The sequence below is a fragment of the Juglans regia genome, chromosome 11, assembly GCF_001411555.2.
Source record: "Juglans regia cultivar Chandler chromosome 11, Walnut 2.0, whole genome shotgun sequence".
Classification (NCBI taxonomy): Eukaryota; Viridiplantae; Streptophyta; class Magnoliopsida; order Fagales; family Juglandaceae; genus Juglans; species Juglans regia.
The window spans coordinates 21287694-21359404 of NC_049911.1; the positions used below are offsets into that span (position 1 = coordinate 21287694).

General features: G+C 35.8%; 5 protein-coding genes across 7 annotated transcripts in view; 3 read left to right on the top strand and 2 right to left on the bottom strand.

Moving 5' to 3' along the window:
• Positions 1-13703: 13703 nt before the first annotated feature.
• On the top strand, positions 13704-24313 carry LOC109018530 (methylcrotonoyl-CoA carboxylase subunit alpha, mitochondrial). Of its 2 annotated transcripts, none has more exons than XM_019000697.2 (16): positions 13704-14090; positions 14657-14778; positions 15101-15248; positions 15921-16058; positions 16354-16449; positions 16533-16592; positions 19656-19748; positions 19830-19941; positions 20707-20811; positions 21059-21198; positions 21707-21941; positions 22033-22199; positions 22395-22511; positions 22645-22887; positions 22985-23080; positions 23952-24313. In XM_019000697.2, the coding sequence occupies exons 1-16, from the start codon at positions 13758-13760 to the stop codon at positions 23958-23960; spliced, it is 2214 nt and encodes a 737-aa protein (XP_018856242.1). In that variant the 5' UTR covers positions 13704-13757; the 3' UTR covers positions 23961-24313. The 2 variants fall into 2 exon arrangements, with proteins under 2 accessions (XP_018856242.1, XP_018856249.1); XM_019000704.2 differs by having other exon boundaries at positions 21062-21198.
• Positions 24314-24711: 398 nt separating this feature from the next.
• LOC109018519 lies at positions 24712-29510 on the bottom strand. Its single transcript, XM_019000686.2, has 3 exons — positions 29362-29510; positions 28497-28713; positions 24712-25227 (listed from the first exon to the last, which is right to left on the bottom strand). Exons 2-3 carry the CDS (start codon positions 28654-28656, stop codon positions 24842-24844), a joined length of 546 nt encoding a protein of 181 aa, XP_018856231.1. The 5' UTR covers positions 28657-28713; positions 29362-29510; the 3' UTR covers positions 24712-24841.
• Positions 29511-50487: 20977 nt separating this feature from the next.
• LOC109018511 (EKC/KEOPS complex subunit bud32) lies at positions 50488-54107 on the top strand. The gene is made up of 7 exons (XM_019000675.2): positions 50488-50737; positions 51825-51895; positions 52232-52345; positions 52452-52730; positions 52859-52972; positions 53525-53597; positions 53719-54107. The coding sequence occupies exons 2-7, from the start codon at positions 51833-51835 to the stop codon at positions 53754-53756; spliced, it is 681 nt and encodes a 226-aa protein (XP_018856220.1). The 5' UTR covers positions 50488-50737; positions 51825-51832; the 3' UTR covers positions 53757-54107.
• A 2331-nt stretch (positions 54108-56438) lies between these two features.
• Positions 56439-57235, top strand: LOC109018253 (CST complex subunit STN1). Its single transcript, XM_019000419.2, has one exon. The coding sequence runs from the start codon at positions 56522-56524 to the stop codon at positions 57026-57028; it is 507 nt and encodes a 168-aa protein (XP_018855964.2). The 5' UTR covers positions 56439-56521; the 3' UTR covers positions 57029-57235.
• A 10011-nt stretch (positions 57236-67246) lies between these two features.
• Positions 67247-71711, bottom strand: part of LOC109018468 (type I inositol polyphosphate 5-phosphatase 4-like) — a 5344-nt gene continuing 879 nt past the window's right edge. Inside the window, exons 1-15 of one of the 2 annotated variants that reach the window (XM_019000664.2) lie at positions 71619-71711; positions 71441-71528; positions 70965-71033; positions 70708-70795; positions 70510-70614; positions 69795-70413; positions 69508-69701; positions 69268-69376; positions 68982-69130; positions 68424-68726; positions 68247-68329; positions 68016-68126; positions 67818-67899; positions 67618-67714; positions 67247-67508 (exon numbers count right to left, since the gene is read on the bottom strand). The exon at positions 71619-71711 is cut by the window's right edge and continues 879 nt beyond it. In XM_019000664.2, the coding sequence (XP_018856209.1) occupies positions 68501-68726; positions 68982-69130; positions 69268-69376; positions 69508-69701; positions 69795-70413; positions 70510-70614; positions 70708-70795; positions 70965-71033; positions 71441-71528; positions 71619-71648 (1677 nt within the window). In that variant the 5' untranslated portion in view covers positions 71649-71711 and the 3' untranslated portion in view covers positions 67247-67508; positions 67618-67714; positions 67818-67899; ... (1 more) ...; positions 68247-68329; positions 68424-68500. Of the gene's footprint in view, positions 67509-67617; positions 67715-67817; positions 67914-68015; positions 68127-68246; positions 68330-68423; positions 68727-68981; positions 69131-69267; positions 69377-69507; positions 69702-69794; positions 70414-70509; positions 70615-70707; positions 70796-70964; positions 71034-71440; positions 71529-71618 lie in introns of both variants that reach the window. The other variant, XM_035695448.1, reaches the window with a different exon arrangement.

The window sequence follows — 71711 nt, forward strand, 5'->3', positions numbered from 1 at the left end:
AAAACATGTTTTAACAGTTGGCGCCATTTATGGGATCCAAGTTGTTTTGGCCTAACGACAATTGCGTGCCTTTTGTATGCCGGCCACTACGCACTCTCGCACACACTGGTGAAAAGGTTGACCCTTGACGCTGAACCCCTCCAGTAAGTGAACAAGGCATTGAGGCGGAAGAATGCCGAGTTCGAGGAGAGCATCGGGTCGAGCAAACAAACGGAAGGGGAGTAAAAAACCGTCGATAGACCACGACCCAAGGATAATGAGCGAAAGTAGATGAGAGATGAACTGTAAGGCCTCATGGACAAGTACGAAGAAATGGAAAGAGAATAGGAGGGTCGTCTTCCGTGGACCAAATGCTAAGCAGCGGACCTGCCCTATAGCTTGAAAGTGATGGTCGTCCCACTCCCACCAAAATTCAAAGCTCCCCAAATGGAAATGTATGACAGGTCCAAGGACTCGGCCGAGCACTTGGAAACTTTCAAAACCTACATGATGTTGCATGGTTTCCAAAGGGAGATAGCGTGCTAATCATTCTCGTTGAAGCTAAAGGACTTTGCTCGGTCATGGTTCGAAACTCTCCAGCTTGACACGATCCACAACTTCGAGGAACTACGTCAAAAGTTCCTAACCCAGTTCATGGCTAGCCAAAAAAGAAGGCTGCTGGCCGCCTACCTCCTTACTATGAAGCTAAGGGGAGGAGTAAAGTTTAAAGGCATACCTATACCGCTTCAATAATGAGCGACTGGCCACCAATGACCAAGACAAGAAAATCACCTTAGCATCACTCCTAGGCAGCATCTAGCCCCTCAGCCTGTTCATGGCCAAGATTGCTAGGAGAACCCCAGCAACCCTACGGGACTTCATGGACTGGGACCTGGGTGGACTATTTCGTTAACGCCTAAGATACCCTTCAAGCCTTAACCAGTTCTGACCGAGCTGCCGGCACTCCCAAGTGAACTACAGGGCGAAGGCCACCAAAAAGGAACCCAAGATGAGGAAAATGAAGGGCGAAAAAAGGAGTAATGATGGGACCTCCATAAGAAGAGCGCAAACGAGCCTAAGTGTACAAACATGGGAGGCCGATGCTTCATAATTTCAAACGATTTCAGACGAAACGATTGTTCGAAATTGTGAAATAGGTTATTATGCCATAAAATCCTAAATAATCAACTGAGTCTAATGGCGTAGACTAAAACCTATTCTGACACTTCTAACTATCTCAAATAATTAAGCTCATATTTCTAACACCATAGTGAGTGGTAACACTGACTATGTTGACACACTAAAACCTGAGCGATTAATCAATTCGTAAAAACTTATGGGGTTTTCACGAGGTTCCTAAGGTCAAAAGAAATTCCACTAGTAAATTTCTAGTGGGCTGTTACATCCTCCCCTCCTAAAAAAAAGATTTTATCCTCAAAATCGATGCAAGTACAAACATTAACAAGCTAAGTAAAAGATGTTGCTCACTAGAACTATTGTCCATCACTGGACGTAACACTACTGGTTGGCTCCGGTGGAGGTGCATTGATGTCCGTCAGCATGGTGTGTTGGGGTAAGTAGTAGAACACATAGTCCTCTGAATCATACACCAAATTTTCAAAATGACCTGGGTTGGGGGCTGCACGACCTCCTCATCACTACTATCAGGCTCCTGACCATCATCCAACAAACGCCCAAGGTGAGTCGACGACATGGATGAGCCTAAGGTAGCGGGCTCAGCGTCCACGGCAGCAGCACGCTCCTCCGCTGCTCTGCTTGACTTTGCTCGGTCCCGTGCCATCCAAGCCTTGAAACTATCTCGATCAAGCCATGTGGTCGGGTGCAACGGAGGGTAATGCTCCTCATGAGGTAAAGCTCTCCTCTCATAACCTACTCTGTTACTATCAAGGTCTAGAATGTGTGTGCGGTGGTGCTCTTGGCTTTCCATCTTACGCCAATAAACGGACACCTCCCTATTCAACTTAGCTAGTCATCTTCTATGAAGCTCTTCTCGCATCTCACACACTCACTGTGCAGAAAGGGTCGATTTACGGGCGGTCTTTCGCTCTCGAGCCATGGAACTGCAAAAGAACATAATCAATACGGAGAACATTCTACAGCATACACACTAAAAATGGCCCACAAAACTCTGAAATGGAAACATATACTTTATTGACATCCAAACAACAAAGTACCACATATGATATAGCAGTCCCATACAAAGTGAAGCACATAATATCGACTGAGCCGAAAACAAAACAAAACAAGACTGGATTAGGTATCAAATAACTGGGGGTACTTGGCTCGCATATCGACTTCCTTTTCCCAAATTGCCTCTTGAATATTATGGTTTTGCCAAAGTACTTTGACCAATGGAATCTTGCGGTTCCGTAATTCTTTTTCCTTCTAGTCAATGATTTGTACTGGCTTCTCCTCGTAGGTCAAGTTGGACTGTAAAGGTACACTAGCAGGATCCATTACTGCCGGTATTAGGTTCCCAAAACTCTTTTTCAATGAGGACACGTCGAATACATTGTGGATTCCATGGAACTCAGTTGGCAACTCCAGACGGTAAGCAACCGCTCCCACCTTCTCCACTATTTCATTGGGTCCCACGTATCTTGGACTTAATTTTCCCTTTACTCCTAAACGGCTTACTCCTCTCATAAGGGATACCTTCACATATACCCAATCTCCAACTTCGAATTCTATACTCCTCCTTTGATTATTAGCGTAACTCTTTTGTCGGCTTTATGCAGTTTTCATCCTTTCTCTGATCATGTGGACTTGATCCTTTATCTCTTGCAAGACTTCAAGCCCAAAAACTTTGCTTTCCCCTACTTTGTCCCAATACAACGGTGATCTACACTTTCGGCTGTATAAGGCTTCATTAGGTGCCATCTGAATTGTGGCCTGGAAACTATTGTTGTAAGCAAATTCTATCAGAGGTAGTTGCTTCTCCCAGTTCCCCTCATTTTCCAATACACAGGCTCTTAGCATATCTTCCAAAGTTTGTATCGTCCTTTCTGTTTGCCCATCTGTTTGCGGATGGTAAGCACTACTAAACTTTAATCTAGTTCTCATCAAGTCTTGCAAACTTTGCTAGAAACGTGACGTGAAACGAGGGTCTCTATCGGACACAATCGTCTTAGGCACTCCATGCAATCTGACAATCTCTGCTATATAAATCCTCGTTAATCTCTCCAAAGAATTTGTATTCTTGATGGGTATAAAGTGAGCACTTTTTGTCAGACGATCTACTATCACCCAGATAACATTATTTCTGGTTGAGGTTCTTGGAAGTCCCACTACAAAATCCATCGAGATATCCTCCCATTTCCATTTCGGGATTGGCAGTGGCTGCAATTCACCTGCTGGTTTCTGGATCGAGCAACTGCACGTTGCTTTTTGGTGCACCAGGAGATCGGATTGCTGCCTAAAAAGACTACATAGGCGCTGGTTGAAGTTCGATCATTAGCATTGTGTGTCCAATCGGCAGTAGAGTATGCAGAGACTTGCAGGTTAGGGGAGCGACGAAACTGCAACCCGAAGTTGATGGTCCCTTTCAAATAGCATAGTAGACGTTTGAGGGCAGTCCAGTGTGTTTGAATGGGTTTATACATGAACTGAGCTAACTTATTCACCGGATAGGCCACATTAGGTCTGGTGAGAGAGAGGTATTGGAGAGCACGAATGATTTGTCGATAGATGGTGTTGTCCGTTGCTGGAGTGTCATCGTTGAGTTTGAGATTTTCTGAGGTGGAGAGTGGCATCTGGACAGCTTTTGCTCCATCAAGGTGATGCTTGGTTAAGAGATCCCGAATGTATTTTTGCTGAGTAAGCAATAAGACATTTGCATTGGAGATGATTTCAACACCAAGAAAATAATGGAGGGAACCAAGATCCTTGAGTGAAAAATTTGTACCAAGTTGATGAATAACCTGCTGATCAAACACAGAAGAGTTGCTTGTTAATATGAGATCATCAACACAGACCAATAAGTATGCCTGGATCGAGTCTTTTTGTAGATAAATAGAGAGGGACGACTTTGGACTGAGAGAAGCCCATCTGAGTGAGATAAGTGCTTAATGATGTGTATCATGCACGGGGAGCCTGTTTTAACCCATATAAGGATTGACGGAACTTGTAAACGTGTGATGGAAACTAAGGATCAACAAAGCCAACAGGTTGTTTCATGTAAACATCTTTAGTGAGAGTGTCGTGAAGAAATGCATTATTAACATCAAATTGTCGTAGGGACCACCCCTTAGTTAAAGCATGTGAAAGAATTACCCGTATTGTGGCGGGTTTGACCACGAGAGAGAATGTCTCTTTATAATCGAGCCCATATTGTTGATGAAAATCTTTAGCCACTAAGTAGGCTTTGTAGCAATCAATACTACCATCAGGCTTGCGCTTGACTCAAAAGATCCACTTGCATCCAACAGGTTTAATGTGAGTGGAAGGGGGGACTAACTCCTAAGTACTGTGGAGGAGCAAAGTTGTGAATTCTTCACTCATGGCCCGGCGCCATTGAGGATCCTTGAGAGCCTGAGTGACGTTTTGAGGCTCTATAGATTCTGGAAGTGGATGCTTGGCTACCATGTAAAATTGCTTGGGCTTGTGAATGTCATTCATGGCTCTAGTTGTCATGCTGTGAGTCCTGCCAAAGAGTGGAGCAACAGAAATAATGGTGTGCTCACTTGTAGTGACCGAAGGAGGAGGCGCAAGTTCAACTTCTGGAGGACTTTGTGATATAGGGCTTGGAGTGTAGTTTGCAGATGGAGGCGCAAGTTCCGAGTGTGAGGCTGGAGGATTGGTGGGGTAGAGCAATTGTAGAGGGGGTTGTGTATGTGTCTCGGGCTGGGTGGGAAGGTGTGTAGCTGCAGGTTGAGCGTGAAAGGGAAATTGATTTTCAACAAATTGGACATAGCGAGACACATAGGTTCTATTAGTGTTAATATTGAGGCACTTATACGCATTTTGAGATGTGGAGTACCCAATAAGAACACAAGATGAAAGTTTTGGTTCAAGTTTGTGAGAATTGTATGGTTTAAGTTAGGAAAAACAAAAGCAACCGAAAATGCGTAATTTGAGATAATTTGGCGATGTGCCAAATAAGCTTTCAAAGGGAGATTTATTTCATAAAATGGGAGTGGGGAGCCGATTCATAAGGTATACAGCTGTTTGAAATGGGAGTGGGGAGCCAATATTTTGTCCGTATATTCGATTGAGTAAGTAAAGTCATGCATGTTTCTAATATTTGATGATGTCGTCGTTCGGAGATGTCATTTAATTGTGGAGTGTGAGGAGGAGTGGTAAGATGGACGATGCCATTGGAGGCGAGATATGAACGAAGTTTAATATATTCACCGCCATTATCAGTATATATATTTTTTATGGGACAGCCAGATTGTTTTTCTAAAAGAGAGCGAAGTTGGGAAAAAATAGTCGACACATCAGATTTGTTATGCATGGGAAAGAACCAACAATATCTTGTGAAATGGTCGATAAAAATGACATAGTATTGATGGCCTTCAATTGATGAAATTTGCGTGGGACCCCTAACATCGAAAAAAATATATTTAAGTGGTGATTTGCTATTAATAGTGCTGGTACCAAAAGGAAGTTGGTGGCTTTTATTAGAATGACAAGAAGAACAAACTGAGAGTGGTCGTAAAGTAGAAACCTGTAAATGAAATTTGGAAATAACATAAGAGACAATTTTAATGCTAGGATGGCCAAGTTGGCTGTGCCAAATAGATCATGTTGTACACTCACCAATATTGACAACAATGGATTGGGAGGTGTCGGATGGTGGAGGAAGTGGATAGACCCCATTTTCACATCATCCTTGAAGAAGTATCACCCCCGTTGTTCGATCCTTCACAAGATAAAAATTTGGGTAAAATTCAAGCAACACATTATTTTGTTTTGTAAAATGATGCATAGAAACCAAATTTTTATGTATGGCAGGGACACATAAAGTATCATGCATATTAAAAATACGATAAGGTTATTTAAAAATTAATGAGCCGATGTGCGTAACCGGTAAACTTGTACCATCTCCAATAACAACTTCATTAGTTCCATCATACTCAAAGTTGATGGTTAAGTTGGAAAAATCCGAGGTGATGTGATGTGATGAGACGCTCCAGAGCCAATAAGCCATTTGGAGGACTGAGTTTGATTTGTGCCAACACAATTGGCAACAACAGTCTTGGGTTGAACAGAGTGTTTGGGGCAGAATTGAGCTAAGTGACCAACTTCACCACATAACTGACAGTTGCCTTTGTATTTGGACCGAGACCCATTCGGTTTATTGTATTGCGCAGGTCGAGATGGATCAGAACGACGGTCGTTGGTGGAGGTTTTATTCCAGGCTCAACGGTTGGTGGGATTTGCAGTTGCATGGTTGAGCCGCTGCATATATGCTTCATGGGATGTCAAAAGATCATGCAATTCTTCAAATGTGAGAGGAGTCTCACGTGTGCAAATAGGAGCGACCAAATCACGATAGTCGGGACCAAGTCCATGAAGAACATGAAGGATGATGTCGTCGAAAGACATGGGAGTATCGATGATGGCCAGTTCATCATCGATGGTGCTCTTGACATCTTGAAGATAAGCAGCAATCGGCCGATCACCTCATTGAAGAAGGGTGAGGTGCTCCTTGAGTTGCATCACACAGGATCGAGACTTGTTGGCATATAAGCAATTGAGTCGAATCCAGGCATCGTGGGAAGTCTTGGCTGAGGCGATGAGTGGTGTGATAGATTCAGCAACAGAGGCAAGTATGCCATTGGGAAGGAGCTAGTCTTGCCAAAACCAGTTGGAATAGGCAACAATGGCTACATTTTCAGCAGGAGGAGTGGGCTTAGGGGGGCATGGATGAGTGCCATCCAAAAATACAATAAGATCATAGCCGAGAAGTAAAGAGGAAAGGGTTGCACTCCATGAGGGAAAATTGGGACCAGTTAATTTTTGGGATAGTTTTCCTACGGTGTTGATGGAGATTGGGGTTTGTATGGGAGTGTTTGCAAGGGAAGCCATAGAAAACAGAGTTTGTCTCGCTGGAGAGTGAGGCTCTTGATACCATATAAGGATTTACACTCAGAATGAAGACGAAATATTCACATTATTTTCATTACATGTCAATACAATATATGTGCTATACAATGATGGAAATGAAGGAGATAATTACGCTATACAACAAGCTGGCTAATCTCTAAAGTATAATTACATTCCATACAAGATACAAGTGCTAGAATTATGGAGATTATTCTGGATGATTTGTTTTGTCCGTTACAGTTTAAACCCAAGTCCACGTCTCCTTCCAAAATAAGATAAAGATTGCATTGAAGATAAAAATCCAATAGCAATGGAGTCCAACACCAGATGTTCAATAATGAATAGAATCCTTAATGGTAACTACGTAAAATCTATAGTTATCATATTGTACGGAAATGGTTTATAAATACAACACAAGCGCACCTAATTTTGCATGGTGCATTTTTATCAAAACTGCAGGTACTCTGACAGATGATGAGTGTCAAAGTTAAATTTTCGGAGATGAGTATAAATTGGTGGAGGTTTGAGGGTTGCTTACGTGTTTCATTAATTCATATGTAATTTTTCCATTTTATTAATATCTTTTTTCTCTTTTCTTCTCTCTTTAAATTAAGTCTATCTATTTTAAGAGAAGAATAATTTAAGAAATTTCTTTTTAAATACTCAACAAATAATATCTAACGTTAAAAGTTTAGATAGCATTTAATAAAATAAAAATTCAACCCCTAAATATATTAAGATGAAACATGCTTTATCACAAAGAAAATTTATAAAGGTGAACTCACAAACTGACGTAACCTGATATAGTACGTTAAATTGTAAAATTATTTTTATTGTAAAATAAATTTAATATATTATATTAATAGTTCCGCTAGGTACAATAATTTGTATGCACGAACTTGTACACTCCTGACGTGGTTGCTTGTTTTATTAAAAATGAAAGAAAGAAAGAAGATGACGACTCTCAAGATGACGACTCTCAAATCCATCGATCTTCCTATTTTTACACTCTCCATTGTCGTCGATTGTGGGTGGCTCTCTGTCGCTCATTTTCTTCCACCTAGGGCCGGCTCAATGGTAAGGCCATTGCCTAAGGCCCCAGCCCCTAAAAATAAAAATGAGGTGTTTTTTTTTTTTGAAAAAAAAATCAAAAACCATTTCATTAAATAAAATTTTAAATAACTTTTATAGTTTTCAATGTGTGCAAGGCCCAATAATACTAAATTTAATATTTAATACAATGAATTTTTCTTATAAGTAATACAATGAATTATTTATATTTTAAATCATGTTTTTAAGATCTTGCTAAATTGAGGCATCGAGGCCTCATTTTAAGTTCTTATTGTAAATATAAATTCACAAAAACTGTATTTAAAGATTTTAAATAAAATTTCATTTTATTGAAAATTTTAAAAATATTCCATATAATGATTTATATTTTATTACATTATAATTACGAATTATTCACTTAAATTTTACCTTAGACCTCAATTTGTATTGAGTCACCCCTGCTTCCACCTGGACATTACCCCCATTGATTGGTTGGCCAGAAATTTTCTGGAAACAAATACAAAATAAAGAAAAAAAAAAGGGAAATAAAAATCAGCTCAAACAAAAATTAGCTAAATTGTTATTAACCGCTAGGAAACCAAAAAATAAAAAGGGAATAAAAAAAGGAATTCATCTCAAACGTTCAGTTGAAATTTCCTGCACTATCAACATCTCTGTATTCGTTTATGTAGAGAGAGAAGAATTCAAAAAAAGAGAGGAATTTACCGTTCATGTCTAACATCCCATGAAAAGGCTGCATTTTCTACCATGTCGTTCATCTGTAACCCGGCGTAGCTACTCATGTTTGAGCTGTTGCTTGAACTTTCCTTCTTGAAGCTGAATTATCAGAAAACTGTGTCCCGGACAAGTTTTCGTGTTGTTCATCTGGAACCCAGAACACATGCTATTCCTTCAGATTTCGCAAAAGTGACTCTTATATCACTTTATGATTTTAATTTTATGAATTTTTTTTTTTATAGTTGTAGCATTTTTCTATTAAGATATATTGATTAGTTAAAAAGAGAGATTAGAGCCCCCATTGCATTGCATTAAGGGTGTAACCGGTCTGATTTTGGACATGTTTTAAAACCGAATTGGTATACACCAATTTTAAGGTTTGAAAAATCGATGCCGTACCGGTTACATCTCTAAACCGATACTTTCGATTTTATCGGTTTCCGTCTGATTTTAGTATATATTATTAATAGATTATATAGTTAGTAACTTAGTATATCTATACTATAGTGATATAGTGATATCTAGTCAATTATATAGTGATATAGTATTAATACTATAATGATTTATATAGTTATTTATATATAGTGGATTACTAATAATATTAGTGTTAGTATTAGTGTATCTATATAATAGTATCATATAGTGATATAATATTTGATTATGTATGTTAGTGTCTAATTTATTTATATATTCGATTATATATGTTAGTGATAATATAATGATTACATACACTTTTATTTGAGTGTAAATGATCAAATATATAGAAATATATTTATAAAAAAGAATATATATTATAATTTACTATGCTATAATATGTTTTTATCCTTAATATATATATATATATATATAGTTTGTATTAATAACATATGATCAAATGCTTATTTTTAAGATTAAAATTTTATTTTATAAAATTAAAACTTTTAATGATAATGTTATATTAAGATTTATAATGTTAATTTTATGTTATATGTTATATTAACTTTATGTTATTAGATTATTATTATACATGAATAATAGGATTTTAAAATTGAATGTTTTACTTATTATATCACCATATGTAAAATTATGAAAGTTAATAGTACCATCTCATTTTGATAATGATTCTCGTACATTTTAGACGAAGTAATATGGAAGTTCGGCTATGAACTTTTCCTTCTAGTATGGCTGATGGCAGTCATTTCTGATCATAACTGTAGATAGAAATACATCTTTATATCAACAGAAATTAGATAATTGATGGCATTTTAAATTAATTAATAAATTACTAGTTCTTTATTTGAATTGAACAGGATCACTAACAAAGTGTTTAGTTAATGCATATATTAAAGTATTTATAGCATCTTCTAAAGGTAAATCGTTTTCTGTTTTAATCACTTGTATGTTTTCATTATATTTATAAGCAATTAATATTTGTGACCTTTGTTCATATGAAAGGTAGTGATCCCACCAGCTTTTTAATTGGCCAGTAAACCCTGTGACAATAATATGTGCTACTTAGTGATCAGTTTTTCTATTACTTTTATAGACGTTAGCAACCATAATCATTTTATTGGAAATGATTTAATATTTCATACTCAGATAATCTATCTATATTCCATTCATATAATATATCTGATGCGAATGGAAATCTTACTGTATGTTCTATCTCTTCAAATTGCATATCCGGTGGAGTAGGCATCGGATACTAATTACGAGTAATGGAAACATGATATTTAGAATCTCTAACTGAAATGCTATTAACATGATCTCCTCTAATCTTATTTATTTGTAAATCTAGATTTGTAAATTAGTTTTCAATATTACTAATTTCAGAGTCAGATAATACATGTGAGTCTGTCTTACTTAATACATTAATATGTAGTTGTTTTGAGGTAGATGCAGTATTACTAATAGTTAATTTTTCTAATTTACTAAAGATTTGTTCCAATAAATCATTTTTGTTTTTGGAAAAAATAGTTTTTAAATGAGATGGAATTTCATGAAGAACAAATAAATGAGTTTCTTTTACTTCTTTAATAGTGGGTTTTATAGAAGATATTTGGCCTTCAATTATTTCTAATTGTTTACTCATGGTTTTTATATATAAATTGGTATAATTGTTTTGTTGGATTATATTATCAAGATTTTTACCAATATTTGTAATATTATGTTTTTTTTATTGATGAAGCCAAAATTTGAGTATTTTTCTAACTGAACTTGATGACTTCAAAATTGGATATTCTTCATAAATAATTTGATTATTCTCTCCTTTAATTTATTGATTAGTAGTCCTGTTTATAATAGACAATTTATTTGATTTATATATCTCAAACCATGTAAAAAAAAGTATATTAATCTGCATTTTCTCTAAATACTCGTAATATTTTTTTTAAATATAATATCTTTCTATTTTTGTAAAAGTTGAGAAAAATACTAATATTTTGTGACTATTTTCTTCTTTTATATAATCTTGTTTGAGATATTCTTTGTTAATTTTAAATTCTTCTTTATTCAGGGTATAGATTTGGGTATCATCTCTAACTACTTGTGAATATGTTGGAGAAGAAGGTTCATTTTCAGGATTATGAGAGGTGAATGCTTTATCAGGATGGTTAACAGTATATACTAGTGTATCAATAATATTTCTAGAAATAATTCTATGAATCTGTGTGTTAAGATTCTGTGATCTAGTATCAAAAGATCTGATGTCAAAATTTTGAGATTTATTCCGAGAGATTGATGTAAGAACAGATTTGGATATATGATAACTAGAGGGTGTTGGAGATGAATAATGTGAAAAAGATCTTCTGAAAGGTTGAAAAACTATTTGGACTGTTCCATCTGCTTTTTGATCTATATATTCAAGATCATCCTTAGAATTATTTTCTATATTAGGTAATGAAGTAATATTCTCTAATTGTCATTCATTGGGAAGAGTAATTTGATTCCAATTGATTTGTTTAGGAATTTGTATACTAGAGTTTCGTGTACTAGATTGTTATAATAATGTATATCTTTTTGGACTGGTAATAAGAACTTATGGTTCTAATATTGTTTTTATTAATTTATAATGTATCCTATAAGCTACTGTTAAAGGATTTGATCCTTTCATAATTTGATAACCATTTAATATTTAATGTTAAAGCATGTAAAATATTAGTATCGAATAATGAAAGAGAATAATTGGGATAACAATTAAAATAAACTAGTCATTCAAACATGCTTGATTCTACCATTCCAAGTAATGAATCATGAAAATTATAATGTATTCCGTCTCTTAAACAGAGTAATACTGAGGTGTTTAATCAACTTCTAGTGAGTGGTTTTATAGCTACTTGTACTAGTCCAATATGTATAAAAGAATATTTTTGTTCTTTGTGATGTTTAATTGCTTCTTTTATTAATAGTTGTAACAATTCATAATCATTATTTAAACTAATGGTTTAAAAAAAATATACATTATAATTTACTATGCTATAATATGTTTTTATCCTTAGTATATATATATATAGAAAAATTCTAAACATAAGCCTCACACATATGAATTCAATATGAAATATGAGGATAAAAAAGTAAAATCACATGTTTTTAAGTGGGTGTGCAAGGTGTGAGGCTTCTGTGTAGCACAACTCATATATATATAGTTTGTATTAATAACATATGATCAAATGTTTAATTTTAAGATTAAAATTTTATATTATAAAATCAAAACTTTTAATGATAATGTTATATTAAGATTTATAATGTTAATTTAATATTATTAGATTATTATTATACATGAATCATAGGATTTTAAAATTTAATGTTACATTAATTAACAATTTAGCATATAATATAAAATTATTTTACATATAATTATAAAAATTATATATAATATAAAAAATTATATATATATATATATATAAATCGGTTTGATCCAGTTTTAAAAAAATAAAAATAAAACCGGACTAATTTTAAAAAAATGAAATCGATATTAGACCGAACCGATCCGGTTTACCCCTTTTTTTTGTTTTTCATCCAACATTGCATTAACGCAGGCAAAGCGACGACGGTTTGCCGAATCCATGTGATAGGAACAGCTCGCCAGGTCAGCACCAATTCGGACAAGAGAGAGAAAAAAAAAAAGGGGCAAAGCAGCATGCACCACGTCAGATCCATATCCAATAAGAAGTCCCTGATCTCCTTCGGTTCAACTTTAAAAATATAACTCCATGGACCAATGGCATCACGCCACAGCAAATGGACGATCTCGCATAGTACAATATCACCCCTGAGAGCACTCTCGTTGGAATAGTTAAATTAAAGTATATTTTTGATGAATATAAGATGAATTTAACTTTTAGCTATTCTATTTATATAAATCTCCATATTAGAATAGCCATTTTTTCATTATATGACAATAAAATAATATAAGATGAATTTAATTTTGACTATTCACATCAAATCTCCAAATTGAATTATCTATTTATTCATTATATAGTAATGAGTAATTAATAATTTTAAAAATTTTTAAATTTTTTTAATTATGAATTTATTTTATTTTATCATATTTTACTATTTATAATATTATATATTAATTTGTAATTGTATTCTAATTATATTTTTTCAATTGTCATTTAAAATGGAGAAAGAAATAATTAATATTAAAAGGAGAGAGAAAGAAATAATATAAAAATGATTTGATGAATGAATAGTGTGTTCCAAATTTAGAAATTAGTTTGGATATTACTATAACTATATTCCAAATAGAATATATCTAATTCAATGTGAACCATTTATCTATCTAATAGCTAAATTCTCATTAAATTTAACTTTTAACTAATCCAATGAAAATGCTCTAATCAACGGAATCGAATTGTCCAAAAAATACCCATCCAAATATCCAACGATGCTTATCTCCATTTCTTCTGCTCACCCAGTCCTTGACACAACTCCCAACCATGGCGTCCATGGCCTCCCTCCTCCGTCGAAATTACCGACGCGAACCATTCGTACTCCTAATACGCTTTTTCTCCTACTCTTCCTCGCACAATCAAACCACTCAGCGTATAGAGAAAATCCTCGTGGCGAACAGAGGTGAAATTGCGTGCAGAGTCATGAGGACAGCGAAGAGGCTCGGCATTCAAACCGTGGCGGTTTACAGCGACGCCGACCGAGACGCACTACACGTGAAATCTGCGGATGAGGCCGTTCGTATCGGTCCGCCCCCGGCTCGGTTGAGTTACTTGAACGCGTCGTCGATTGTCGAAGCTGCGATACGTACCGGTGCGCAGGTGAGAGAGGAATCCTCTGTTTGGTTAGCGAGAAAGTATATGAACATGTAATATATATATATATTTTTTACCATTTCTTGTTTTTGGTGGCTGTTTGATAGTAGATAGGATGAGCTGGTTATGCTGTTGATCGTTGAAGTTGATTCTTTTGCGTTAGTCAAATTTGATTTCCAACTTTCCTAATTCTTTTGCGCAAACATGTTCAAAATCAATGGATACATTTATAGATACTGAAAACGAACTTTATCAATTGGGATGCGTAGAGTTTAGAGTTGGTTTCTATCACTTCTGCGTCCAAACACTACTACAGTTTTATGCCTCCATCGACAAACGTTTCTAGTTCTTTTGCGCAAACAGTTTTATGCCTCCAGTAGATGGCTACCGCGTAGTATTTTGGCTCTAATAATATATGCAATTTTTTGTTACATTCTCTTTATTTGGTTGGCTCATTGATGTTAAACATCTGTTGCTGGCTGTTTTGTTTCACTGGTAGATGATTGATTGCTTTATAATTTGGACGTTGCAAGGACATGCTTTCAGCGTGGATATCTTCTTTTGATGATTAGGCTATACACCCTGGCTATGGTTTCTTGTCGGAGAGTGCTGATTTTGCTCAAATTTGTGAAGATAAGGCTCTTACATTTATTGGCCCTCCAGCAGCTGCAATCCGTGACATGGGCGATAAAAGGTACAACTCACAGACTAATTTTCTTCATGTTCAACATCCCGATCCTTCTTTCCACCGTGTTCTCAGCTTCTCCTGTAAGTTTCCATCCTTACATATTCTAGGATTGACAACATGGGAATTCCTTTTCTAATAAAGCCTCGTTGTCTGTAAAATCTAATTGACCACCACAAGATGGCTTTTACTCTTTCACAAGCATACGCATTTTTATGCACGTGATCTACCTATCCACATGGGCAATCTTTCCATTTTCTCTGTACATTATAATTATTCTATCCAGTAAGAACAGATTCTCAACTGATTGCTGCTTAATTTTGCTTATCAGTGCGTCAAAGAGAATAATGGGTGCAGCAGGTGTACCACTTGTGCCGGGATATCATGGTGTCGAACAAGATATAGATCTAATGAAGTTAGAAGCAGACAAGATTGGGTATCCAATCTTAATAAAGCCAACTCATGGCGGCGGAGGAAAGGTGAACTTCCTTATATTCATTTAATCTAAATTTGAGTTTGTCATTATTTGATATATTTTCTAAGATTGTAAATGGTGCTAATGTTATTGAGATAGCATTGAGAAGTATGTATACTAAAATATGGATAGGGAAAATGTCTACCCTAGTTTGTGTGCTTCATTGGCCATTATTCATGAGTGGTTTACTTTTGGAACTTTTTTGATGGTTATCTGGTGAGCCCTATTACGATATGTCTCTTGAAAACACTAGGGAACAGATGTATTGATTTAGTGTAGATTTTTAGAGAGAGATCAATAATTCCTGGAAGCTCTTTCCGAGGTATCCATTTCTCACCAGCTGCACTTCAGCCTTGTTCAAGGGTCTCAGTTTTAATGGAAACATCCCTAAAAATATAAACATATAGTGCAACTTTTAAGAAATTTAAATAAAGTTTAAATATTTTAGCCATGATATAGAACTTATCATACATATTTGTGATCATGTGTCAAGCACGTGCCTTCGGTGTTTCCACCTGTTAAACATATTAGAAAGTAGAATTATGTAATTAATGTTACAAATATTGGAATAGACTTTGCATCAGGGCAAGAGAAAGGGCTTTGATTAGAATTCCCTTGTCATGCTTGATTGTCATTTTTCTCTTTGCATGAAATTCTTACAATGAGCATTTTCTAGGGTATGAGGATTGTGCAGGGACCAAATGAATTTGTTGAATCTTTCTTGGGAGCACAGCGTGAGGCTGCTGCCTCTTTTGGCATAAGCACAATATTGCTGGAGAAATATATCACACAGCCAAGGCACATAGAAGTGCAGGTACTGTTATTCTTTGTATCATTTGTGTGGGTAGTTCTTGTTAAAAAGAAAATAGTTGATTATGGTGGTAATGCACTATAAGCATTTATATTCTAAAACATTCTGATGATTCTCTATAATAGATTTTGATTTGTGAAAAGTTAGCCTCAGACTGCCCCACAATTTCCTGGAAACTATTTTTTTTTTTACTTTTTGATTGGCTCATGAACTGCACTCAATCTGAGACTCATCATATGCTTTAATTGTCCATCAGCTTTACATATGATTAATCGATCTCCTCTGTTTGATGTTATAGATATTTGGGGACAAACATGGAAATGTGCTGCATTTATATGAGAGGGATTGTAGCGTGCAGAGAAGACACCAGAAGATAATCGAAGAGGCTCCAGCTGTATGATATGGCTCTCTGTATTTTGAGTTCTGCTTTGTGATTGTATTACTTATAGAGTTGTAATGGAGAATTCATTAATGCAGCCAAACATTTCCAGTAGTTTCCGCTCCCAGTTGGGCCAAGCTGCTGTGTCTGCAGCCAAGGTGTTTCTTAATCTGTGATCTAGTATTTGTGCTCATCAATTGAATTTTTTAGGTAGTTTGCAGATGGCATCATGAGGTTGTTTGCACGCATTCATGTTGTTCAGTACATACATGTGGTGATATGGTTTTGGGGAAAAGATTGGTTAATCTCCTCTCTGAGACTTGCATGCATTACCTTGAGCTAAAATCACTTGATTAAATCAATTAATATCACTGTAGTAGTGAAAAATAAAATAAAAAATGAGTAACTTACCATGATGGGTTTCACTGAGAGGTTTTAACCTATTGAAGTGAATATAATTAGCTGAGCTTTTCCATATAGTTTGTCTTTAATTTGACTGGTTCTGTTATAGATGCTAGTAAAGGTGTAAGGTACCGATATGGTGTGAGATTTTTCTTTCATGAAGCAACCCACGTCACCTGCCAATTGCAGTCAGAAAACACTAATAACAGGTTCTAAACTGGGCTTGTTCGGTCCCCTTATGTCATTAGTGTTTATATATATATGTATGTATGTATGTATGTATGTATGTATGTGTATAAATGTATTTATGGGGTTCATTAAAATTACAAAGTGAAAAGTACTCTGTGTGTGTGCACGTTTGTGCACTTCATGCCTTTAGTGTGATGGTAAAGCGAAAAGTATTTGGACCCACCACATGAAGGCTCCCAATTAAATAGATATAAAGCCATAACAATTCTTTCTATTTTTAATGTAGTCAATTAGCCTTTAGATTAAGATTCTCTGGATAGGTACCACATACTTGTGTTTATTATATAAAAAATTAAAGGGATACTTCATTGCTATTTTTTCATGTGTTCAGTACAAGATTTTTGGCTGGTTTGAAAACTTGATATGCAGCAAGAATGTCTCTGCCCCACCAAAACCCACCCCCCTCATTATTATTCTTATTAGGCTTTCTCCTTGTTGTGGGACCCTTTATCCCCTTTGTTATTCATTATAGTGATGGATGTACTGAGTAGAATGTTGGAGGGGGTGGTGGATAGGGGTTTCATCTCGGGCTTCTTGGTGGGTAGTTCCTTGCATGAAAGCTTATCAGTCACACATCTCCTTTTCGCCGATGATACGTTGAGTCTATGTGACTCAGACCCCAATCAGATTCGCTCCTTGAGAGCCCTCCTTCTGTGTTTTGAAGCTGTCTCAGGTCTTAAAGTGAACTTATCGAAGTTCGAGCTAGTTCCAGTTGGCTTGCTGCCATTTTGGGTTGCAAGGTGTCACTCTTGCCTATGAAGTATCTGGGACTTCCTTTGGGCCCCCCCCAAATCTAAGGTAATGTGGGATGGGATTGTTGAGAGAATTGAATGTAAACTGGCAGGTTGGAAGATAATTTACTTGTCTAAAGGCAGCAGAATCATGCTTATTAAGAGCACACTTTCTAATCTTCCAACATGCTTTCTATCTTTGTTCCCTTTATCTGCAGGGGTGGCAAATAGACTAGAAAAGATCTTCCGTGATTTCTTGTGGGGAGGGCTAGAAGATGAGAAAAAATTCAATTTGATTAGATGGGATAAAGTTTGCACCCCTTTGTCTTGCGGTGGTTTGGGGATTAGAAAATTGAGAATTTTCAACAAGGCTCTACTTGGAAAGTGGTTATGGCGGTATCATAAGGAAGGGGACGCTCTTTGGAGAAGCATCATCGACATTAAATACGGGAGTATTTGGGGAGATTGGTGCTCTAATGCAGTAAGAGGGGCCTATGGGGTGGGTGTTTGGAAATTCATTCGAAACGGATGGGAAGACCTACTCTGTAATTTCAGATTTGAGGTGGGAAGGGGCACGCGCATAAGATTTTGGCATGATATCTGGCGTGGCGATGTGGCCTTGGAAAATGCTTTTCCCTCGCTTTATAGGATTGCGTCAGACAAGGATGCTTCGGTGGCTGATAATATGAGCATCTCCGCAAATTCTATTCATTGGTCAGTGAGTTTCTCTAGGGCTGTACAGGACTGGGAGTTAAACGACATTATTGATTTCTACAATGTTTTATACGCGATGAAAGTACAAGCAGGTAGGGAAGACGGACTAATATGGACATTCACTGGGAACAATAAATTTTCAGTTCGCTCATATTACTAGTTTTTGACGGTTCATCCCACCAATGCCTTTCCTTGGAAGAGCATTTGGAGGAGCAATGCACCCCTTAAAGTTGCCTTTTTTGGGTGGTTGGCATCCCATGGGAAGATATTGACTATAGATAAACTGAAAAAGCGAGGCCTTTACTTAACCGATTGGTGCTTTATGTGCAAACACAGCAGTGAATCAGCAGACCATTTACTTCTCCATTGCGAAGTAGTCAAGGCTTTATGGGACAACATTTTCACTAGGCTTGGTATTGCATGGGTGATGCCCAGGAGAGTCTTAGATTTATTGTCATGTTGGAGAGGGATTAGGGGCAACTGTCACATTGCAGCTGTTTGGAAGATGGTACCTCAATGTTTAATGTGGTGCACATGGAATGAAAGAAATGGCCGATGTTTTGAAAATAAGGAACACTCTCCGGATAGTTTTAGGGCCTTTTTCTATCACACTTTGTTGCTTTGGGCTTCTTCTATTGTATTGAATGGGAGGAATTTTAATGACTTTTACGCTACTTTCCGTAGCGCGTAGTTTGTAATTAGGTTTTTCTTGTACACTTCCCGTGTACCTGGGCATTGCCTTTTTACGTGGATTAATATAACTTCTTACTTATAAAAAAAAAAAGGCTTTCTCCTTGTTGTATACTGGCATATCCATCTTTTTGCAATGACTCTGGCATTTAAACTCGCTTGTATTGCCCGACCTCTGGATTATTTAAACTTTTTTTTGTATCTCACATGCTGCTGTTGTATCTCCAATGCAGAGCACCTTCCTTTTCAGTGGTAAATTTCATTACATTCAAAACCATTTTGATATCCACAATTTCCCTTTGGGGAAAATTTCAATGATTTTTTTATATTTTCAAGCTGATTTTGTAGTATTTACCTTTTACACACTATTCAGTTGAGTACTTCCATTTTGCTTGCATAATTTCCACTAATGGAATTCTTTATTTATGCATATAGGCAGTTGGGTATCACAATGCTGGCACTGTGGAGTTTATAGTTGATACTGTCTCAGACCAATTCTATTTTATGGAGATGAACACCCGCCTTCAGGTACTTTTGTCAATGTCTTTTCTCTCTTTATTGTAAATCCACAACCTTTATTGAATCATGGTGAGGAGCATATATATGCAGGTTGAGCATCCTGTGACTGAGATGATTGTTGGCCAAGATCTTGTAGAGTGGCAGATCGGTGTTGCAAATGGAGAACATCTTCCCATGACTCAGTCACAGGTGCCCTTATCAGGTAAAAATATAACCCTTGGCAAAGGTCAAGTGCAAGAGTTGATCTTAGGTGCTTCCGTCACATGAGCTTGCTCCCACGCCCCCTCCCCGCATCCTTTTTGTATTTATCTTGTTAACACATTGGGAAGGGGATGCTTTGTTACATTGTGTAGCCTGCTATTGCCATTAGGTACCACAATGTTGAAGAACAGGTCAATTGCTGGATGGAAGTTTGGCTGCATGATCCTTTTTTCTTCGCTTTATTTTGTTGTTTAGTGGATGAACTCTTAAGGTCTTCATTTCTCTGTTTTCCTATGTCACTTTGGCAAACTATAAAAATGGGTACTTCTGAATTGATTATGGCAGGTTAGAGCTATTAATTATATGGAGATGATAATTGTTTATGGCTCAGGTTGTGTGATTGAGTTGGTGGCGTAGTCTTTTGTGAACTCTTGAAGAGGATGGACTTCTGTTGTCTTAGTTTTGTCTTCAAATGGCCCATTCTCATGAAATACCTGAACTATGGTTGGAATTGTGAAATTACAGTTTTCATTAGGAACATTTAAGATTGATTTATTTCAAAAGCTAACACCTATTAACTAATCAAGATACACTAGTTACAGAAAGATTCCTATTCTTTTTTTTTAATTTTTATTTTTTCTTTCTAAGTACAAAGTTGATGACCAATATTATGTTATATTAGTAGATCACATGAGCATAAACATTCTACATGCAGTATGGTTTCAGTTAAGGTCCTGAATTTTGTAATTTTGTTTTGTGACGACAGGTCACGCTTTCGAAGCCAGAATATATGCTGAAAATGTGCCAAAAGGATTTCTTCCTGCGACTGGAGTTCTTCATCATTACTGCCCTGTTCCAGTGTCGTCAACAGGTCCATTACATAACATATCCACTCTACTTTTATAGTGAAAATTGTGCTGTTGAAAATCACTTGCCAGCTTTTCCGATGACCATTTATCATTCCCTGATTATATGCCATTGCATTTGAGTTGTATAATTTGTTGAGATTACCTAGTCATTTTAGGGTTTACACATGATTTGAGTTTATAATTTGTTGAGATTACCTTGTCGTTTTGGTGTTTACATATCATGCTGCTTATGTAGAATCTGTATTTTAGCAGTTCGGGTTGAGACAGGAGTTGAACAAGGAGACACTGTCAGCATGCATTATGATCCCATGATCGCTAAGCTTGTAGTATGGGGAGAAAATCGTGCTGCTGCATTAGTAAAATTAAAGGACTGCTTGGCAAAGTTTCAGGTATACTTAATTTCATAGTTTTATCATAGTCACATGGAAGAGTTTATGATAATCATTATTGCAACTACTGCATGTATACTCATTTGTTTCAACTTATTATATTTAGGTGAATCCCTTTACTAGATATCTCCGGAGCTTGGGTCGTTGTGGTGGGATGATGCCATATAGCTTCCGGTCTGGATAAATAAAAACTGTGTATGATAAAATAAAAAATTATTTAATGGTTCAGTTAGCCAATATGGTTCTACATATCAAATTTTCTTAGGAGAGATCCTTCAGTGATCAAAGTAATATATGATGCTTCAGTTGTGCAAAAGCTGCTATTTCATATCTTTTGATTTTGTGGACTATTCCTGGGATCTTCAGGTGTATGCCCTCAAAAGTAACAGGCTCTACAATTTTGTGGAAGTTTCTAGTATTTTTGGACAGTTATTCTTCTTGAGGCATATTCCATCTTTTAGACAGACTTAATCCTTAGTGAATTAGTAATGTTACTCTTCTCTGATAGGTTGCAGGTTTACCTACCAATATCAATTTTCTCCAAAAGCTTGCGAATCATTGGGCATTTGAAAATGGCAATGTGGAAACTCATTTTATTGAACACTTCAAAGATGATCTCTTTGTTGCTCCTACCAATTCAACATCCGCAAACGAAGCACATGATGCTGCTAGACTTAGTGCGACCCTGGTAGCAGCATGTGTCATATCAAGTGAACATTCACTATTGGAAGAAAATCCCCCTGGTAACTTAAGTTTCCGATTAACCAATTCTATCTTGGGATGTATGTCAGTTGTTATTAAAAGCACCCTTAATTTTTATATCTGCATGTTTAGGGGGAAACAGATCACTCTCCATATGGTATTCTTCTCCCCCTTTCAGAGTCCACCATCATGCCAGGCGTAAAATGGAACTTGAATGGGAGAATGAATATGATAACGGTGTCTCAAATCTCTTGACACTTACAATTACTTATAAGCCGGATGGAAACTATATAATTGAGGTACTCATCCCTTGTGATATGTTTAAGAAGAAGTTATACTTTAATTTCAAGTCACCCGTTTAAGAGAGCAGTTTTTCGTTTCTTTTTCTCATTATTTTTAAGTTACTCATGCATAAGGGAGCAGTTTTCAAGTTATATTCTAATATTAGGTTGTTTATTTTGGCCTGTTTTGATGTATTGTATCTGTAATTACAGACAGAAGAGAACTGTTCCATTTGTTTGGAAGTCAAAGCAACACACCTAGGCAACAATGATTTCAAAGTTGAAGCTAGTGGCGTAATCATGGATGTCAGTTTGGCTGTTTACTCCAAGGTAATTTTCCTTTCCTTGCATGCATCTTTACAAGTTCAGATAAATTAAAGGGTAGAGCTTTTTTTTGCTTTGTTCTTGCTTATTTGTAGAGAATTGTAGTATAACTAATTATGGATTCCAATTTGGCTGGCAGGATCAGACTAAACACATTCATATATGGCACGGATCACATCATCATTATTTTAAACAGAAAACAGGGCTTGAGTTGTCTGATGATGATGAAGTCCGACATAAGCCCAGTTTTGATAGATCATCCCATCCTCAAGGGACTGTTGTGGCACCCATGGCTGGCTTAGTCGTCAAACTTCTGGTGAAGGATGGGACAAAAGTGGACGAAGGGCAACCTATATTAGTCTTAGAAGCAATGAAGATGGAGGTTTGTACTAATGCTACTTTCATTTTGCATCATATAATTTCTTTTCTGAGAAAGTTTCCTACACTGAACTTTTGGTTTTTCACCCTCCCTCTAAAAGCATGTTGTAAAGGCTCCATGTGCCGGGTGTGTCCATGGGCTTCTAGTTACTGCCGGCCAGCAAGTTACTGATGGTAGTGTTCTTTTCACTGTCAAGGTTAGTATATCTGCCTTTGATCGCTTAGACATGGGCTAATGATGTGAATAGAATTACTGGATGGAACAGAATGGCTTCATGTGGTGGATATTCTCTCCTATTGCAATTTGTTCTTTTACCTGCACGTGGAGACTTGCTTTAATGCTCTCTATCTCGTATGTCTTTCACTTGATTTTTGTACAGATGAATATTACTAATAATACAAGAACGACATGCTTGAATGCTAGTAACTCTTGATTTTAGTAATGGCGATCAGACTTCTATACAGCCTGCATAAGATTAAAGAGGTTAAAAGTGATCTTGTTTCATCTCTAAGAGGAAAAACTAGTGATAGAAAAAACTCAACCTAGAACAGTAAGTTGATATATCTGTGTCATAAGCTGCAATAGCTTAGTTTTAACGTGGAAAGCAATAATCCCCTTTTAAACAAGTCTGGCACTTTTAACCAGTCGAATATCTGGGATAACTCTTAGTTTTAGACATTATCGGGGTTCTATTCTTAGCTTCCACACCCCCCAAAGGCAATCTGGCTTTTATTCATTTCTTAAAAACTAGTGTAGGAACGTCTGCCATTATATTAAATCTAGGCTTTTAAATTCTTTAATGATTTTATTCTGATCGCTGCCTATTGTATCTAAAATCACCAGAGCAATGGTATTAACAATTTGGTAGAAGTTCTTTGTTTAATATACTTTTTGTTCAATTAGAAAATGCTTAAGATGTCAGCTCCAATATGTGATCTATTGAAGTATACAGACCATCAGTTTGATGTCCTTTTTATGAGTAGATTAATTATTTTAGCATAAGTTCCAACAATTTTTTGTGTGTTTACTTAAAACATCTGATAACTAGGGCTTATGTGTTCGGACAGGATCAGTAGATGCATCACCGTTTTGCATTTTCCTTGCGAACAAGACAGACAGAGGTCGTCTTGAATTGTTCTCCAACAGAGTGAAAGAATTCAGCTGTCTCTGCATTACTGTTGTATGGAAATCGATGTTTTCACTTGTTTCCATGATCAAATAAAATATTACCCTTCAAGATCTAATACTCGGAACTCTTCAGTTGTTACAACACCGAAAAATAAAATTTTACACTTGTTCTTAAATTATATTTGGAGCTTATCCGGTTATTGTTGTATTTTTCTATCATAAATAAGAATTAACCTATGCTGGATTGGCTGGTGGATTAGCACTAATGTTCATCAAAGATGTATTAAATTTAGTGATGACATTTACTTTTTGTAAGTAAAGGATAAGTTAATCAGGCATGTCATGTATAAATTTGAACTTATTCTCGAATTATATAAACCAAGTTTACTTTTTGTAAGGAAATGATAAGTTAATCAGCCTTAATGTAGACTTCTTATTTTTGAAGACTTGAGACTTCAGAATCCGTTCCAACCTTGCAACTTTTGGGGCTAAAAACGAAAGTGGAATCAAGTCTAAAACAGTATATTGTGCTCAAACCAACCCATCCTCTGTTATGAACGGTGCATGGGGACAGTGACTTCTCTAGTCAAATCGTCCTACAAATTCATATGGATGAAAACGCATTAATACTCTATGGCCAATTTTACTGCACGTTTGTATGTAATATGGTAATGTAAAAGCAGTGTGCACTCCAAGATCGGAAGCTCCATAAATCATATATTTCAGTGGCAACAACCCAATCGTTTTAATTCAATAATGACCCTACAAATAAAAGGCTAAGTTTCCACATATTTTACATAGTCCAACACATTGCAACAAGCATCGTGGATCAAGTATCAAAACCAGAATAGATGCCACTCTCCCTTAACATCCTCTTTTCTTCTTCTACATAACTCTTTCCCCTGCTAGCCTGCCCCAGCTCTCTTTTCCTCTTTTCCTTCTGAGAGAAAGAGAGGTTCTTCTCTTTCCGAGTTTCCACCCTTGCCAGCTCCTCACCATAGGCTAATGCAGCTCTTGTTTTCTGTCGGTCTTCATAAGACTCCTCAATCTCCTTAGTTTCACGACTTTCCTTGCCAGTAGACCATGACCAGTCTTGTTTCGTGTCATCCAAGCCTTTGGGTGGAGGCACTTTCAAGACTGATGGTCCACCTTTATAGCCATGACGCTTCAATTCATCAAAGTCCACGACTCCAGTCTTTTGCTTTCCAGATTTAACTGTGTACATGCAGAGATAAAATATACAAAACCATTATTTAGTAAAACTGGAAAAGGATGAACTTTCTGGAGCATATCAGCATGCAACAAGAAAAAAAACCACTCTTAAAGTCCTCTGAACCAACATTAAAGAGATGAGGATTACTGGTTTTATGGAGGGTTCTTGGCCTTGTATTTTTTTGGGTGTGCCATTGCATATGGGGAGACTGGAGAGTCATGTTGAGAATGTTTGATCCGTTACTTGCTAAAGTCCAGGAAAAGCTTGCTGGTTGGAAGAGTAAGGCTCTTATCTTTTGGTGGAAAAATTGTTCTTTTAAAACATGTGTTGAATAGTATGCCTACACATATGCTATCGGTGATGAATCTGCCCAAAGGGGTTCTTAAAGGGTTGAAAAGGATTTTTTCGAATTTTTTATGGGGTTCTAATGAAGAGAAGAAGAAGAGTAATTGGGTGTCTTGGTGCATGATTTGCTTGCTGGTGGAGGAGGGAGGATTGGGTATCTGTGATTTATCAGAAGTTCAAGTTTCCTTACTTATGAAGTATGCATGGAAAATGTGGTCTGAATTTTTTAAAGCTAAGTATGTGGGGAACTTGCATATTGCGGCTTTAATTTCATCTACGAGAGGGTCTTGGTTTTGGAAGGGAGTTTTGTTGGTTTTACTTCATGTGTTGAGTAACTCGAGATACTAAATTCGGAGAGGAGAGGTGGGTTTTTGGTATGATAATATTGGCTGGCGGATGGGGCAGTGGCTGACGTTGTAGCAGTGGTTGGTGATCCTGGGCTGAAGCTCCGTGAGTTGATCATGGAAGATGGCTGGGATTTATGTAAGTTGTGCGAGATAGTGAATGTGGAAATGGTGGAGAAAATCAGTTGTATGCATGTTCGTTTGAGAGAGGATCTGATATATTTGTCTGGAAACATGAAGTGGATGGGAATTTTAGTACCAAGTCAGCATGGAATTTAATTCGGCATCGTGGTTCTTTTTGTCACTGGAGGAAGTGGTTATGGCAGCAGCAGGTTCCAAAAAAAATATCATTTGTTTGTTGGTGTGCTCAGCAAAATGCACTTCCTGTGGATGAGGCTATTATGGAGTTGGGAGTGCCGCTAGTCTCAAAGTGTAATTGTTGCTCTGAGTCTCAAGTTGAAACGTTAGATCATGTTTTGTGTGATGGTGAGGGGGTGAGGAAGGTGTGAGATTTTTTTGCGGGAATATTTGGGGTCTGTTTGCCACAGGTGCGGTTGTGGAAGGGGGTGCTAAATGTTTGGTGGTTGAGGGCTTCATCGACTTCTCAAAAGGGATGGTTACGTGGTATTGCTCCTATTGTTATTACTTGGGCAATTTGGAAAGCTAGATGTGCAGCGCGTATGGAGGGGGTAACCTTTGATTGGAGGGTTATAATCCGTATGGTCAAAGGTATTTTCATGGAGTTATCTAGTACCCTTTGGAAGTTTAAGAAATTGAATGAGAGAGATGTTGTGTTTTGTTGCTCCAGTGATTTCAAAACAACCTTTGGTGGTAGGGTGGTCTTGGCCTGAAAAGGATTGAGTTAAGGTGAATGTTGATGGCGGCTCGTCTGGAAATTCGGGACCTTTAGAGAGGGGGGGGGGGGGGGTTCATTCGAGATACTCATGGTAGGGTGATTGCGGGTTTTGCGCATCACTATGGTCATGCTTCAAATACTGTTGTAGAGTGTAGAGCGCTTCTAGATGGTTTGCTGTTGTGCAGGCACTTGGGTTTGAGGAATATTGTGGTAGAGTTGGATTCGAGTGTTGTGATGGGATGGTTTACCTTGGGGGTTTGCAAGTTTTGGTATTTATGGGATTTTTGGGAGGAAGGCTAGGGGCTCATTCAAACTCTTAATGCTCAGGTGTGACATGTGTCTAGAGAAGCTAATATGGTGGCAGATTTTTTGTCAAAGAAAGGGGCCAGGGGGTGTTCTTTGGATTTTCTTGGGGATAGTTTTGGACAAGGACAGTTTCGTGGACTTGTACGTACTAATAGATGGGGGACTTACCTTATATTCGGCAATGATAGTAATTTTTCCTTTGGGTTGTACAAAATAGTGTTTGGTTTTATTTTGATGCCTGGGTTTGGGTAACCCCCAAGTGTCCGTTTGTTACTATGGTTTTCCTCCGCCATAAGTGAGGGTTTTAATAAATTATAAAAATGACAAAAAGAAAAGTAGGTGAATGTAAGCCAGATGTAGAAATGAAATGTAAAGGTTTGGGCCTAGCTTGGGAACACAAGTGTTCTCAGCTATTCTCAGATATTTCCTTTCCAAACATCACTCAAATACAAAACACTTTTCAATTTCAAATTTTAACTTTTTCATCTAATCATTACAACTTTTCCAAACTCCCAAACAAAACACAAAAAACAATACAAATTTTTCAAATTTCAAAATAAAAATTATATTAAAAAATTATATTCAAACAATTTGTTAACTTTATAATATTTTATTCAATTTTTTCTCTCCTTTCCCAAAATCCAATAAAATATCTTCACTCAAACCATTTCACTACTCTTCAAAGATATTTGAGATATTCTAAGTGTCCAAACGAGCCCTTAATCATCTGAAGATGGATACAGTTATTCCTTTAAAATCTTACCAACTCTAGGTCCTTGGCATCTTCCACTTAAAAAAAAGTACGCTAATATATATAGGTCCTAAGGAAGTTACTTCACAGGACCTTTTCTGATAATTAATGACCATTTTTTAGATAGTTCACAAGACCTTCGCCCAACAGGTACTTACAAAATCATCAGAGTTTTTTTTTTTTTTTTTTTTTTTGTAATAAAATCACAAGATAAGTTAAAAGAAAACTATACGAAATATCATTAGACAAAAGATAAACTATCTTTTTCCTTGAGGTTTCCTATAACAAATGTCATGACTATTATTGTTGGTAACCAGCAGTAGTTAAGAATTTAGGCATCTTTCTCCTTCATTTGAGTTGATCAATTTATTCAAACATTGTAATATGATTCCGCTTCTTTTGTGTTATAAATTTCTCCTGGAGAATTATTTTATTCAGGGACCACTTATAAAAAAAATTATTTTATTCAGGGACCTCATAAAGAAGACCATATCAATAGTTTCATAGAACGTAACATGTAAATAAATCCCTCTACTCAACATTAAGGCTGACTAAACCACCAAAAGGCCCAAATCTTTTTTCTGTTGAGGAAAGAAGCAAAATTAAAATATGACAACCATTTACTTAACAAAAAAAATGACAACCATCAGCAATTAGTATCACGGTTACCTTTGGATGTCCTTTCTTTGGAAGCTTGGCGAGCTTTGGAGTGATCTTTTGCCTTTTTCTTGTCAACCCCATCTTCAGCTTCAGAGTCTGAAGGCGAGGACACAGACTCATTGGAGGACAAATCTTCTTCCTCATCACTCCATGGCATAGCCCTCTTCATATTTTACTATGACCATGAAGCTTATAAAGAACACAATCAAGAACCAGTCAACAGCTCCTAATAAAAATAACATGGAGAAAAACCACTAATGTCATGTCTGGCTTTACCAAAAACCCATAATTGTACAACATGAAATACAACAATTAAAAGTTCCCCACAAAATTTTAGCCCAAGTTACTAAAAGAGTTCAAAATTGAACAATCCAATTTGCATCACACATCAAAACAATCAGTAAGCATAAAAACGCAGACAAGACAATAACATAGTATAACAAATTGCAGTCTTGGTTACATCTCCGCGGCCATTGTTATTTATAAAAAGTACTGGTCAAATAAACAAAGAAACCATTTTTCCATTAAATGAAAAGAAATTATAAACCAAAGAAACAAATCGAACACACAGAAATTAAACGAGGTCAAGAAAACGCATATAGAAGTTATGTATATGGCATTTGCAAACAGCGTAAGAAAGTGAATAATTAACGTTCGAAATTTGTTCAATCTGTCCAATAATAACCTCAAATATTTTCCCAAGATTAGTAAATAAAACAAAAAGAAAGAAATTAGCAGTGGAATAAGATTGACATGGCGTGCAGTCCAAAAGGAAGCCCTAAAAGCTTCTTCTGTAACCAAATCAAACACATAATAATAATAATACGCAGCCTCTCTACTCTATTCTGGAGGGAGAGAGAACTGGAAAACATACCTTTACCAGTAGAACAGGTGATGCAGCAGTGTAGATATCGGAGGCGAAGCCGGACTTTACACAAATTTTGTTTTGGGGGGGGGGGGGACTCTAAAACCAAAAACTTTTGGGGGCAAGAAATTAATTTTTGTAAAATGTATCTTATAAAAAGACATTAAAAGATTAAAATTTTGTGATTTAAAAATTTGGAAAATTGGGAGGGACCTAGGTCCGCTCGATACAAGGGAAGGAGGATATGCTAAGATATCCCCCAAAAATGTCATGTGAAAGTGCTTTTTAGTCCTTTTTTTTTTTTATTTTGTTTCTTTTAATGTTAAAAAATACACACAAATTCATTAGTGATAATTTTTTTAAACATTGAAAAAGACAAAAAATTAAAAAATAAAATAAAATAAACTAAAGAACACATTTGAAGAGCACATTTGGAGAACACTCAGCATTTTTCACAAGGGAATTTGATGGTTTTCAGCCCCAATCAACCATTAATGTGGTAGTCATTTTTGTATTTTATATTAAAAATTAAAAAAAAAAATACAAACACAGGGCCACAGGGGTAAGGAAACTAGAGTTTCAGTTTTTCTTTTTTTATATTTTTGAACGAGGTTTTGGTTTGAATATGTTTTTATATTTTTTTAAATTTTTAATAAAATACGTGGCACAACGTGGTGGTGTTAGGTCAAAAAAGTCATCAGTTTATCCAATAGCAATACTCTTAAAAAAATAAAAATCTATATTTTGAATCTGCAGCCACGTCTCCACCTTCCATTTAATGATGTTAAACTGAATTGAGTTAAATTAAATTGAAATAATAAAATATTATTATTTATTATTATTATTATTTTAAGATTTAAAAAAATTAAATTATTTATTATATTTTATGTTAAAATATAAAAAAATTATAATGATAAATTGAGATGATTTTAAGTTCCAAATCAAGCCTTAATGGTTTGACATAAAAGACATACTGAACAAGAAAAGTATTAAACAATCTTTAGTTACGTGGAGCCGATTGAATTAAAAATTGGATATAGTTGTTAACTTGGCTATAAATTCTGAGCACTTTTTTTCTCATATATGTTTCACAATTTAAATGATGGCAAAGGATTAAAAATTTTGTACGAAATTGAATTAAAAGAGACCATGCTTTCTAACCTTTGTAGTACTTCAATCTAAACTTACGTGATTAAGTTTTTTTCTTTTTTTTTTTCTTTTTTTTTTCCAAAATTTTCAGGATTTCTCAATAGATCAAAGAATTCTCCAGAATCAACATATCGTATTATTTGTGTTGGGTTTGTGGAGCCTAATTCATTCTTGTAGCGGCCTGATTTGATGATCCGACCTGACAATGATTCGTTATAATATTTTGGTAGAGTTTCAATGAGGCTTGGGTCAATATATTTTACCCAATTGGTGACTCGAGAATCGTCAAACAGAAAGTTTGCTCGACGTTCACATGACAAATCGCTCGAGCTAAGTTCAGGCAAAGAGTTCGCTCAACACTCACTTGACATGTCACTTTAATAAACATCAAACAAAGAGTTCATTCGACCAAATAATACGATAATTGTGAAATTAGGACTTCCACCATATAACCCTATCAATATGATTATTATGAGCAGTATGACCATTCTGAGTATTGTAATTTTACCCCACAGTGTACTTTGATATTTCTGAAGAGAATAAAATCCTCTGCAACTCCATAGACATAGGCACATTGGCAAACCACATAAATCTATGTCATATGATTGCTTTCTTGTTTTATTTACTTTCCTGTCATCGTTAATCTACCAAAAACCCACAGTTCAAGCAACCCCATAACCCCATGAATCTACATTACGAAGATCTTGAATAGATTTCTTATGAGAAATTTGAAAACACCTAGAACTAATGCTCCATAACATATGGCAGACCTGGACCAGATTTCATATGCTCTGCAACATGTCTAAATACTCCTGGAAAATGAAGTTGTGTTAAAAGTCATTTGTTCATGATTTAAAAAAAAAAAAAAAACCTATTTTGTCCATAACACATGTTCACAAAAATCCAAGAAGAATCATCCGAATCAAAGTGGTGTCAACAGACACCAAAATCCAAACAACCCCACAACACCCATGAACCTAACAAGCGAGAATCATGAGAGGAAGCCCAAAAATCAATCCATATGTACATCCCAAAATCTCATCTCAGCATTAGACAAGGAACAAAAAAAGATTTTATACTTTTTGTCTGATGTAACTTGTAGGTCATCAAAACTTCTCCATCAATTCTTGTCATAGTGCTATCAGGCAGAAGAGGAAGAGAGAGATGGAGAAACATCTGGAACTAAAGTGAAGAGAAGTACAAGACAAGACTGAGTTCAAGTTGACATTGAACATAGGGCGCATGGGCCATTCCATGTTTATTTCGTTATTTCCATTACATGTTGAGTTCTGGTCCTTTAATTGAATTTTAGTTATAGCGGGTTAATGGGCTTGGGCCCTTAGAGTACTTTTTCATTACAGTCTATTGTTTTAATGTTTCTTTTAGTCCAGGCCCATATGAGGGATAGCTCATTAACCCATTATCCCTCACATGGGCCATATGTACTAAGCCATGGGGGGCTCTACGAAAAATCATCTAGAAAGTAATAGAAGCTTCATTTTTTCCTTCTTCAGTATCTCTATTCTTCTTGGAGGATTCTCACCCTCGGACTGAACTATTGTTACATTTCTTAAGGGGATTGTTATATTTGGAATTAGAGAGACACTAGCCTCTATGCATAAAATGAAATCACTATGGCTAAGGGCACCTGATTGAACCAGCTACAGGATGGATTGACTGCTTTGAAAAAGTCGACTAATGCCCAATAACAAAACCTTAAAATAGAGAGATGGCCTTGAAAAGACAAAATGACTTAGTGATGCAGCAATTGATAGCTTTAACTTTAAAGATACAAAAGAAAAATCAAATACCAAACCCTGGGGAATCGTCTTCTGGTGGTCCAACTAGGGATGATGGGAACAACTCCCATAATGGAGAGGTTCATACCAGATCTGTGAGATTGGATTTTTCAGTGGTCTATGGAGAAGATCCCATGGGATGGCTATATATGGTACATCAATTTTTTACTTACCACAAAACTTTACTACATCATCGTATTAGATTATCTTCCTTTCTCATGGAGGGACAAACCCTCATTTAGTTCCAAAAATTGGGGGAAACCGGGGTGTCGGACTGATTGGGACTCTTTTGTGATGACCCTACCTAACGCAAAAGAGGACAAGCCATTTCTAGAGTTAAGTGGAAAGAAAGCACGAGAAATGCTCCATTGGTCTAAGGAATTAGCAGCGGGTGATACAGAGTACAACTAGTCTAACATCTGGACGAGCAAGCACCTTGTAGGAGGTCCGATTGATATATCCCAGAGTGATGTGGAGATGAGTGTCTCAACCATTGCATGTGAGCTAGAAAAGTCACCCACTATGAGGATGAGGACAAGGAGCTGAAGAGGCTAGTGAACTTGAACGCAATACGAGTTACACGCCCAAGGAGAGATAGGACTACTTTTCCAGAACGAACGATGGTCAAGGATTGACCAAACCAAACATGGGAACTTTCTGAGATAACATGAAATGGCTCTAAAAAGTGATAGTGTCGTACGCAAAAGCCCAACCTCCATTTGACAGGTCACATATGGAGTGGTTCTACAATGAAATGTGAAGGCTTGGCGAGTCACATTAGTTGATGTAGCATTACTACTTAAGCCATGCTTAAGGAAAGTCAGAGGACCAAGCGTGTGGGTCATGCTTGGCAGTTTGTCTCTGTCATCCTACAATGTGATAGAGGAGGATTAAAGGAAATCCTTACTGTAGATTTAGAGTCAGAGATCCTTCAAAAGGGACATTTGATAATCCAACTCTATTTAAAAGGACCTGGACGTGAGACAATGTCTCACTTTTGAGACTTTATTCACCAAGAGCTCGTGAAGGCACAATTGCTTCAGAAAATAAAGAGCAAAGGGGCAACGAAAAAACTTTCGACGTAGGAAGGTATGTTAGCTTCTAAGACAGTGTTGGGTAATATGGGATGAATGTTGTGTGCAAAGGCATTGCATATTTCTGTAACTTCTCCCCTCATTCTACAAGCATGAATAAAGATTTCAATTATTATGTTTATATCTATATTTAGTCACTGATTTTCTATGATTTCAATGTTTTCGATATTTTAACTGTTTTCAATACCTGGTGTTGAAACCATGTGTGGTAACCCTTGATCTTGGTGTGAAAATTCAGTAGCGTAAATCTATACTAATGGTACAGGAACAAGAATGCCTTAAGACCATTTTGCGAAATATTACCACGTACATCACACGAGAAGGAGAATCCATTGTGGGGAGTGGGGTGGAACCGTGTCGTACTTGGCCACACCTGATGGTCGGGATGTGGGATCCCTCGGCATATAAAGTGGTAGTGTCCTTGAGTTGGTTGGTCAGATAGAGAAGTATCATTGGTACAACAAGTTTCTCTGTGTGAGAGGTGTGTGTGATGAATGAATGCTTGTATGGCGAATGAATGCATGTGTGGTGAATATCTATGTGATGAGCATCAGTGTGGTGGAAGATTGTTACTGGGTTGAAATATGTCGAATACTAAATTTTATAGATTTTATACTCATATGAGGATGGATTATTTCTCGCCATAATATTACTACTGTGTTTCTTTTATCTATTTTGCATAAAGAAAAGGAAACGTCTTGAGAGGGTGATTTGATGAGTGTATAAAAGTGCATTCTAAATACTCTATTATTAGACTAAAATACTAAAATGTGAATAAAATTCATAGAAATTAATATATATTCTTGAATTAAGTTTCTATTTATTTTGGAATACTCTTGAACAGATTTTTATGTTTAATTTCAGAGTCCATAAAAGAACAAGTCCAAACCCAATCAAATTCAAAGGACTTTCAAGTGGGCAAGACATTGGAACAATCTAAGAACTTTCAAGGAGTGAATGACTCTTCAAAAAAGGATAATGATGGGGTTTGAGAGTAATTTGGATCAAGAGAAATAATTAGTCCAAAATTAGCTAGAAGGCAGTCTGTACATATTGTAGTATTTTGATCATAACTTTTCGCTCAAATATCGGATTGATTCAATTCTTGATACATTGAAAATCTATCTTAAAGGGCTACAATGTTGTCTCTAGTAAGGATTTCTAAATTTGAACTCCTGAAGTTCATATGTGGTTGCCAAGATGAGTCATAAAATTTAAGCGATTTTGTATGCGAGAATATGAAAAATATTAAGGCTTCTTTCCTACCCTATATAAGCATATTATTAGCATGAAATTGGGGGCTGAAGGAGGAAGAGAAGAAATTAATTTCCATGGCCACCGTTTGTTTTATTTTTCTCTTGAGATTTTTGTTATTCATTATATTTATGGGTAACTAAATTCTCAAGTAGGGTTAGGGATGAACTTGCACATTAGATATTATTTTTAATTTATGCATTTGGTTTTCAAATACTAAAACTCTTTTTTTTTATCATTATCAATTCATTGTTGATATTTTCTTCTCCAAATAATAATAGAATTTACTCTGTTTATGGATTCAGTCATACTTTTTCTATTGAATAAATTAGTTCTTTGATTATGTTTCGATCAATTATTTATCTATATTGATTTAATTCTTTGATACAATATCACTCCCTGAGTATACTATCATTGTTGAATTTTCTCAATAGTGATAATATTTACGTATTTTAAAGGTGGTGAATGATTTTTCAAATGGTTACATTTGATTTAATTTTGGTTTATAAATCTATACCTTCTGATTGGAAATTTTGGGAATTGAGTTCTTGATTGAGTTATTCAATGAATTAAGAATAATTAAAATATCGGATTTGTGCATGGGATTTCCGACGCTCTACTATTCGTCGAATTTGAGTACTTTTTCCGTTAGTCACTTTGCTTCACTTTAATTTGCATTTAAAATTAATTTTTGTTCTCCATTAATCATTTAATATTTTTCTTTAGTTTTTTTGTTCATTCTGCTATTCTTTTAATTTGTCTTTTTGTAGAATCGACACCCCAAAGTTGTGCTACAACTAACGCGTTATTCTTTGGGCGTAATCAAATTTTGGCTTTGTTGCCGGGGAAACGGTAGAAGGATTACTAGATTGTTTTTCTTTTCAGCAGTTTGTAGAGGCGGTAACTTCATTCCTTTTTTTAGCTTGCTGCATTACTATTTTTTTCTTTCTTTTTATAGTATTTTTATTCTTTTAGTATTTTGTTATATTGCATGAACATATATAGAGATACATTGGGTAGATTTGCTTGTAGGCTTGTGGTAGAGTTAGAATCAAATTTTTTGAATCAAACAATCCATCTAGTCTCGAAGAAATGAGTGAACATGAAAATCAACCCATTAGAACTCTTTATGACTATCTCCATTCTACACGCACAGCTACACCATCATGCATCATGTTTTCAGCTAATACTCGCCAACTAGATTTTAAAACAGGGATGATACAATTACTCCCTACTTTTCATGGCTTGAAAAATGAAAATTCTTATGTGCACATTAGGGAGTTTGAGGAAGTAGTTGTAACTTTTCATAGTTAAAATGCAACTAATGATGTTGTGAGGCTTAAGTTCTTTCCTTTCTCTTTGAACGATAGAGCTAAGAGTTGGCTATACTCGCTGAGACCACGATCTATTGGATCTTGGAATGAGATGACACAGGTCTTCTTTAATAAATACTTTTCCCAACATAAGACCAATCCTTTAAAAAGACAAATCTCCACCTTTGCACAAAATGACAGTGAGATTTTGTATCAGTCTTGAGAGAGATTTAAGGAGTTGTTGAGTATGTGAGAATTGACGCTTAATGTTCTCTTTTTATGAGGAACTTACACCTAGATAGCGTCAATTTGTGGAAATGATGTGTAATGGTAAGTTCTTACAGAAAGACCCTGATGAGGCCATAGAATACCTGAATGAGCTTGCTAAAAAAACTCACACTTGGACCGGACCTAGTGCTACTGAAAGCACAAATAGGTCATGACCTGCAGGAAACCCAAATGGTGATAGAATTTACCATCTCAGGGAAGAGAATAGCCTAAAGGATGTATGAGGAACAATGTAATGTCTTAGGTATTAGGGGTGTAAACTCAAACTGGAAAACCGGACCGGACCGGACCGAACTGGACCAGTTTTGAATCGGTCCGGTCCGGAATCGGTATTTAAAACGTAAAAACCGGTTGGTTCCGGGATTTTTTGGACCGGACCGGACCGGACCGGCTGATTAAAAAAAATAAAAAATAATATTTTTATATATAAGTTTTATACAAAATATTTTATATATATTAAATATTAATATATATAAGTTTTATATATAATGTATAATTATAAATTTTTATGTGAAATTTTATATATAACATATATATTCATATATGAAATAATTTCTTATTATAATTTATAAATTATTACATAAAATGTTAATACTAAATCACTAAAAGTTTATAACTAATACTAATATATAACTTATAACTATACCAATAGTCTAATATTAATACTATTATATAGTGTAATATATTAATAAAAGTATAAAACAGTTTTTTTTTTAAATCAATTTTTTTTTTATAAACAAATTTTTAATGACAAATTGTGAAATTTATATTTTAACAAAACCGAAAAAGGGGACCGGACTGGACCGGAAACCGGTAAAACCGGAAGTACCGGTTTAGGAGAGTAACCGGTGCGTAATCGGTTTTGAAAAATACAAAACCAGTACATACCGGTTCGGTCCTAAATTTTATCCAAAACCGGACCGGACCGGACCGGTTTCACCCTTATTAGGTATGTACGAGAAGCATTTTTCACCTTTCTCTGATACCTATAATCCGGGATAGCATAATCACCCCAATTTTTGCTGGAAGTCTGAAACTAGCCACCTGCACAACCCCCTAAATCATATCCTGCACCATATCATGCACTTTCATCTTCTAGGACTCCTTTAGAAGACATTTTGTAAGCTTTTATTGAGGCACAAGGTAAGACTAACAAAAAATTTGAATATTTGATTACGCAGGTTATTGAAGAAAACAAGGAAATAAAGAGCCAAGTGTCCAAATTGATGAGCTCATTGAGTGTGAATGAGCGAGGTAAATTTCCTTCTAAAGGTCAGTCCGCACCCCATGATCAACACATGGCGCAAGAGAATTTGAAGGATGTGAATGTCATTGTGACACGAAGTGGTATACATCCCAACAATGAACAAATCAGAAGATGTTGAAGAAGAACAAAGCAATGATAGTGCTGAGTTACCCAAGAAAGCCGAGGTAATTAAGAGCCCAGTTAAGGTACTATTTCCTCAAGTTTTAAAATCTAGTATGCGAACTTTAGATTCTAGCAATGAAATCTTGGAGAAACTCAGGTAGGTAAAGATCAATCTTCCTCTTTTGCATGTCATTAAACAAGTTCCTACTTATGCAAAAGTTCTCAAAAATTTGTGTATAGTTAAGATGAAGCATCATGTTAAGAAGACAACATTCTTGACAGAGTAAGTTAGTGCTCTAATTGAGCAAGATTGACAGTTCAGTTAAGAAACCGAGAGGAATAGTTGATGATGTTTTGATCCAAATTGACAAGTTTTACTATCCTGTTGATTTCTTAATCGTTGATACTAGTTCTGTTGTTGACTCTAATTCCAAAATCTTCTTAATTTTAGGTAGACTTTTTCTCGCTATTCTAATACTCTTATAAATTGCAAGAATAGTCTAATGAAGCTATTTTTTGGAAATATGGCTCTTGAGGTGAATATTTTCTATATTGAAAAACAACCAATAGAGGAGGACGAGTGCCACCAAACATACATGATTGACACACTCATAGACAAGGGAATTCACACAACTCATGATTATGATTTTCTTGAATATTTTCTTGTTAATTTTGAATTTGATACTATGAATGATTCATCTGATGATATTAATGTTTGTGCTATTTTTTATGAAACTCAGGATTATGGCCCACATATTTGGCAACCGAAATTCGAGGAGCTGCCTAAGAAAAGAGAAAAACAGATTCCTTCAAGTTTGGATAGTCCCAAATTAGAATTGAAGCCACTCCTTTCAGGTCTTAAGCATGCATTTCTCGGTCGATGTGACACTTTTCCTGTTAGTATTTCTTTGAAATTGAATGCTGGTAAGTTTAGGAAATTTCAGTTGACTGAGTTGGAGGTGTTGAGAAATGATGCTTATGAGAACTCTAAAATCTATAAGTCTAAAACGAAAGTATTTCATGATAAAAATATTGGTAGGAAGACGTTTAAGCCTAATGACCTAGTATACTTATATGATTCTAGACTTTTCAAGCATCTAGGAAAACTTCGGTCTAGGTAGACCGGCCCTTTTGTAGTGAAGAATGTTTTTGCAAATAGGACGGTAGAAATAGAGGATCCTAAGGATGGTCAGATCTTTAAAGTAAATGGTCAACGCCTTAAAGTATTAATTGAAAGGCAAGTTCCGCAAGTAGAAGACATTCCACTTGTGGATTCAGTTTATCAACCTTGACCACACCATGCAGGTATGTTTTTCTTTACTTTTTTTGTTTGTTTTGTTTTCTTTTTGTTTTCTCTTATTTTCTTTCTTTTTCTTTTTGTTTGCTGTTGTTTTCTTTGTTTTTGCTTACAAGTTAGTTTCATTTTATCATTTCATGTTACTATTTTTGGTGATTAGCAAGCTATCCACGTCACTCATTAGGTGTATTCTACCCTTTTTAGCTACTCCCATTTCAATTTTGAGCCTTAAATATTGAGGACAATGTTACATTTAAGGTGGGAGATGGTGGTGTAAATTCAATATTTAAAATGCTTATTGGAACTCTGTAGCATATTTCATGTGTCAATTTTTTTAAAAAATTGCATTATATGTGCATCCTTTTCACATGTGTACTCATTCTCATTCATAGCATTTTTCGTGAATTCACCAAACCTACCATAATCATTTTTTGCTGAAGCATTCACAGAATCCCTAATGCACTCATCCAAGCTTTATAGTAAGATAGTGGTTTGACACATGTAGCTAGATAACTCTTTTACTTAAGTATTCATGTGAGTTTTGAAGAGAATTGAGAGCCTACAAATATAGCAAATTGTGATAAACGTTCATTGATCTGTTGAATTTGGCACTTTTTTTTAGAATATCATTACATGGTTTGTGGTAAGATGGCAGATATACTTGGGATATGACGAAGGTCAACTTAAGATCAACGTTTGAGCCTTTCAAGCTAACCCTTTCCATCATAGACCCCTAGTAGCCAACTTTGAGTCAATAAACACATATAACCTTTTTTCTTCATATACCTACATTATCCATACTTCTTCGCATTGGAGTATAACCTATACACTGATTTTTCTTACTCTTGTTACTTTCAAGTGTGTACCAGATGTGTAATTCTTATTTTTTGCAAGGAATAAAAAAAAAAAAATAGAAGAACATGAGTTATAAGGTGTTCAAGTGAGTGAGTTTCAAAGGCAAAAATACCAAAGTTAGGTAGAAATAACAAAATACCAAGGTGACATATTATTCTTCACCAAATTTTTTTAAAAAAAAAGGAAGAAGGAAAAACATTATTATTCAATGATCTGAAAAGTTGGAGAGTACATTATGTGAGAAGTGTGGTCTATTGAGATATTTAATAAGATTCCCCTTGTATGTATTTGGAAGTTTTTTAATCATTTTCATATATATATATATATATTTTTATATAGCCTCGAACCCAAGCCACATTACAACATTTTGTGTTGATCATTCTGATTCTACGTAAACGTTTGGAAAAAGTGGTGGAAGTCTTATTTGTTAGTGTTCCTATCATAAGATCAATGTTTGCTTGTTACTTGTACATAATTGCCTAATTCTCCATGAGAGTGTGTGTACACCCATTGTCAACTCCATAGAGAGAATCCTCACATGAAACACTTTTATACCCATGAGTTATGGAGTTGAATATTCGCTTGAGATGTTCTTGATGTTACATGTGTTAGAGATTCTAGTTAGATGGATATAGTTTGGAACACACACATACACTCTGTGGATTGCTATAGGTGGATTGATTGTGATAAGGTTATTGAATTCTTAAGATTGCTTTGATATGTGAATCTGGAAAGTGTGACTTGGTGGCCTTTGTGTGTATTTTCTTTTGTCTTCTTCGTTGTTTTGGTATGAAAATTGTTAGGGACTAGCAATAAGCAAGTTGAAGGTTGTGATGAGTGTATAAAAGTGCACTCTAAATACCCTATTATTGGACTAAAATGCTAAAATGTGAATATAAATCATAGGAATTAATGTGTATTTTTGAATTGAGTTTCTATTTACTTTGGGATACTCTTGAGCAGATTTTTATGTTTAATTTTAGAGTCTATAAAAGAGCAAGTCCAAACCCAGTCAAATTCAAAGGACTTTCAAGTGGGCAAGACGTTAGAACAACCTAAGAACTTTTAAGGAGTGTAGGACTCTTCAAATAAGAATAATGATGGGGTTTGAGAGTAATTCGGATCAAGAGAAATAGTCAGTCCGAAATTCACTAGAAGACAGCCTGTACATACGTTAGTATTTTGATCATAACTTTTTGCTTAAATATTGGATTGATGCGATTCTTGATGCATGAGAAAAATATCTTAAAGGGCTACAATGTTTTCTCTAATAAGGATTTCTAAATTTGAACTCCTGAAGTACATACGTGGTTGCCAAGATCAGTCATAAAATTTAAGGGATTTTGTATGCGGGAATATGAAAGATATTATGGTTTCTTTCCTACCCTATATAAGCATATCATTAGCATGAAATTGGAGGCTGAAGGAGGAAGAGAGGAAATTAATTTCCATGGCCGCCGTTTGCTTTATTTTTCTCTTCAGATTTTTGTTGTCCATTATATTTGTAGATAACTAAATTCTCAAGTAGAGTTAGGGATGAACTTGCACATTAGATATTATTTTTAATTTATGCATTTGGTTTTCAATTACTAAAACTCTTTTGTTTTATCATTCTCAATTCATTGTTGATATTTTCTTCTCCGAATAATCATAGAATTTATTCTGTTTATGGATTTAGTCATACTTTTTCTATTGAATAGATTAGTTATTTGATTATGTTTGGATCAATTATTTATCTATATTGATTTAATTCTTTGATACAATATCATTCCCTGAGTATACTATCATCGTTGGATTTTCTCAATAGTGATAATAATTTACGTATTTTAAAAGTTGTGAATGATTTTTCAAAGGGTTACACTTTGTTTAATTTTGGTTTATAAATCTATACCTTCCGATTGAGAATTTTGGGAATTGAGTTCTCAATTTAGTTATTCAATGAATTAAGAATAATTAAAATACCGGATTTTTGCATGGGATTCCCGATGCCCTACTGTTCATCGAATTTGTGTACTTTTTCCGTTAGCACTTTGCTTCACTTTAATTTGCATTTAAAATTAATCTTTGTTCTCCATTAATCATTTAATATTTTTCTTTAGTTTCTTTGTTCCTTCTGCTATTCTTTTAATTTGTTTATCTGTGGAATCGACACCCCAAAGCTGTGCTACAATTACCGCGTTATTTTTTGGAGGTAATCCATTGTCAGGCCTATATATATAAGTTTTAACTACGATGATGATTCCTCGCCAAGTCTTGAGGATGCATGTAGCTATAAGAGAGATGGTGATTCCTTGCCACGCGTATATGTGTCCATCCAGTGTTTACGTGAAAAGTTTTCATAGTATCTTTTGTAGCATTATCACTCATTAGCAGTCTTGTCATAACTATCTAACCTACATATGGTTTTGTTCTCGAATCCATAGATTCTGATGCAGGTTCAGACCCTGGTATGGTGCCTGAGTAAGAAGAATCAATCCTACCCGAGTCCTAAATTATGGAGACAAGAACTTGCCTTAACATCAGTACCTATCATAACTGTCTTATGCCTTTTGTTAGGATGTCCAGTAATAACTCTGGTGACTCTTTGTAATTAGTCCACCATCTCATGGTGGCTAATCTTCTATACGATATGTAATATTTTGAGATTTTAATGAAGGGCGAGAAGCTCCTTATTTGTAAATTTTAGTGTTCTGGTACTTAATTGTAAACGTTGTCACCGCAACGTGTTCTGCTTAAATTCTGTTATGATTCCAGCTAAACATCTTACACGTATACTTCACTCTGGAAAATTGCACGCCTATTCAATCCCCTCTTGGGTGTTGACATATTGGCCAAAATCCTTGGCACCACATATCCTCACCTAGACTTTCATGAGAAATGGGACACCACACCTTTGTGAAGGCTCTATTAGTTAGGTTTGGTCGTAATGCCTATGAGGACCCTTTAGAGTCACTAACTACATTGAGGCAAAGGGGTATGTGGAAGAGTACAAGGCTCGGTTGGAGATCTTGTCCAATAGGTTACGAGGACTTTCAAACCCTTAAAAGTTAAGTTGCTTCCTAAGTGGGTTGAAGAACGAGGTAAGACTTCTATTGAGAATGATTAATCCCTCTAATTTGACAATAACATATAGCCTAACTAAGATTCAGGCAGAAAATGTGAACTTGTCCAAAAAATACCTCAAAGCACCTAACTCCTATTCAACTGAACTTGGACTACTGAACAATTCAACTCCTAAAAAACCCACCTTACCTGTCCAAAGAATCAACCAAACACAAATGAAAAAAATGAGAGAAAATGAGTTATGTTACTATTTACATAAACACATAAACCAATTTTGAGACAATTAGTTGTCTCTTGCATACTCTATGAGGGGGGAGTTACTCTTGTACACGAATAGACTTTATATCCCCACATAGGAAACTTTTAAGTCCAAGTTACTTGAGCTGATGCATAGCAACCCATGAGGGGACACTTCGGATATAATAAATGTGTATGAGAATTGTCGCCTCCAACATGTACAAGAAAAATAGAATTTTTCTATAAATAAAAAAGATTGAGTCTGTGAATTCAAGAGAGAAAAGAAAGGAAAATTATGCAATGTTGTTTGAATTTGTCTCTTTAATTTAATCGTTTATGTCTTTTATTTTATTTTTAATTTTTTTACTTAATATTTAAGAAAGTGATTATTATTGTATTGATAATTTTTTATTTTTAAAAAATGTTTAAAAATATTTAAAAATGTTTTAAAAAAGTACAATTTACACAAGAGGCACGACAGTGGTCAAACCTGGGCGGCATAGTAACACTACCCGAAAAGAAAAGAAGGAAGGAGCACGTGATAGATGAAGAAAAATTGGAATTATATCTCAAATGTTACAGCTATGTTTACATTTTGAAAGTACTGTAATTTTTATTTTTCTTCAATTTCTTTTAAATATTGTGTTAATGTTTATTTACGTTAAGATTTTGGAGTTAATTTTCATGAACGTGTCTAGCTAAATTTTCAACTAAGGTTGAGGATGAAACCTCATTGAAGATTAATTATTTATGAGAATGATTTTTCCCTATTATTTATGCATTTAACGATCTATTGTTCTTACTTCATATCAATTGAGAGAAATAGAATCCTTGATATGAGTTCAATCATGTTTTTCTCATAATCTAAAATAATCTTAATCAGTTGAAAACCTGATTCATAATTTTGTTAAAAATAAAATCTTATATCTTTTGTGATTTATTTTAACATATAAAAGTGATGATTTGATTTTATATCTTTTGAGTAAAGAATAACATGCTTTAGAAATTTTCTTAAAAGAGGGTTTCAACGATGATATTTTTCATGTTAACAACATTGATTTCTGGGTTATCATGTAGATGTGCGGTAAGAATCAATTATCATAAAATATTATTATGAATTAATGAGGTGAATTCAAGACCTTAGTTCATTCTCTATTAATAATTTATTCGTTGTTTAGCTTAGTTTGCATATTTAGAATTTATTCTAGCTCTTTTATTGTGATTAGTTTATTAAATTAATTATTTCTTGCTTTGATTAATTCATTGTTTAGTTTTGGTTAGTTTTTTTTATTTTATATTACAACTCATCTATTTGAACTAGATTATAATTTATTTAGTTTATATTTGAATGATTTCCTATGCTTTTACAAGCTTTTATGGATTCGATCTAGTTCTTGCTAAAACTATATTTCAATACGATTCGTGCACTTGTAGATATAATTAAAATTTCACAATATAATGAGATGTGTCGAGTCAACTCATCCAATTAGATAGCTACATATCAATAGTATAATGTGCTTAAAGAATAAAGATGCTTGATTTTCCCTTCAAGTTTTTATTTTTCTTTTATGGTCAAACTAATTCGGTTATACAAATCAACTCGCAAACCCACTAATGGATCCAAATGATAATACACCCAATTATATTATATAATTGTGTCATAAGTTCTGCTAGGGAGCAGTCATATTTTTAACACACTGGCCAGTGTGTACAGTGACATGATTTTAAATAAATAAAATACATTTTTTTATTCCGCTGTCTATCTTTAAGAAAAAGCAAAAGCTCTTCTGAAATCCTAGTAGAAGCCATTGCAGCTCTTCTTTGACCAAGATATAGTCTTCCTCAAGTGTGACCTCTACTCTCATCAACGGCAACGAGAAAGGATTTATTCTTCCAACCAAATTATGTTCTTCCTCAAACCGTAGACTCCTCAAGTAGACCCCTGCTCCGTTTCACTTCTCGACGGCGACAGGAAAGGATCTGGCCTTCCGACTGACCTAGCCTTCCTCAAACCGTGGTATATAATGTGCATTCTCAAATGTTTGAAATCAAATGTGAATGTAGGGGTGCTACCTGTGGGGTAGCCCCCTCCCCGCCCCCTGCCTCCCGCCCTTGGGATGCGAGGGCGAGGTATCCCGCCCCCACCCACTTCAATAATGGATTACAATCCATTAGGCCCAAAAATTATTTCTGGGTCCAAAAGTGATCAAAATTATATTTTTAGACTCAAATTGTAAATTTAAATTTATAAATATGACTATACATAGTTTTTAAATTTTGTAATACATATTTTGTGTAAGTTGTAGTGTAATACAAGAGTCCCATATTGTTTAAGCGTGTGACTTGTATTGTTAAGGCAATTTATAAAAGGATCACCTTACTATACTATAAATTACACAAATATTAAGTAAAAGTTCTATTTAATACATATTAATATATTTCTATATAGTAAAAATAATAAATATTTATATAAAAAAATGGGTGCGGCGCAAGGGACAAGGCAGGGCCCCACTGGGGCCATATCTCTCCCCGCCCCTGCTAGTGTTTTGCCCTGCAGGGCAGGGTGAACGGGGGCGGGGGGGATAACGCAAATCTATTGTTGCAAATCTTCCATACAAATATATTGGTGGCCAGTAGGTTTTTGGGGGATAACGCAATCACTTCAACATCTGTGTCTGAAACCAATGTTTTGAATATTGTTTCGGTCGAGACATTGAAATGAGATATTTCGGTACTAATACCATTTCGAATACCGTTTCGGAATAGTTTATATATGAATAAATTATATATAGACTATTGGGGGTTTAAAAATGAGCTTGCAATTTGAAGAAATGAAAAAAAAAAAAGAAAAAGTAAAGGCGAAATCTGTATATTGGCCGGTACGGGCCGAAATTTTGATCAGTACAAAACTATATCCTTCTCTGTACGGGCCGATACTGCATATTTCGGCCGTATCGGCTGGGACGAAATGAAATTCAAAACCTTGTTTAAAACACCTTCAAGCACTTAGAACATAAAACAAATCTAGTTGCAAAATTGAGAATACATGAAAAAAGATCTTACATGGATTTCCAAGCAGGCTTCTATTTTCTTGATCTTTTGTGACTGTTGTGGAGAAATAGTTGAAAGTATATTGAATTTAACCCACCAAACTTCTGAACTCTAGTACCAGAAGAAACACTAGCTTCTAAAAAGAAGTTGAATTGGACGTAGCTGCGAGAAACATGTGCCTTGGTGAAAACTCTAAAAGAGAGAAACAAGAAAAATCCCAATAATATGATCTCTTAATTTGTTTGTTTGAAAATCTTCTGTTAGTGTATCCTTTCTTCAAGTTACCCACTTTTATACCTTTCTTCAAGTTAGCCACATAAAGGCATCATTCATTGGTTTGGCAAAAGCAAAAGCAGCCAAAGAATAGGTGGGTTAGTTATCCTTTCCCTGCAGCTGAGGCCATGCTCGAGGAGAATCGGGTTTGACTTTTGAGAAAGGCCAGGTCACGGGAAGGCAAGTCATTTCCATCTCATTTATAGTTCTCAGTTTTTGGTTATTTTAGTCATTTTCTCTCTAGTCAGTGTGGAGGTGTGGCTGGGGTGTTAAAAAATAGGCCAAAGAAAAGAATTTTCGTATTTGGATCGACTCAAATTCATCCAGATTCAATTTATCTATAATATTTTTATTCCGTGTCAAATCCATATTGAATTCAATTGTGTACATTATGAGTTCTATGTGAATTGGGAGTCGGGATCCCTCTTTTGAGTCCTGTTTTCGCTAAATAGGTTGTACTAGACATAGATTCGGACACTTGGCAACCCAAAGGAGAGAAAAGCAATTGTCATTTTTGAAATCTAAAATTAGTAATGACAATGTGTGTGACATACCCATGAACCCAACATGAAATTAGCGGTTTTAGGTTTGATGTAAATGGATTTGAATTAAAATAGATTGACTCGTTAAGACACGATTAATAAAAAGATCAATAACGAATCAAACTGCATAACCCAAAATCAAACTATATAACCCATTTAAATTTTATGTTAAAATTATAATAAATTTAAATTTTATTATTCCGTGTCAAATCTATATTGAATTCAATTATATCAAACATTATGAGTTCTATGCGGATCGGGAGCCAATGCTCCCTCTTTTGAGTCTTATTCCCACTAAATAGGTTGTACTTGGGCATGAGTTCGGCCACTCGACAACTCAAATAAGAGAAAATCGGCGTCATTTTTTAGACCTAAAATTAGGGATAACAATGTGTGACACAATTCACAACTCCAATATGAATATAATATGAAATTAGTGGCTTTGTATTTAGGAAAAAACTCAAGATCAGTCGAGTGTCTTCACATTTTTTATACCAGCCAATAACATCTCAACAAATATGAGATTTATGTGATTTATGATATGAGCTAGTGTATTGAATAACCCATCCTCATTTCTTTCCTCTCCCCCGCACACTCTCCATTCTCCTTTCTCCTCTCCCATCTTCTTTCTCATTTCCCTTCTTTCCCTTTCTTTCTCTACCCAGCGCCATCTACTGATTTCCTCTCCCCAGTGCCAAAACAAAAACATTATGATAATCTCTTGTTTGCTAGTGTTTGTCCTTTTCATCATTCCAAAACAAAAACATTATGATCATATGCGCTCAAATCCTCAACAATACAGCAAATCTTCAACAATCAATACAACATTGAAATCCTCATGGTTTCTCTTAAAATCTCCTGCTAACACCCACTCACACACACGCACAGTGTACTGGTACTGCAAAATAACCATGGAAATGATCTATTTCTTCTCTGTAAAATCGTGACGACAAGCGATGTGTTGTCACTGAAAGTTACTATATTACTAATGCCCGTGAACTTCAAGTGCATGTATCAAAAGAAAAACCCAATTTCAAGTGCAGGTATCAATTTCATGGCGTCTTAGGTTTTACCATTGCATTATTAGTTAGTACAAAATCATACTATATGACATATTAGGCCCATGAATTTTCCACATTTTCTCAACAACCAAACATAAATTAAAAGACAACAAAATCAAGATCTGATATGAGTCTGATTGAGGGGGCAACAATCGGAGGAGAGGGAAGGAGAGAAGGGGGTTTCGAATGAGAGAGTATTTAAAGGAGAGAGAGAGAGAGAGAGAGAGAGAGAGAGAGGGAGGGAGGGGGAGGGAGGAAGAGATCGGGCAAAGAGAAAACAAAATAACGCGATCACTTGCATGCAGCTTATTCTCTAATTTGCTGCAACCCATTTGCGTCAATGTCTTATTCGTGGGTGTAAAAGAGAGTTTGTTACCTAACCGGCTGGTAGCTTCTCCCTTGTATTTAATATAAAATGATTTTTTTTTATAGGAAATAAAAAACTTTTATTCATCTCAAGAAATAGAAGGAAGCACATTACAATCTGGACTAGAGCCCAAAACTATTGATCCCACCGGAAGCTCTAAAGCATTCTTAGCAAGATAGTGGGCAGTTTCATTGCCACTTCTCTTAACAAAATTCACTTGGCAATTGGTAAAACTAGATAACAGAATTCTAGTATTTGAAATTACCAAACCCACACTATCCAACCTTTCAATTTGGTGATTGAGCCCCTGAACAACCTGGAGAGAGTCACCCTCCACGATGACAGAATCCAACACCAATTCTGCTGCAAACTGAACAGCCTGGAAAACACCGATTGCTTCAGCCAACAGAGGAGAAAAGCCACCAGCCATGGACATCTTCTTAGAGGCTAGAATGCCCCCTTCATGATCCCGAGCTACCAGACCAATGCCAACTCTGTCATGGACTTTACTCAAAGTAGCATCCCAATTTATTTTAATGAATCTAGCAGGAGGGGGGGACCCCGTTTACAGCTTGGTTTGGTGCCACTCGAGAGTTTACATTTGAAGATACTTGGACCTCTCTAAAATAGTTAAAAATTGAGCAGACTGTTGCATTAACAGAGTAGGATGCAAGAAAGACCCTTCAAAAACCAGTTTGTTTCTCCTAAGCCATATGCTTCTTGCTGTCACTGCAAATAATTCCATGTGTTGGTCATCACACTGAGAACTTAGAGCCTAAAAAATCTCTAAGAAACTCCCTGCTTTCAAAGTACTCTTTTGAAACACAGTTGGCCCTTGACACAACACATCCATGGCTGAGCTGTAGGTCCACTGAACATGAGTAATAGATTCTTCTTCCCTGCAACAAATAGGACACAAAAGAGAGTCTACAATCTTTTTCTTAAATAGGTTCATCCTCGTAGGCAAAGACTCCAAACAGGCCCTCCACACAAACACATTGGCAACATTAAGAATCCTTAGTTTCCAACATCTGGTCCAGTTTTTGAAATTTTTAGCCCAGCTCGATGACTGTCCCTTAGGCAGTTCATCGAACTCATTTTGCAAGTGGTAAGCACTTTTAACAATGAACATCACATCCTTAGTCCCCAACCACATAATTCTATCATTAGCACCAATAGAGCTCACAGATATTCTCTGAATAACAACAGCTACGTCAGTCCCAAAAATCTCAGTAATCAGGTCCGTATTTCACTGCTTTACCTCACCATTGATGAGATCAGAAACTTTGGCATCCTCCCAAAATCTGGATAGGGGACTGGATCATGTAAGTGGAAGGCTGGGGTAACCACCTATATTTCCAGATTCTAGTATCCAGCCCATTTCCAATCCTCCACGTAGAGCCTTTGACAACAAGATTTCTAGCAACCAATATACTTCTCCAAATAAAAGATGGCCTAGTTCCCAACTTTGCTTGGAAAAAAGTGGATGAAGAGAAATACTTTGCCTTAAGTACATAAGCTGCTAAAGAATCAGCATATTGTAGAATTCCCCACCCTTACTTAGCCAACAGTGCCAAGTTAAAACTTTCAAGATCTTAAAAACCTAAGCCACCTACCTCATTTGCCTTCCTCATTTGTCTTCGAGAAATCCAATGGATTTTTGATTCATTTTGCTACTAATCCCACCAGAATTGATGCATGACCCTATGATATAATTAATAAAAGAGCATTGATACGCATCCCGAATAAACATGCCGGATAGACTATTTCACTTTTTTATTTTTTTTTATTTTTTTTTCATGTATTTTTTTAATCATCATAAATATTTTTTAACAAAATAAAAAAATTCACAATATCATTAAAAAATACTTCTTTAATCACTAAGTAAAAAAAAAAAGTCATTCGGGACACAAATTCAGAACACATTTTCGAGACAAAAAGTATTTCTCTTAATAAAAATAAATTAATAAATTGACCCATTAAAATATAATAAACAAGTTAATAATGAATAAACCGTATAATCTAAAACCCAACCCTTGAAATTTTATTTTAAAATCCCATAAAAAAAAAAAAAAAAATTTAAAATTACAATTATACCCTAACGTTATCACTATCTCTGGCTCTCAGACTCCTCACGGACCCTAAACACTATAACTCGGCCGCCACCCCCCGCGTAACCTCTCTGAGTCTCCCTCGGTCTCGGTCTCGGTCTCCGTCGGCTCCGTCGTCATCTCCATCGGTCTCTGAATTCCTTCTGTCTCACTTTCTCTCTGTCTCCATCGTCTGTCTCTGTCTCATCAGCCGCCCCGCCTGTGTGTCTCTCACAGTGCCCCTCTCTGAGTCTCTCTGTCTCACAGTATCCCTCTGTAAAAGGTTAGAACTTCTTAATTTTCGTCATCTTTTCATTTCATATAGAATGTTAAGTGGAGTTTTTTTTATCAAACGCATTCGAATTCCTGTTTGTTGGTTTGCGATTGGTATGTCACGTTGACGGTCACTGCTTATGATTATTATTGTTTTGTTGTAATATTAATGTTTCTCAATATATTTATGTTTTTTAATGTTGGAATTGTATTATTTGACTATAATATGCTCATATTTGTTATTTTAGATACATGGCTACTAATAAATATAGATTTTAACTTTCATCTGAAATTATGTTAGTCATGTCAAATGAATTATGTGGGCCAATTCAACTCATTTACTTCGAATGGATTGAAACGGGTTGAAATGGGCCGTGTCGTGTTGGCCCATTCTAATTAATTACTAAACAAGTTATGTTGGTCGTGTCATAATTTATTTAAATAGGTCGTGTTAGAGTCTGAAAGTCTGATCCGTTTAAGTAAACGGGTTGTGTTTGGGTTGGCTTATATAATTGAATGTTCATGACTTGATACGACACGAATACAATCCGCGAACACGAATTGTCACCCCTACCTAAAATCAAGGAGCAAGGGTTTTGCCCCCAGCATTTCCAGTTGGGAGGTTTTTCTTTTCTTTGCTTTGTGGTGCCAACTTTCAAGTTTTCCCCATCCCTTTTTCCTGGCCAGCAAAAGGACGGTGCTCCCTTTTTCTCGTCTTCATCGATTACTCTGATATTGAATTCTGGTATGGTATTTTGATTCTTCGTTAGCATCTTGATGTCATTTCCGGAGCATGTCTTTTGTGCACTAGTAGTGGCACTACTCTGGTTGCTAAATTGAGAGGCAGAAGCGAGTTTAGTGTTTTTCACTGAAATTTGACCTTAGATTAGTGCTTCCCATGAATTAATATCTCTTATTGTGATCGTTTATGGTGTTGTGTAAAAGATAGAAAGGAAACAATTATTGAAATTTTTTTGTCAGCATGTCTGTTCTACATCATCTTTGGTTTAACGCTTTTCGTTGCATAGTTTCCTTCTCTCTTCTACCTCACTACCTGAAAATTTTGATTGAATATCAACTTGCACTGGGTACAATAGGTTCATTAATGGAGATCCAGGCAGATGAGAAAGAAGGCTCTCTTATTCTGCTGAAACAAGGAGCTGAAGCTGTGAGTGCAGTTACAATTTGAACTTTGAAATTCCCTCTTTTAGCTGCTTTTAGTTCTTATTGAAAATCTTTCAGAAATTATGCACTTTTTATCCTTTATCTCTTTCTATATATGTTGGAAGTGTATATATTTGTTTTTGAACTTCCATGTGCACTCTTACATGTTGGGTCAAGGGTAAAGTTCAATTACAAGTCATAACTAGCTAGCCCGAATTAATTTTGAAAATAAACATTAATTAATAGCTGGCCTAAATTTTCAGTTTGGCATAAGCCACTATACAGAAATGTTGACCACTGCAGTTTATAACTTTTATACCGATCTTAATATTCCCTCTAGAGAATTTTTGAGTCGGATTTTGTGGGAAGGAGGTCCATTGTCAAGGAACGCTTCTCAAAGAAGTATCGACATCCAACTTTGGATTCTAAACTTACTCTTAAGCGCTTAAATGCTGTAAGTTTTTCGTCGTTAAACTGGCTTTCTGATTTTCACACCATAATTGATGAAGCAAGGCTTTGCTTCTTGTGTGATGTCTGTGTAAGTTGATTGTTGAGAACAGGAGGCCAGGTGCATGACAAAAGCAAGACGACTTGGAGTTGCTACTCCTGTGTTGTATTCTGTGGACCCTGTGCTTCATACTCTTACATTTGAGTATGTAGAGGGTCCTTCTGTCAAAGATGTGTTACTTGAATTTGGGTCACATGGTGTTGTTGAAGAACGATTAGATGATATTGCTTCACAAATTGGGGATGCAATTGGAAAATTACATGATGGCGGCCTCATCCATGGTGACTTGACCACATCAAACATGTTACTCAAAAGCGGTACCAATCAGCTCGTGAGTTCCCTCCCTTTTTCTTTTTCTTTTGGTGGGTGCGAGTGGAGGTTTCTCATCTTCCTACCATCATTCTCATGATTAGAAGTTATTATCAACCTACATTACGGTCAGTCAATATCTTTCCATAGGTCCTCATTGACTTTGGTCTGAGCTTCACTTCAACCCTTCCGGAAGATAAAGCTGTCGATTTATATGTACTTGAACGAGCACTTCTTTCCATGCATTCTTCGTGTGGGAATGTGGTAAGCCTTGTGATTTTCCTTCGCTTAATAATAGTTTACTTGTCCATTTTTATTGTAGAGAGAAAATAAGGAAGAATTGGAAGTTGGACTCTTATTTAACTGGTTGGAGTTTCAAAATCTTGTCTTTCATATTACTTTTCCTTTTCAATTGAAATATCTTGCTTTATCGTGTTTAGAATGATTCAATGAAATTGGATATTAAACTTTCTTCTTACTTGTAAAAAAATGAAATTGGATATTAAACTACATCTCTGAGACTTTGTTTCGAAGATTTTGATAATTTCCAAAAATACTTGAGACCCGAAATAGCCAGAACTTCTAAGACCATTACATTTACTGCATTCATATTTATTAAATCTTGTGCACTTATGTTACACGGTCGCGCAACCCCGCCCCATTATGTTGGGAATGACTTCATGTTATCATGAACACCAGCGTATGGAATTTTATGAGACACTTTTCATTATGCTACTTCAATTCTGGGATTTTTTGTTATTTTGCCAACGCTTTTCTGAGCAGAGCTTGATTTCCTCATTATTGCACCTTGGGTAGATGGACCGGATACTCGCTGCCTATCGGAAATCATCAAAACAGTGGTCATCCACATTTAACAAGCTTGCTCAAGGTTCAATCCCCACCCCTCTTTTTTGGTTTTCTTCTTAATTCGGAATGTAAAATGCTATTCTCTGGGTATCTTTGTTCCTTGTTGCGTTTCCTGTTTACAAACTTCTTTTGCACCTTCACAGTGCGTCAAAGAGGACGAAAACGGACCATGGTTGGATGAGCTGTTTTCAAATATCTTTACCCATTAAGGTAAAAGAAGAGAATATTCTAGTGGACAGACTTGTTTTAAGATATGTGTTAATGTATCTACACGTTTGTGCATTGGCACAACGATTTAACGAAATGCAGATGCTCTGAACCTCTGAGTGCTCAATATGTGAAAATTTTCTCGTCTACAATTAAATAGGTTGCTATGCACTTGTAAAACTGTGTTACAACGTTTTTTGTTTATTCTTCGCTGTCATGGGTTACATTTTTAAGAGGATGACTACTATTATGTGGCTGACATAGAATTCAGCCACATGCTGTGAAATGGATCTGACTACTAGTACGTGGCTGAGAAGTATTGATATGAATCTTAGTTAGTTTGCCCTTTCAAACCCCTAGGGGTTGGCTCAAGTGGTAAAGGTCTTGGTCTTGGTGGCATGCTCCTTCCAATATTCATGGTTCGAAAACCATGGGTGCAAATAATCTCAGGGGCTATCGGACTGAGATTTTTCCCTTGAATTACCCTATGTGTGCTTGCAGGAAACTCTTTTCCGAGGGCCTTAGCACCCCCTGGGATTAGTTGGGACACCGTTCTCGGACACTTGGTGCTAATAAAAAATAAAAAAAAGTTAGTTTGCCCTTTCGGAAAGGGAGGATCTGGAAAATCCTAATTTTCATCAGTTTTTTTTTTTTTTGTCGGTGAAACTTTGCTGTACTAGATACAATGTACCGTAGAAAAAATGATTATTCTTCTGATCATATGTAATTTCTCAGATTGTGGTCCAAACTTGCTAGGAATTGACCTCATTTTTTGTTACCTAAAACTGCCCTCTAGATTTGTTTTTCCATTGATGCTATGCAATTATTTACCTCGGCATTATGTTTGCACGACTTTTCCCTTGGATCTTATTATTACTCAGGATTATCATCCCTATGTCCTTCTTGAGTGACTCGACTGTTAAGATACTATGCTTTAAAAACTATGAGCCTTTACGAAAATCTTATGGTTCATTCATTCATGTTGGAAATGCAACCATGATTAGAGATATCATTTGCAAATTTACGTTCATATGATCTGCACGACTCTTTTATCATAGAACAATTGAAAAAGAGCTGCCTTTAGGCTTATGGCCACTGTCCTTTCAACTGAGTATGCGATCCGTTCTTAAAATGGCCATCTTAATGTGTTACAGAAGTTCATCTGCCTACTTCTCGTCCTACGCATTTCCAGCAATGATTTTACAGACTAGTCTAGTCTATCTTGGAGTAGAGATTAGATTAGCGGTTAATTATGGGGCACCGGAGACAGCCAACTGTTAGTTTATAGCTATCTCAGCTTAATGTGCCTCGTTCATACTTCTTTAATACGGTATTATTGTTATAGCCAGAGACGTGCTGCTGGTGCCAACATCTTATTGGAATAACTGGGGCCCTGCTTGCATGATTCTGAACTGGCTCGCCCATTTAGCGAAACAAAGTAAAGCGAGCCCTTCGACTTGATTTTTCACGAATGATAGTTTCGAGTGATACTTTCAGTCAACGAAATCCACTTTTAAGTTAATATTGGGGGTTCTGTTCACTAATTTTTATGATACGAACGATCGTAACTGTACATATATAGCTAACCGCTTGATCTTGTTCGGCCTTATAGTTTCGGGTGTCAAAACCTCAAAATGCATATCAACCAAAGCAGTGGGGTTTTCAGATCATGTTCGTGTCGTATCAAGTTATGAATATTAGACTTCAACTTGAAGGTTCTGAACCAAATCCGTTAAGTTAAATGTGTCAAATTTTCAAATACGAACCCAACCTATATAGATAACGGATCATGTTGTGTCATTCGTTTTGACCCATTTAATAATTAATTAAAAAAATGTTATCACGAAACGAATTATTTAAACCCGTTTGTTTTATATAAATAGGTTAAATTAATACGCATAACTCATTTGATCTGATTAATATAATTTTATATAAAATTTAAAATTTATATTTATTAATAAGCACAATATTTTGTAAAATATATATTAATATTTTTTAAATTTTAACATATAATAAAACTAATATTATAATTTATAAATAACAAATATGAGCATAGCTCTAAAATTACAGTTCCAACAATAAAAATAATAAAAACATAAGAATACTGAGAAATATTAATATTATAACTTAACAATAATAAAATTTTAATTTTGAAATAAATTCAAAACGGGTCAAAACGGATTGATTTTGTGTTAAGCAGATTAATCCATTATTGATCCATTTATAAATCGTATCTCAACGGGTCAACCCGTTTTGACTCAACCCGTTAACATCAGACTTAAATCTACAAATTTTGTGTTGTGTTCGTATTAGATTCACAAGTCGTGTCGCATATTATCACTCATAATTCTAAGATTTAAATTTAGAAGTAATAGTAGGGACAAATATACAAGTCATCAAAAAGGTAATTTTTTTATGCTGAGATTTTCTTGATTAGAAAATTTTTACTTATCATCTCTAATACCATATACAAACATATGATTTATTATTTTTATCCTTATAATTAAACATACACATATTTAAACATACATATTTTTGCCCTACAAGAGACTACACGAAACTCATTTTAGACTTTTACATATCGTTATTCTAAAACTAGAACTTGCACAATTATCCCATTTTATAGTTTTAATAATCTTCGAATTTTTCTATTTCAACCACGGACCATGCCCCAGGAAACCATTTACTCCCCAAAACAAAGTCTCTGTACCTCTCTCTCTCTCTCTCTCTCTCTCTCTCATGGATCATAATCATCGCCGCCGACGACTGTACAATACCCACGTAAAACTACTGGCCTTCGACCTCCTCTCTCTCTCGCAAACCCCCTCTCATTCTTCCTCAGACCCCATTTCTTTTTCTCGCAAAGGCGCCCTTCTTTCCCGAGCCGAAACCGTGGGCACCGTCACCTCCCGCGACCTCAAACCCAGCAAGTTCCTCAAATTCACCATCGACGATGGCACTGGTTGCGTCGGATGCGTTCTCTGGCTCAATCACCTCGACTCCCCCTACTTCGCTCGCCGCAGCCCGCCAGATGTTCGACTTATTGCCGAAGCCGCGAACCGCTTCGCTTCGGAGATTAGGCTAGGAGTCGTGGCGAGAGTGCGCGGGAGGATCACCAGCTACCGCGGTACTGTGCAGATCACGGTGTCAGATGTGGTGGTCGAGAGGGACCCGAATGCAGAGACCTTGCATTGTTTGGAATGCATGAATTTGGCGCGCAACTGTTACGATGCGTCGGGACTCTAATCATGCAGTTTTGTTCATACTGATGTCCATTGCAGAGTGTAATACCATGTGTTCTTGAGTTTGGCGAGTTGGATTCGGTTTTGAAATTGAAATGAGATCCTACATCATCTTTGGATTGGGGTTTGATTTCAAGCTTCATTTACGAGTATAATTCAGCAAATTCATGATCCTAAGCACGATTACAAGGAAATAAAAATAATTTATTTATTTTTTTTTTTATCTTCGATCTGGAATTACTACTAGTCTTCGTCTTTTAAGTCCTTTAAGGTTGACACATCGACTTTTTGTTTGATTTATCTTCAATCCGGAAGTAAGTTTGGAAGGTTGGAAGGTTGGATCGGAGGATCAATTTCGGAAGAAAAATTCTATTCAGCAGCATTTTTTATTTTTATTAATTGAAAAAGTGATTTTTTTGTTTTTTAGGTAGGGAGTCAAATTTATATTCGAAATTAAATCTTAAAATTCAGGAAAAAAAAAATTATGAAGAATTCTATAATTTGGATCATTAACCTGAAACCACGAGTATCTTCCCCATAATTTGATTCAGTTTCCGTTCTTTATTTCCCTCTTTTCCTTTCCATTCTTTCTAGAGGTGTAAAAATAAAAAAATAAAAAAACTGGTTAAACCTAACTAGTGGGTTTGGTTTGTAACCGGTCTGGTCTAGTATTGGTTCTTTAGAACAAAAATTGATCCTAAACCAGTTAGGTACCTATTTTGGTTTGAACCGAACCGATATATATGTTAATTTTTTATATTATATTATATATATTATACGCTAAATTACTAATTAATATAACATAAAATTTTAATCTTATTATTCTAGTTTATTAATCTTATAACATAAAATTAATATAATATTTTAAATAAGTTAGACATTACTTATACTATACTAGTATAATTAGATACTAATGAATTAGTCATTGTTAATAGTAAATACTAAATTCATCTACAATTGGGTCATTCATTGTTGGGTGAGGTTTTCTCTCTAGAATAAAGTGAGTCTCTTAGGCTAGCTAGCGTGGCTGGTTTGAAGAGGTGGTTATGGAGGAAGAGTTAGCAAAGAAGTGGGAGGGGTTATGTCTCACTAAGAGAGAAAAAGAAGGGATGGTTCTACCATCTAATTCAATGGCTAGAGCAGTGCAACATGGTCAATTTTGTCTGTTGGCCATGATTATGGTTGATAAGTCTATTAATAAAGAAGCATTCAAGAGTACAATGACAAATGTTTGGAGGTGTGAGAGTTGGATCCAATTCTCTGAAGTTGGAGTCAACAAGTTTCTCATAGAGTTCAACAAGGAGAAGGACATGCATCGGTGATCAATGGCAGGCCATGGTCATTTGATCGATGGCTTATGTGCCTTCAGGATTTGTATGGCATCATGTAGATCAATGAGGTGCCTTTCAATAATGAGGACTTCTGGATTCAAGTTTACAATATGTCATTTGCTTGTATGACACAAGGAGTGGGATATTAGATTGGAGGAAGTGTTGGGAGGGTGCTCAAAGTCCATGCAGATGCTAGAGGGATTGGTTGGGGAAAATGTCTGAGAATAAGAGTGGAAGTTGACATTACAAAAGCTCTTTTAAGAGATATGTTCATAACTGTTGAAGGTAAAAAGTCTTGGATGAAATTTAAATATGAAAGATTGCCTACTTTTTGTTTCGAGTGTGGAGTAATCAAACACTCACAGAAAGCTTGTTCTAATGTCTCGAGTGATGGTGGATAAAAACAGTATGGTGTATGGCTAAGAGACCCTGCAATTAAGGAAAGTTAATTTCATCAGAAGAGGTATGGTGATGGGGATAGTTAGTCTGCTGAATTTGAATACCAGTCATGGAGGAAGGGTGGGGAGGACAGGGATGAAGCCCAAAAAGGGTCTTGGGAGTGGCTTCAGGATCCTACCATGGAAAGTGCAGAAATTAAGGGCAGTGATTCTAAGATGGAAGGTCTATAATTTTTAAGGAATCTGGAAAATTCAAAATCGATGCCTGAAAAGGAAAGGGAGACATAGCTACAAAAGGAAGTTACTACAATTACCAAAGTAGAAGGGGGGATGTGTCAAATGCTAGTGGCTGAGAAAACTGGCTCAGTAAGGAAAAATTATGTTGATGAGCAAAAAGGGTCTCGTCAAAGCAAGTATCATAGCTCAGCATAGGATATTAAGGCTATTAATGACTTGATGGCTCAGGTTAATTCCCTTGATCAATTCATTAATGACCAAGTTGAGGTTTTCGAGCAGTCTAAGAAGAGGGCCAGCTGGAAAAGAAGGGTTAGGGATAAATGTTTTAAAGTTTTAAATTTGGGCCCAAGGGAGAGTAATACAAGCATTTCAACCAAAAATAAGAGAGTTGCAAGTCAGTCGAATGAAGGAACTGTCAAGTATATGGTTAAAAGATAAAAAATTGAGGGAAATGAAGCTGCGGACTCAAGCAATACAGATTTGGTGGTGAATTCACAGCCCCATCAAGAAAAATGAGTTGCCTCGACTGGAACTATCGAGGGCTTGGGAATCCTAGGATAGTCATGACTTGCATCAAATGGTGCAAAATAAGCTCTCATCTTTTGTTTTCTTGATGGAAACAAAGTGTAAAATGAATTAGGTGGAATTAATAAAAAGGAGATTGAAGTTTGAAAACAACTTTGTCATTGATTGTAAATGGCTTAGTGGAGGGATTGCCTTCCTTTGGAAGGATGATGTTGAGGCTGAGGTTAGTTCCTATACCCAAAATCATATTTCTCTATTGGTTAAGGGGAAAAGGAAGGGGTGAATAGGATTTTAACTGGGTTTTATGGCAATCCTATCACTGCAAAGAGAAATGAGAGTTGGCAACTGCTCCAAGCAGTCCAACCTAAGGACTCCAAATGGTGGTTATGTGTAGGGGATTTCAATGAGATACTCAGTTTTGGAGATAAATGTGGAGGGACTTTGAGACCTTACAACCAGATGGAGGCCTTTAGAGAGATTGTGGTTAAGTGTGGTCTTAGTGATATGGGATTCATTGGCAACAAATACACTTGGTCTAATGATAGATATGGTGAGGCCTTCACTAAAGAGAGGCTTGATAGAGCCTCTAGCAACAATATATGGGTTGAGGCCTTCCCTAGATCGAGAGTGTACATTCTTCTAGCATTGAGCTCAGACCATAGTCTTTTGCACATCACTATGGAACATAATCATTCTGAACTGGCCAGAAATGCTAAGTCATTCAGGTTCGAGGCTAGTTGGTCTTTAAGGCAGGAGTGCTACAAGATAGTGGAGGAAGCTTGGAGTCAACCCAGGATAGGATGGCTGAGAATAAACTGAGTTTTACTAACGAAGGTCTTAACAAGTGCAAGATGAAATTGATGCAGTGGAGTAAGATGAACATTGGCAATTCAAAAAAAGAGATTAATGCTAAGTTGGCTTAATTATCAAAACTACAAAAGGTCAATAAGGGACATCTGAATGAGAACATTAAGCAAGTGCAAAAAAATGTAGACAGATTGCTTGAAGAAGATCATATCAGATAGAAGCAAAGAGCCAAACAAAGGTAGTTGAATGAGGGGGACATAAACACAATTTTTTCACCAGCGTGCATCTCAAAGGAAGAAGACAAATTTGATAAAGAAGCTGGTTGATGATAATGAACAGGAAGTACATTCTAAAGAGGGCATTTGTAACTTGTTTCAAGAATACATTAAAGAATTATTTACCTCTTCTGAACTCAGAATCATTGCAGACTGCCTTGGATCATTGGAGACTTGAGTAACTACTGTCTAGAATGAAATGCTGATCAGACCATACACTCAGTAGGAGGTTGAAGATGCACTTTTTCAAATGAATGGCCTCAGCTCTCCAGGCCCAGATGGATTCCGTGCAACCTTTTATAAAAAACATTAGGCTATAGTTGGAGCACAGTTGTGTGAAGCAGTTTTATTGGTGTTGAACTCTAATTGCAGCTTAGCAGAAATCAATAGCACCTTCATTACACTAATCCCCAAGAAAAAGGCCCTACTAAAGTGACTAAGTTCAGAACCATTTCTCTTTGTAATGTGATGTATAAGCTTATTTAAAAAGTAGTGGCAAATTGATTAAAGAAAATTTTGTTCCTAATGTGATGTATAAGATGTTCCTATGGAGGTCTGCCAAAGACATTCTTCCCACAAAGTTTAACCTATACAAGAGAAAGGTGGTTGACACACCCCTTTGCCCAATCTGCCTCCTTCAACCTAAGACAACCTCTCATGTTTTATGGACATGCAAAGCTGCCCAGGATGTCTGGAGCTGCAGCTCTAGAAGAATTCAAAAATGCAGCATCAGTGAGGCTCCATTTAACTTGATCTTGGACAATCTCCTTTCTTCACTTCCTGTGGAAGACCAATCTGTTTTGGCACACACCACCAAACTGCTCTGGCATAGAAGATGCAAATGGGTGTTTGAATCCCAATTCCCTTCACCTCAACAAGTGACAAACCAAGTTACCTCTATTTTCTTAGAGTATAACCTGTCAAAGAGAGTCCAAGTGAATAGGACCCTCCTGCCCCCCACTCTCTCTACTCAGTGGTGCAAACCCCCTTTCAACCAATTCAAAATCAATTGGGATGCCGCCATTGATAAGATCAACTGCAGAGTAGGTATAGGAGTGATCATTAGGGATTGGAATGGATGTGTCATGGCCACCTTAAGATCCTCATGTGCCTCATTCTCTGATCCTTTGCTGGGAGAAGCTATTGCAGCACTACGAGCAGTCAAATTCTGCTATGAACTAGGCCTAAGCTCCATCATCCTCAAAGGAGACTCTTTGAATGTGGTTAATGTCATTAATGGCCACGAGGTCAGCTGGAGTTCTGTTGGCATGCTTATAGTTGACATCAAGGAGTTGCTTCTATTGGTAGGAGCTAGAAAAGTCATGTATGTTCCATGCCAGTTAAATATAGTGGCCCACTGTTTGGCCAAAAGTTCACTAGATCTCCTTCAAAGTTTATCCATGTAGAGGATTATCCTCAATATATTCACAACCTCCTTGGTTGATTTATTAATACAAGTTTACCTATTTCTCAAAAAAAAAATAAATAATAATGAAATACAAGAGGTTTATTTTATTTTAAAAAAAAACATTCTTTTACTGTTTCTTTGCCTGTAGTAAAAGATTCAACTTGACGTCAATTCTTTTACCGTGTAGAACACGTTCCACTTAAACTGGAGTCTTCTTTCTTTCTTTTTCACTTCCGAGTGATTGCAGTGTAATACACGTGTCAAGATCACGAATGGGGATGATAAAGGCCATGAGCATAGAAAACCAGCAGGACAATGAGACGATGACATGCACAGGGGACAACAAGCCATTGCGCAGGTGCTCTCTCTCTCCTCAACTTTCAGTTTAAGTCAGGAAAAAGTTACTAGGACCGAGATTACTAACCGAACAAAATGACCGACCGAGGTGGAAAAGCCAGCTGGCATTTTACGGTAGACCCACTTCAAGTGAAATTACAAAAAAAAACCATTCCTCGGTATCAAAGCCTCTCTTCCCATTAGCCTTCCTCCCATGTGATTGAAACAGAAATGCTTTGGGGCTCGAAGAAGTGTCCCGAAAGCCTTTTTTTTTTTTTTTTTTAGTGATTAAGAAAGTTTTTTTAATGATATTGTGAATTTTTTATTTTTTAAAAAAATATTTATGATGATTAAAAAAATGCATGAAAAAAATAATAAAATAAAAAAGTGAAGTATAACTTTCGGGACATTTTTTTGGGACAAAACTTTGGGTCCCTTACCATTACTCGTGATTGAAAAACCGAGCGGTAGAGCCTGGGTTCCTTCCAGCATTTTACACTTCTCTATTTTACGTTTCCTGAGCGGTACAGTTTTTTGTTACTCTGTATGCTTCTCGATCTCTTTAATTTTCACTTCTCTATTTTTTTTTTTGGGAATCCTCAACTGTGTAGATCTGAAAGTGCGTTCTTGTGAATCTTCAACGATGTTCTTGTGAATCTGAAAGTGTTTTTTCTGGTTCATTAGCTTAGTGCTACCCACCTATCAATTGATAAGTCATAACAGCTTCGAGCTTTCTCGGTACTGATCTGGGAAATTATAGCATTGGTAGAAGGAACAAAGAAAATCTGAATTTCACCGAGTTACATTTTCTTCTGCCTGTATCAAAGTAAATAATACATGAACTACTCATTTATGTGAATGTGGAGCATTGATTTAAACTTTGTTTAGATATTAAAAATACTCATTTTCATGTTCCAAAATATAAACACAATCATTCCCAAGCAGATGAAAAAATGTAAACAAAAAAATGGACGTGTTATGGACATATTTTATGGCCACCGCCTCGTGATCATCTGCAACCAAAGAGTAAGCCATCTCAAAGGGTTCGAAGAAACATCTCCGATGTCTAAGTCAGTAATTGATCGTAACTCTTTAATACCAATGAATTAGCTACTTTTTACGTGACTGGATTATCCTCTTATATAGAGCTTTTGAATTGTTGTTAAATGATAATAGACATATCTGTTATTCAAATTCAAATATGGAGATGAGAGTTCATCTCTAAGTGATTTTGAATGATAACCGTTTTTATCTCTTGCCACCGTTTGATAGTTATCCAGTCGATATTGGCTGTGAGTTGAATCCTTTTGACATCGAGCTAGACTTTAGGTGGTGAGATAGACTTCAGGCTTGAGCAAGGGTCCAGGTCCATATGGGAGTAATTAGTTGAAATATCCTCTCCAGAATGAAGATCTTGGAAGCAGCCTCAATCAGCTTCTGTAAAATATACAGACCGTAATTTGTAGTTGGATCAACCGTAATTTCTCTTCTGTGCAATCGGCGAAGCTTTTCAATCTGGCAATGCCTCCTCAAACAACTTTGAAAATGTGACGTCCGATGATTTTGAAGGATTTGGATAGAGGGTGGGAGAAAGACTGCAGGGGTGTCAAATCGTGTTAACGGGTCGTGTTCGTGTCGTGTCAAGACATGTATATTATACTATATAGGTCAACCCTAACTCGACCCGTTAAGCTTATCGTGTCAAAATCTCAAACCCTAACACCACCCAATAACATAACGGGTCGTGTCGTGTCAACCCGTTTTGACCTATTTATGTAAATGGATTGAAACAAACCAAAAATTAACCTCTTTAATCTAGTTAAGTTGAACATAAATTTATATAAATGTTAAAATCACAATATCTATAAAAAATATAAAACTAACTACAAGTCCAAAATTAAAATTTAAACAATAAAAATATCAAAATTAAAATCCCAACAATTTTATTTTTTAGGTATAAGGGTATAATTGTAATTTTAACTTTCTTAACGGGTCATAACGGGTTATAACGGGTTGACCCGTTATCAACCCGTTAAACTATCGTGTCTTAACAAGTCAACCTGTTTTGACTCGAATCTGTTAAGGGTAAACTCTAACCTGCTTTTATCGTGTCGTGTTCGTGTTGAGTTAATGGGTCGTGTCACATATTGACACCCCTCTCAAAGAGGTATGAGAAAGATGGACGGCAAAATACTAGTTCAAAATAATTGCACGATTTTTGTTCACTCACAGCTACTATTATAATTTCTTGAAAAAAAAAAGCATAACAAAAGACAAAAAAAAAAAAAAAGGGGGCATTTAGCCTTCACGGTGGGCAGTGTCCTGGAGCCCTTCAATAAACATAGGTGGCTCTAGCACTGCCATTCAATAAACATTTTTAATAAAATAATATTTTTAAAAATTTTAAATACACCAAATCAAAATAGAAACTAAATAAGTATTTAAAAAAATATTATGTTATTAGAAAGTTGTAGAAAATTTTTTATAAAATAACGTTTGAAAATATAAAAAGGCAAAGTTAGCGACATAAAAGAAAAGAGGGCACAGTAACGTTACTCCAGTAATTATGTTTCAAATAGTAGATTCCAAGACTGATCTGGCCAATGATTCTCTGCCACTTCAGAAAATGCTCAAATTCACGACATCCATTCTAAATGTAGTTGCAATTTAGACTAGGCTTCGTTTGGATGATGGAAATATCTAAAAAGTGTCGAGAATATTTATGAATAGTTATAAATAAAGATTGATGTGTATTTATGGATTTCATTAATAGTATTTTGAATTATTTAGATGTGTGAAATATATTGAGTTGTTGACTTTTAGATAAATAATTAAAAAATATATGGGTCCCATAAATATTATAATGATTTTATTTTTAATAATAAATATTATAGTAATTTTATTATAGTGATTTTTTAATATTAATAAATATTATAGTGATTTTATTTTATTTATATATATATAATAATAATAAATATTATAATGATCTTATTTTTATATATAATAGTGATAAATATTATAGTGATAAATATTATAGTGATTTTATTTTTTATTTATATATAATAGTGATAAATATTATAGTAATTTTTTGAAATATTTTGATACGAAGATGGTTCATTGCGTTTGGCATATGGAGTATATCTAATAGTACGAGAATACATAAAAAATATTGAGATATGTTGGCTACCCAAACATAGCTTAAACCTACACTTTCGCACATTATGGTTAAAAGATGGCAAATTGGGACATTGGGAGAGGAGACAGACAACCTACACTCTCTTCCGTAGATTGGATAATGAAATTATTTTATCTCATATTATATCATCTTATAATTATAATTTTTTTAAATTTTTGCATAAAATGCAATAAATAATTTAATATTTTCAAATTCTAAAATAATAATAATATTTTAATTATATTTTATTCAACTTTCAACTTTCATCTTAACTCATTTCATCTCAACTCACTATCCAAACGACACCTAATTTTCTCACCAAAACTTCTCCTGAATCATTTTAATTGCACATGATTCTTTCCACAATCATTTACATAATCATGTTTTAATCGAGAAATATTTTATAAAATAACTGTGTAAAGAATTATAAAAATGATTGTATATATTATTATTCAAAAAAAAAGTGCTATACACTCATATAGGCTCTCGAAAATCCTTATAATAATTTAGAAAGAGTTTGAAATAGAAAATTCGTTGCAAGTTCAACCAACCAAGTTGTACTTCAAAAATTCACTCTTTTTCATATTTTCTTTATATTCTTTGGAAGGTCCTTTAAACTAAATTGATAGGATATTAAAACGCAAGATACTGTCCTTGATTTGCCAATTGCATTAAGAATGGGAGAGGGTTTGAAAATTTCAACAATTTACACAATTACGTGATCATGCACTCAGAACTATTTGTAAGTTTCAGTTCCGTTTCTAATCTAACTGTAGAGATGTTTGAACGTGACTTTCAATTACTAATTTTAATAAATTAGATGAAGAGGAGAGAAGACAAAAGTGTTTTAAAAGAGAGAAAATGAGAGTGTTTTAAAACTTCAAGAAACCAAATTTTATATAATTTATTTGTGGCCTTTCAAATTATTTTTAATTTATGATCATTTAGTGCAAAAATAGATAACTTGGCTCAGCATGAAATGAATACAGATTTTGCTTTGAAAATTATTTACCTTATAATTTTATAAATGTCTATAAAAGTTTAGGCGCCTTATTATCCTCATACCACACACCACACATAATTTTTTATTTTTTATTTCTTATCAAATGTGTGGTGTATGGATGATGAGTAGAAAAACTCAATTAATTTAAGAATAATAAAAATAAAAAATAAATGTAATGTGTAGAAATAGCAAGTAGCAATGCTAATAAAAAAAGAAAAATGATAAACCCAATGCACTTTTCACAATATTTTATACAATAATATTTTAAAATAAAGGTTATTTTTATAAACTAATTTGTAAAAGTAACATCATTTTAAGAAATATCCTTATTTTATAACGTGTATTATAAAATATGTTGTATGGATGTCATTACTAAAAAAAAATGGTAAGTAAATGAAAAGAATAATGAGTTTGGCAATCACCTATCAAATCTATAAAGAGTAATGCTACATACATTCTTGAAATGCATAAGCATCATACAGTCATTTTGAAAAAGAGTGAAGTCCATTATTAAAAATTTAATTTTTTTTTACGAGGATCCCGTATATATTTACATTTTTTCAAACTGATTGTACGACGCTTGCGATTTTTAATTTTTTTTTACGAGGATCCCGTATATATTTACATTTTTTCAAACTGATTGTACGACGCTTGCGCATTCACGATTGCAACTATCATTTCTCATCTATAAAAGGGTAAGCTAGTTACTGTGTACTTTTTGGTTTTTTGACATAAAAAAACCTGGACACTGCCAACCAAATTCACTTTTATATTATTTTCAGTAAAATCATCTGCAGCAACAGAAAAAAGAAGCTTCATCATATCACTCAGTTCTTTTTTGGCTTGTAACCAGTATCCACCACATCCATAATTCTTTCCTTTGGAATAAACCCATGTTATTTCTTTCCCCTTTAAACAATTAGAATTGCAAGGTAATCAGATATCAGACACAGTTGGTGCTCCTTTAATCTAGATTAGGTCACTTCTTCCTGCAAAAAAGGAAAAAACAACAAATATACTACTTCTGTTAGCTTATAAAAAAGCCCTGGTGGCTTTAAGTTTGTATAAAACAGCATCATTGGATGACAATCTGCCTACCTCACAAATAGGGTCGGATATAATGGTAACATTCCAGGAGTTCAAGACCTTGTTCATCAGGACTTGGTGAATGAAAGGAATTGTGATTCACAATGTTCTGTATCGTTGTGACAAGGATAGGTATGGAGAGGATTAAAGAAGAGGCAATTGGAAGAAGAATGATAGCCAAACCAAGAACAATGAAGAAAGAATGGACGGACCTTCTTTTGGATTGTGGGAAACAGAGTTGTCTCTAATCTCTATCACCATTGGGGCCAAGTTCTTAGCGGCACATAGATGGACCTGGAAGATGGGGACTGAGTGAAGATAAAGAGTAAGAAAATGCAAGAGATCTCCAGTAAAAGCTCTTGAAGGAAACAAAAAACATAATACGCAACCTATCCCCAGAAAATACATACGTGCATATCCCAAAAAGGCAGGAGTTATGTTCAACCAGCTCACGACTTTTATTTGGTAAAAAGTGAGAGTGCCGTTCAGCCCATGAAAAGCATTCATGGATCTCACCTCTCCTGAAAGCAAGATTGTAAACTATCCAAACTTGGTAAATGTAGTCAATGAATTAAAACTTGACCTCTAACTTTTGTGAGCATAATACAAAATTGATCAGAAGGATAAACCAAGGTGAATACCTGATTTAATTAGGAGACAAACTGGCGTTTGAATATTGAAGAAACTCGAGTTTTGCTCCCAGTATTTTGTATTTGTTGTAATCCTGTATATTGTCCACTCAGATTTAATTCGATTATGATGTAGTAAAATCAAATTAATATACAAGCAATTGAGAGGAATCTTGTAATCTGAACTACCTTGAAGAGCTACCAATCCTTTTTCCATTATTTCAAGTTGACCATAATGGAATGCGAATCATTAAGATTTACATCCCTCAAAAGAAATTGAGTTCAGTGTATCCATCCATGTATGGCAACAGCTCTTCTACCTCAATCCTGGCATTGGAGCAACTCATGCTTTTCTTGATACGGCCACGGTTTAAAGACTCAACCTCTGCCAAGAATATGCCATAAACTGGCCTGTGATCAGAGAAACTTGACTCCCCTCGAACATATGATAATTGATGGAGGCCTCTGCCATACCATAATATACGATCACACCTTCACATGCAAACAACCAGATTAGATTTCGTATACTCATTTTCCACTTTCCATGGTTCCATTGATATGTCACATACCCTAATGACAATTACTTCTGCAATGGTCAGCAGTTTAGTTTCTCGCCTACGCTTATGCTACAAGATGTTTCTTTCCCCTATAATCCTTACCCCCCTTCCAGTCCCCCGTTCTTGTCCCTCTTAAGAGCACAGCACACTTTTCCTCATTTAGAGAGAGAAGAGAGAGAGAGAGGATTACCATGCAGGAGTTCTTCGCTTCTCCTTTGGGTGCCTATCATCCCCTGCATATCTATCAGAATTATTCGAATACTTGTATGTAGGAGGGAAGTAAATTTTTCCTTCATTCCATCCCTCAAAGACGTGCCCCCGTCTCTGCTCTATACACAGCTGAAAGCAACAACAAATATTGAGAATGAACATTTCTTGGAATTGGTTAGCAAAAGGAAAAAAATGAAGTAAAATAAAATTAAGAGCACATAAATAGTAAACAAACATCAATACTACATCTAAGGCAGTAATCATGCCTGGTCATTTTCTAGCAATGCCCTCCAATTGTGCATCTCAACAAGAGCCTTTGCAGAACGGTAAGATAGAGCAATACGATAGTTCAAATCCCCCAGCCAGATAATTCGACTGCACCAAGAGAATCAAAATATAGCATCATAAGCAATTGGTAAGTTTCTTTTAGATTATCTATTTCATAGTATTCAAGAAAAGGTAATGAACATAAGAGCCAATGGGAAATTCAATGAATAAAGCCTCACTCATGTTCTAGAATTGTTTGAGGGGAACCCGCATCGGTCATGCCACGGACCCTTGGAAACCTTGTCTTCCGAAGGATCTCCATGACATCAGAGTTTCTCCTTAACTCATCACCATCCTTCTGTCCAGAGGTCAAATGGCTACATACGAAGCAAAAGCTTGTTTGGTGCAAAGACATGCTAATAGAAATGGAACCCTGGAAAACAAAAGCAAATGAGAATTCCAACCTTACCTAGTTCATGATAATTTTGCTCTCAAGTTCAAGAAAGTTCCACAAGAAAAAATATACCTTGTTTCCAAGATAACCCATCAGTCCTCTTCCCACACAAGACACTTTCATGTTGCGAACATCATCCCTGATATCACTCTTTATCCAAACTGTTAGAAATATCCCAACCATTTGCTTACTGGCAACCAAGCAATACCTTGAGTGGCCTCGCTGTCTGTCCCTATCCTCCATGGACAAAAGTCCACTGTAGGATACCGGTGAATAATATGTCGCCACTGGTGAATCCCCCAGTCCATTCTCATCATCAGAGGAGCCATATCTGAAATTCAGGTCACAGTCACTTGGCCTGTTCCCAAAAATGACCCGGTCACAAATGCTATACCGCCGATCAAGTCGAGGGTGTGGCATTGCCATGTCCTGGTCCAATCTCATGCTCCGACTCAAGGATTGGAATGATCGCCGATGGAAAAGTGATGAAGCCTTCTGCCTCGTTGATCCTTCAAAGTCTGCATCTAATTCAACAACCGGATCAGGGATTGGTGAAGGCGTGTGGCATCCACCACTAGTGCCTGGAAGATTGTTCAAGGTTTTCCTGATAAGGGCTAGCCATTTTCTGGCAGGCCCATTATCTTCTGTACCTAAAACATTGCCAGCATTCAGAGGAACAATTTCTTGAAACCTGACAGGCAATGGATCAAATAAGGCTTCAAAATACCAGAAAAATTGCTCCACTAAATCAAAATACAAAGATCAGCGTTTGATTAATAGGACATACCCAAGAACGTAAATGTCAGCAGGAGGAGAGGTATGAAGCCAATCTTCAAGACTCAAATTACTCGGAGGGGATTTTCCAGCCACATTCCACGTAGCTACAAAAAGGCTACAACCCAAATGGAAAAGGAACTCAAATAAAAGCCACCCCTTAACAAAAGGCATTAATCAATACATGACGAAGAGAAACAACAAAGCACACCTGTAATTGTGCACATCTGTAGCTTGCGAGGCATCTATATCGATCTTACCTCGCCGAACACGATCAGAGTTCCTTTTTTTCGATCTCTCTGTACAGTTTTGGGATGCGGTTTAGACGGATTTGTGAAAATAATTGGGAGAAAGAAATTAACAAGACTCTTAGCAAAATTCTATCCTCAAAGTATGCTTAAGCTTTATTTAGTGTGATTTTAGAGAATGGAGTGGTCCAAAGCAATCCTGAGTTGTCTGATACTGAACCTATTCTGCTTTTCTTGATTGTGCATGCCTCCCTCTCTGAACAATTGTTCCTCCACTCTTCCTCACCACCTGAAAAAGAAACACCAAAAAGTTCTTAAAGCTGTGCTCTTTTCCGCTGAATGCATCATTATCATACATACATTCATGCAACAAAGAAAAAAAAAGATATTTCAGTTAAAAACATAAATAATTTAACTTCACAAACAGGAAGAAAACAAAAAACAGATCACGAGCTGCTAATGGACTTTGCAGACCTCAATACACCCGAGAAAACTACAATTGTTGTACCCAACAGTGATGCAGAAGGAGAATAGTGCTAATTGCGTTCAGGGTCTAGAAGAATGTCAATGCAAGTCAGTTATTGCTGAGAAAATCCCATTTATGCTGTTGATATAAAAGTTAATATTTCCAAGTCCAGAGCCCTAATCGCATCCAAATCGTGCAGAAAATCGACATAAATGATCGGCCATTATCACCTTCATAAAGGACATCGTCTGCGTGAAAGTCCTCAGCTTTGCTCTTGATGTTGAACCACTTCTTGACCAATGTCCTGGGCCATGAAAGCTTTACCAAGTAATACAGAGTCAGGAATCTCACAACCCCAGAAAAAGGGGGGGAAAAGCGTACAAATTGAGAGAAGTGGCATTCTTAAACCTTGCTTTTCTTCGAACTCCCATCTCTCATTGTCGCACAAACTTCATACGGCTATCAAGATTTACAGAAGCTAATTTCAATTCGTTCTTCAAC

Coding starts and splice junctions, on each gene's coding strand:
- LOC109018530 (XM_019000697.2), top strand. CDS start 13,758: ATGGCGTCCATGGCCTCCCTCCTCCGTCGAAATTACCGACGCGAACCA. Junction 16,593..19,655: donor CTGCTGTGTCTGCAGCCAAG/GTGTTTCTTAAT, acceptor TTATGCATATAG/GCAGTTGGGTATCACAATGC. Junction 19,942..20,706: donor GTCACAGGTGCCCTTATCAG/GTAAAAATATAA, acceptor TTGTGACGACAG/GTCACGCTTTCGAAGCCAGA.
- LOC109018519 (XM_019000686.2), bottom strand. CDS start 28,656: ATGAAGAGGGCTATGCCATGGAGTGATGAGGAAGAAGATTTGTCCTCC. Junction 25,228..28,496: donor CAAAGAAAGGACATCCAAAG/GTAACCGTGATA, acceptor GCATGTACACAG/TTAAATCTGGAAAGCAAAAG.
- LOC109018511 (XM_019000675.2), top strand. CDS start 51,833: ATGGAGATCCAGGCAGATGAGAAAGAAGGCTCTCTTATTCTGCTGAAA. Junction 51,896..52,231: donor TGAAACAAGGAGCTGAAGCT/GTGAGTGCAGTT, acceptor TATTCCCTCTAG/AGAATTTTTGAGTCGGATTT. Junction 53,598..53,718: donor ATTTAACAAGCTTGCTCAAG/GTTCAATCCCCA, acceptor GCACCTTCACAG/TGCGTCAAAGAGGACGAAAA.
- LOC109018253 (XM_019000419.2), top strand. CDS start 56,522: ATGGATCATAATCATCGCCGCCGACGACTGTACAATACCCACGTAAAA.